A 71,096-nucleotide genomic window follows, 5' to 3' on the forward strand; every position below is an offset into this window, starting at 1 on the left:
AATGAAACAAGTTATAAATAATAAACAATTATAAATATGTTCACGTTTCGTCTTTGAGACTCATCAGTGCATAGCAGTTCAAATTGAACTGCTTAATGCAAAACTCGGCAGTTCAATTTGAACCGCTAAGCAGACGTAAAGTTTGGCTAACTCCTGAATGACCAACCCTGCATCGGTCAGAAAAAGTTGAAAACACGTTTTCGTTCGGCACGTCAGTATAGACATTGCATTTCGATGCAAAGTAAAGTGTTCTGTAAATAGCAGAAATTTTACCTCTGCTTAGCGGTTCAAATTGAACGGCCGAGTTTTGCATTAGGCAGTTCAATTTGAACTGCTATGCACTGATGAGTCAAAGACGACACGTAAACATATCAAAATAGGTTATGTGCCCTAGCACAAAATTTGGCTAATTCCTGAATGAATTATAAATAATAAAACAGTATCAATAGCAAAAATCATAAAAGACAATACAAAACCGTGAGAACAATACAAAACAGTAAAAGCAGTAATACCAGTACTAACATAAACAGCAAAAACAGTTCAAACAATAAAATAGTGAACCAGTAAAACTGCAAACCAGTGAAATAAGGAAAAGGAAGATCAATGTAATCTTTAAATACAATACAATAAAAACCGTATGAATAAAACAATAAAAACAGTTATATATAATAAAACAGTAACAATATCAAAAATCATAGAAGAACATAAAAAAGAAACAAAAAAAAAACAGTACGAACAGTAAGAGCACTACTAACATAAACAGCAAAAACAGTCAAAACCATAAATAGTGAACCAGTAAAATCGCAAACCAGTTAAATAGGGAAAAAGTAAATACAATACAATAAAAATCGTAAAAAACTGTGAAAAACAGTTAAAAATAACCAAACAGTAACACTATGAGACAGCAAAAAACAGTAAAAACAGTAACAACAATAAAAGCGCCTTCTTAGCGGTTCAAATAAAACTGATTTTATCTGGGGCCTTAGGCTTGGGTCTTGTGATTCGTGACGTAGAACTTGTGGCGTAAAATTTGACTTCTGAATTTCGATCTTCAACGATTAGCCGTAGCATTATTGGTATTTACCTTCTATTTCTTAACTCTTGACTCGTTACGCTTTACTCTTAACTTTTGAATTTTGTTATTCGACGTTTGGTTTTCAATTCTCGACTTTTGACATTTCGATTTTTGATATCTGACTTTTATTTTTGGTCTTCTAACTTTTAAATAGACTTTTGACTTGCGATATTTGGCTTTTTATTTTTGAATTTTGATTATTCACTATTTGCTTTTGACTTTTTACTTCCAACTTTCTGACTCAGACTTTCAACTTTTGGCATATCTATTTTTGGCTTTTGACGTCTACATTTTCGAGTTTTGACTCTTGGCATTCGATTTTTATACCGTTGGCTGATGAATTTTGGCTTTTGCTTTTGGATTTTTGACATTTGATTTTTAACTTTCGTTTTTGCCTGTTGACATTAAAAATTCACTTTTGACTTGTTACTTTAGACTTTAGGGTGTTTGGATTTGTGATATGGGGCTCATGACTTGTAGCTTGGTACTTGAGACTTGGAGAGTGTCACATGAAATTTGACTTCTGAATTATTATTTTCCATTATTGAATTATGATATTTACCTTTTAATTTTTGACACTCGACTTTTTACTTTTTACTCTTGACGTGTCATTCGACTTTTGATATTTTTTCCTAATTTTCGGTTTTTGCCATCTCTTAAATCTGGTTCTTGGCTTTCGATCTTTGGCAATCAACTTTTGGTTTTTCAATTTTAAATTTAAATAGATTTTCAACTTGTGATTTTAATTTATTTGACTTCATTCTTTCAATTTTCTACTTTAGATTTTGAACTTTTGGCATTTGACTATTCATTTTTGGTTTTTGACTTTGGATGATCGAATTTTGGCTCTTGAAAATCAGAACTTTTCACCGTTGGTTAATGAACTTTCTACTTTCTGTTTTTTTAGCATTTGACTTTCCATTCGAATTTTTGCTAATATTTAGTTGGGAGAATGTATTTCATTTATTCTGTTTTTTTTTCAAAGTTTTATACTAATTTTTCTCATATAGCAAATTAAAATAGTTCAGCCAAGTTTTTTAGGATCTGGGCATCGCTTAGACCAATAAATCAAACCCTGTCTGTCTCAATCATATCCGGTCAGCTTACAACCCAATCATCAGATCCCGTGTGTCACGCTTTTCAGCAGATGATCGCCGATCCACGTGTTAAAAGCAAAACGTAACAACCGAACTATCCGGCAACTCATCTTTTATTCATTCAATTTTTATTCAGCAATTTCATTAGCTGCTCGGGAGCTTCTTTCTGATCGACGGAGAGGCTCGTCGTCCTCTTTTAGTACCCGGGCGGACTGTGATAGGAACGGATTTCTTCTTAACGAGTTTTATCTTTTCCGTGTGGAACCGAAATTTACCTTTGCGGAAGCTCCGGTACCTGATCGGAGATCGGTGTTTAGTTCGTCTTCCTCCATGATTTCGTCGACAGTGCGAAGTGGGGTGCTGGTGATCGGAATAAATTTGACTAGTGATCATGACGACGGTGCTTTCAGTGACGATAGTTTGTTGTGCTTTTGCAGTTACCTGCAGTGGGTTTCTGTTTCCAAGTGAAGTTCCGGATGTTCACATTGACAGAATCAACAACTTTGACAGGTGGCCTCAGTACAGAGAAAGACAAGTTGCTGCGGGAAACTATCGAAGTGAGTAGATTTTTGAAGAAAATTCGCTAGATTGTTTTTCCCACCACTAGAATCCGGAATCAAAATTCATTTTTCTACGCGGTTAACGCTCAGAAAGTAAACAGGAGGAAAAAACAACGAAATCACTTACCACCAGCTGACATAAATCATCTCCCTCTTTCATTTAGTTGGTTCCGCTGAAAACGCTAAGAAAGTGGCGCGGAAATTAACTTACCCCGACCTTTGCCGGTTGAATAAAAATAAAACGTAAAAAAAATTCTAGTAAAATGAGCTTCGCTCTGGAAACTGGATGTCATAAATTTCAACAAGTCCGCCAACAAAACCCTTTCGTTATGAATTTCTTTATTTAAACTTTTTTTCCCTGTTCCAAAATTTAAACCATAAATCTTTGCTTAATACACAAATGAGTTTTTTTTCGGTGCTTTCATCAGAAACAGTAGAGTATTAGCAACTTTTTATCAACTGGTGCGGAAATTAGAGGAAAAATTTGTTCGCTTAGAATGGTTAACTAATCGGGGAAGATTTTAAGCTGTTTTTTTTTGTCAATTTTGCGATTTATTTCTCGGGAGGAGGATTTGGTACCAGTTGGTACAAGTAATTTATGATCTGCGCGGAAAGGGAAAGGAAAAGTTTTTCAATTTCGGTAATTAAGATCTATTTTGATTTCAACCAGCAGTAGGGAATTGGGGAGAAAAGGTTTACTTTTTTTTTCATTGCAGCTGAGCAGTTATCGACAATGGAAAGGTATGGATAGTTTGCGGTTGGTTCAATTGTCTCTTGTTTAATAACAATGTTAATGTGTGTCAAACACGAAAATTTTATTTTCGCGATTTTATCGTATACATTGATAGAGGAATGAAAATTATTTTTGAGTGAGTGTAGTGTAGTGCTAAATCAAAGTAATCTAGTCTTTAATAAACAAACTCGCGTCAAAATACAAGCTGCGTTTTCATAGCCTACTATCCTTTTTTGCGACCTCTTCTTTGTGCGCATTTGGTTCAATTGTCTCTTGTTTAATAACAATGTTAATGTGTGTCAAACACGAAAATTTTATTTTCGCGATTTTATCGTATACATTGATAGAGGAATGAAAATTATTTTTGAGTGAGTGTAGTGTAGTGCTAAATCAAAGTAATCTAGTCTTTAATAAACAAACTCGCGTCAAAATACAAGCTGCGTTTTCATAGCCTACTATCCTTTTTTGCGACCTCTTCTTTGTGCGCATCTCGGTAAATCACACTCCACTTGGACGTTTGCTGAATCAACAGCTCATTTGCAATAGCGCCAACAGATACAAAACGTGCATACTTGTCAAGTCATCATTCGCAATCAAAGAGTTGTTGGCAGTTTAATTTATGGATTATCAAGTGTGGATAATTTCTCGATTTAGTTATAACTTGAAACAGAGTTGAAAATGATTTATTTCATTCGTTAGGAATTCACTCAAATGACAAAGCATGACACTACTGGAGGCAAACATTGCACCATGGGTAAGACGATTGTCGTTTTCTACTTAGATCCGTTTCGGATACATTCTCCGTATGTAGAGTCAAAATGTAACTCTAAAGACAAATAAAAACACTATAACTGAAACCAAACTACTCTTCATTAGATGTGAATAAAAAAACGGAGAAACATTAACTACTTTACTTAGTCGTTAAAAAGAGCAAAAGATACACATTTACACCTTAAAATTTCTGATTCGGCAAGCATTAGCATTAGAGACCGCCCGTGTGTTGCTACTCCGTTATTGATCTGGACCAATTGAGATTGCAAAATGATTTTTTGAAGTAACATGTTTGGGAATAACACATTGTTTCACACTGTGCAAACTGTATTGAACCATGCATGCTGATCAATACCGACGCCGGCCATGTCCGAATGCAGATCTACTTGGGAGGGAAAGGATTGTTAGTTCGATGCATGTTGCTACTAAGAACCGAGGAATCCTCTGCATTCCCACATGCATCACAGGAAAGGATACTTTGTTAGTAAATGTTTTAATAATGTTATCATGTGTTTATTGCTCTGGGTAGCCGGCTACCAAGAATGTTTTTAAGTATTATCGTTTTATGTGTTACTTTGTGCTGGCAATATAATGCACGAAACAGTCAATCTCCGAAATTGACAAAACTCCGGACAGCCGGCTGTCGAGTATGCAGTCACTCGTTTATGCATCTACCTTTCGCGTTTTTTTTAGTCATGCAAAAAAACACATTCGGATTGATAAAAAAAAGGTATCATCTCACTGCTAGGTGGATTAAGCACGTTTTTATAAATGAAACTACGTGATACAAAATAAACGAGCGAATAGGATTTAGACAAAAAAGTTGATTCATTGCATTGAATTATTCTAAACAGTTATTATAAAATCATTTTAAATCACCAAACAAAGGTCAACAGTTCTCACGCGCGTCTTGATTCTTTATTATTTCCGCTTTATTATTTTAATTATTTATTGAAATTATTAATTGGTTATATTAGTTGATCTGGGCAGCCGGCTACCGAGAAAAATATTAATTTACTGTTTGAAATATTAATATCAAGTGTTTTTTACTATGTATTCAATATACCGATATATGTTATCTCTGTTATTAACTTTGTAATATAAACGGATTTGCGCAATGGTTTATTTTTATCATTCATTTTATAATCCTGAAAGACAATCAATAACATGGAAGAAGAAATCATTTCTAATGAAACTTTTCTCCGAAGCTAGACGGAAATTGATAGATTGAATAAAGAGATGATTTAGTAAAATAGAGTAATCAGAAGTAAAACATTGAAAATATCTGATAACTGAAAGGAAAAAGAAACTCCTGCAATTGTCGCCTTTTACGACATGGAAGCAGGAACCCAGTGGATCTATTCTTGGTTAAGTTTTTCCGCCGGATTCCACACGGCATCTAGGCTGGTACAGTCCGGAGAGAGCTAATAGGTACTATCAATCTCCTAGTGGACATCAGCCCCTCTTAAAATTTCTGATTCGGCAAGCGATTAGAAACTGCTTGTTAAACGAAAAAAAAACAGAAATGGAAAAAAAAGAATAAATATTGATTACTATACTTAGATGTTAAAAAGATATAAAGATATACATTCAATTTATTCATTAGTTTACGTAAAAATTTCTGATTTGGCAAGCGATTAGCAATTGCGTGTAAAACGCTTTTGTTATTGATTCATTTTGGTCTCGGATCTCTAGAAGGAAAAGTGAATGTTAAAAAAAACTTAAAAAATGTTAATTGCATTAATCGCACGATTCCGTGATGTTTTGGGAAGATTTGGCTAGCTGCTACTACTACAGTCAATGCAGGGACACTGCAGTGGTGCTGTGAGATCAGGGAGGGAGAATCTCAATGCACCTGTTTGCCCTCAATTGTATTCTAGAAATCGATTGTATTCATAGCAAATCGATCGGTTAAGGTCCACTTTAGTTCTTTTGTCAGCACGCCGAAAAATCGAACCATCATGCGTAAGGAATACAAAACTTAACAGTACAAGAATAAAAAAAACTATACAATTCTACAGCACTAGAACTGAAAAAACCATAAAACTTTCAAAATTTTAAGATCTCGAGAGACACTCAAGAACTTAAAAGCTAAAGAAATCCAGAACTCAAAAACTCGAGAATTATGACTCAAAAGCTGACTAGCTCAAAACATCGGAACCTGAAGAAATAAGAAATCTCAAGAATTCAAGACTTCGAGAACGAAGGAACTCAACAACTCGAGAACTAAACAACTCCTCAATTCGAGAACTCAGAAACTCAAGAACTTGAAACCTCATAAACTCAAAAGCTCAAGAAATCAGAAACTCAGGAACTAAAAATCAAGAAAAGCATGAGAAAACAAGAATTCAACAACTCAAGAGATTAAGAGCTCAACAATTCGAGAACTCAGGGACTCAAGATCTCATAAATTCAATAGTTCAAAATGAAGAATTCGAGACGTCAGAAATTCAAAAGCCTAAGAAATTAAGACCTTAGAAACTCAAGAGCTCGAGAACAAAAGAACTCAAGAACTCAAAAGCTCAAGAACTCGGTAACTTGATGAGAACTCAGAAACTAACAAACTCAATAATTCAAGAGCTCAACATCTCGAGAATTAAGAATTCGAAATCTCAAACAATAATGCACTTAAAAACTCAAACACTTAGGCACTCAAAGATAAAAAAAAAAAGATTTATAAATTTAAATAACTTCAGAACCTCGAGAACTCAAGGGCTCTGCAATTCAAAAGCTTAAGAAATTAAGAACTCAGGATCTCGCAAAATTTAAAAACTACAATTCGAGAACTGAAGAACTCAGTGGCGTCTCGTCCTCATGTGCACCTCGTGCACTGCACTACCGGTCGAATTGAAGGAATGATCTGCGTCCCCAACTCCATCTTAATTCAATTATTTTTTTGAATCTTTATTTATTTGAGGAAAGCAGGTTGGATCGCACCGAAATTGCATGTATTTACACGCATCTCACATACATCCGACATAAAATTTCGAGTATCTGTTGTCGCTGTGTTAGTGTCTTTTCCGTGCACATGAGTTACTGCACAGATTCAAGAAGAGAAAGAATTACTCAGCTCAGATCTGAGATTTGTTTGTTTGATAATAAATCGCATCCGAAAGTAAATCGTTATTTCATTGTATTGAAAAACACAAACGAATCTCCATTCCCCAATCTTTAGTTTTCACTTACAACGAACTGTTACATCTGCTATCATACCACATAAGCAGTGCACAACTAGTCAATTTTGTCACGAGACGCCACTGGAAGAACTCAAGAATTCTTTAACTCGAGAGCTCAGGGACTCAAGAACTCAACAAATTCAAGAGCTCATTAAAAAGACCTCGAGAACTGAGCAATTCCGGAAATGCTTAGCAGATCATCAGACTCGACCTTCTCCGATTTGAATGAAACTTTGAACATGGCTTCAGTATGGCAAACCATAAGTTTCGAACCGATGGAGAGGTCAATTCGACTCACGACTGATTTTTGAAAAGGGCGTATGTATTTTTGCATTTCACAAAAATTGCCCTTTTAAAATCGTTGTAACTCGGAAACCGTTAATTGTACAAAAATGGCGTTCAGGAAGAAGTTGTAGGGAATCAATAGGGCACTCTAGAAAAAATATAATCACGGTCACCAAAAATCACCCGACTTATTACTTTATTATATTTTTTTCAGTGTATATCTTTACAGTCCAGAATCGAATACTGAAGATGTGAGTAAACTTTCATCCTAACCGGAGTATATGAATTATGATTATTTGTGGCGCACTGTGCCTAGTTGAGTAGCCTTTGAATATAGGAACCCACTTTAATAGTAGTTCCTAGAGACATCTATCGGAAAACGGAGGAAACAAAATTTTACATCGAACAAGTACAAATATTGACCATTTGTAATAGACAACCTTACTATTTTATTACACCTCGCAGTACTGCAATACGATTTAAATTTCAGAAATCAACTAAATTTTTCGAGTGGATTTTTTTCTTCGAGACTCTTAACTCTAACAATCTCTAACGTCACGATCGGTACTTTCCCGATTTGTGCATGCATCACAATCGCAAATATCCCCGGTCCGGCAATTACCGATCGAGTTGAAGTAAGCAATACATCTTTCACTCCATCGTATCTCTCTCTTTCTGTTTCTCACTCTTACTGCAATATCTCAATTCAAAACGATCCCCGATAGAAATGCGTTAGAAGAAAACAAAAGAAGACCAATAAACACTGGTGTCTGGTGTCCCGGTGTACGGTACCGTGTCGTGTCTCTGTCGATCGCGTGTCACTTTGCGAAACCGGATTATCTTTCGCACATTACGACAACAACAACAACGACCACAAAAGTAACTCGCACAATGAGACCAGCCCTACCCGATCAAGTGTAAGTGGCTTAGTGGCGAGGTTCATCGTCAGTCAAGTCAGTCAAGCAGTGCCACTTCACCGAATCGGTTTGAAGTTTGTAACGTTCTGTGTCTGCTAGAATTGTTTGTGATTAGAGTGTAGATCCTAAATTTTGTTTTTCTTACTGTTTGGAAGCCACAAGACCAAGGATGATCACCCGATTAAATTTTGGGCCATTGCTCCTGCTACTGCTGCTGCTGATGATCCAAAGTACCGTTCAGCAACGTAAGTTTGATTGATGACAGATTTAAGCGATGGTTCGTCGAGGGCGCCAGGGGTCATTAGTCATTAGAATTCATTCGGACCGGTTGTTGCCTCTTTGCCAACCTGTAACCGGTTTTGTTTTCTACCGTGACTGACGGCGTTGTGTTTTCGATTTGCGTGCAACCTTCAATCAACTGAAAAGTGCGACGACCAGACCAGATCGGGGAAAACCGTTTCGGGGTTTCGGTTTGGAAACTTTCGGCGATAACGAAGTTTTCAAGGTCTTCCTTGTCAGTAGAAACATTGTGCAACATAAACAAACAAGTGATAAGAGCCGTCGAATAACTCACGGTTTTGTTTTCACCCCTCAGAATGTATGACCCCAACGCGCAAACGTGGCCTCTGCAGTTCCATTTACGATTGCAGCAGCATGCTGTCCTTTTTCGGTGATCGTCTGTTGACTTGGGAGGAGCGGGACTTTCTGAAACTGTCCGCCTGTACCGGTGCCGCCAGCGGTCAGCAACCGTTCGTTTGCTGTCCGGACAAAGCCGTACGGCATGGGCCGGGTGATACGATCCAAACGCCACCCCCACCACCGGAGATCCCATCGGCAGTAACTCCACTGCAGCCGGAAAATCGTGCTCACGTTACCGGCGGAGTGCTGCCGAACCCGAGGGCCAACGAGTGCGGGGTCAGCATCGGAATGCGAATCTACGGCGGCGAGAATGCCGACATCGACGAGTTTCCCTGGTTGGCCATGTTGCAGTTCGAAAATTTCCGCGGAGAACGAAAATTCAGCTGCGGCGGATCGTTGATCAACAATCGGTACGTGCTGACGGCGGCACACTGCGTGGTGGGTGAGGTCGAGCGGAAGGAAGGCAATTTGTAAGTTTGTTTTGCTGGTTTGTCGGTAGTTGATAATCATTCTGTTTTGGAATTTTTTGGATCGCAGAGTTAGTGTCCGGCTGGGAGAGTACGACACCACGACGGATGTCGACTGTATCGAACAGGACGGCGAACGGATCTGTGCCGATCCGCCGATTGATGTTCCGGTGGAGGAGAAACTGCCCCATCCGGAGTACAGCGAGCTGACCAAGTTGAATGATATTGCACTGCTGCGGTTGAATCGGGACATTCTCTATACGGACTTTATTCAACCGATTTGCCTCCCGTTGGCAGATTTCCGGAGTTCGACCGCTGGAGATGTTAATTTTGTGACAGGATTTGGACGGACGTTGAAGGGTGAGTTTGTCTGATTTATTTTGAAAATTTCCCGGGAATGTATGTTACGATTTTGCTCATCTAATATTGTTATGGGTTTTGTTATTTAGAAGAGACACTTAAGGCTCAAAAAAATAAAATCCTATTTTGATCGATCCCCATCAATGTAAGCATCGGAAGTTCATTGAATATTGTCTCTAGATTATTGAAACACACTAAAACATTTTGGATGAATTTCTGTTGAAAAACGAAGTTCTTCAATATACTCGTACTCGAACAAAACACCTTCAATGTTTTTTCCTGAATAGTTCAGGAACATGTTTACATAGATGAAACAATTTTTCAAACATGATTTTTAAAGCTTTTCAGTGGCCCTGAAAAAGACCGTTATATTTAAATGATGTTGGCGATAAGAGGTACTGATAGAGAGCATTTAGAACTCATCGGCAATTTTATACCTTTTACTATACCGTTGATCTTTTGAGTTTAAGATTTCATGCATTCGGCGTTTACGAACCGTGCAATAGTGCGAATCGGTTCACTGGTAATACGAAAAGGCTATGTTCAAATATCAACATCGCTGCATTCTGTCTTGAAAAAAGGTGGGGCTAACGCGAAGGAAAATATAGAACCTGTGTTTATCCACCTAGTGGTGTGATGATGCCTTCCTCATATCACTTATATTTTTTCTTAATATTACTAAGAAATTCTTCAAAATGCCTTTCCATTGCATCTTAAATTGAAACAACCAAGTTCATTTGGCCATGAAATATCATAACGTTTTCTGCTTACGCATGTAACACCTATAATTTAATATAAAATAACTCACCTCACCTAACACTTACAATTTGCAAAAAAGTAACACATGTAACGTTTCGCAACACATAACTTAAAAGAATATAACGCCTAGTAATGCACATAACTTACAAAAAGTAATGCATGTAACGCTACGTAACACCTAAAACTTTTAAAAAAGTAGCGCATGTAACACTACGTAATACCTATAACTTTCGAAGAAAAAATAACGCTTACAACTTTTCGTAATACATTATTTATAAGAAAGTAACGCATGTAACTTACAAAAAGTAAGGCTTCGTAACCAATAATTTAGAAAAAAAATAACGCATGTAACGCTGCTAACTCCTGTCATGTTTGGAAATGTAACGTATGTAACGCTTCGTATCGCCTATAACTTATGAAATAGTAACACTTGGAACACCTATAACTTTATAAAAAAAAAGTGACACATGTAACGCTACGTAACACCTGTAACTTTTGAAGAAAAACAACGTTTCGTAAAACATTACTTATAAGAAAGTAACGCATATAACTTACAAAAAGTAACACTACGTAAAAAACATTTAGAAAAAAATAACTCTCTTAACTCCGATAATTTTAGAAATAGTTACACATGTAACGCTTCGTAACATCTATAACTTATGAAATAGTAACACTCGGAACACCTATAACTTTATAAAAAATAGTTACGCATGTAACGCTACGTAACACCTGTAACTTTTGAAGAAAAATAACGTTTCGTAATACATTATTTATAATAAAATAACGCATATAACTTACAAAAAGTAATGCTTCGTAACCAATAATTTACAAAAAAAAAATAATGCATGTAACGCTCCTATAATGTTTGAAAAAGTAACATATGTAAAGCTACGTATCGCCTATAACTTATGAAAAAGTAACACCTTGTAACACCTATGATTTTCGAATAACAACGCATGAAACGTTCCGTATCACATAACTTCTAAAAAAGAACAACTAGGCGTTACACAAATATTCTATGAAAAAACACATGTAACGTATAGTAACATTTATAACTTACAAAAAATAACGCAAGTAACGCTACATAACACGCTTCACTTACGAGAAAGTAATATTTCGAAACACCTAAAACTAATGAAATAGTAACACACGTAACATCTATAACTTTTTAAATAATAACATCTAAAACTAATAAGAAGTAACGCAACATACGAAACGCTTAAAACATCTATAACTCAATTAAAAACCTAACGCATGGAACGCTTCATAACACTAACTTATGAAAATGTAACGCTACATGCTACTTATTATTTATGATAAGATCTAAAACTTAATTAAACGTAACGAACGTAACGCTGCGCAACACCCATAATTTACAAACAAGTAGCGCATGTAACGTTTCGCACTTAACTTAATAAAAAGTAACTAGTGACACATATAACTTAGAAAAATTAACGTATGTAACACTTCGTAACACCTATAACATATGAAGTATTAATGCATGTAACACTACGTAACACCTATAACATACAAAAAAAAGTAACGCATATAACGTTTCATAACACACAACTAATAAAAAAGTTAAGTCCTAGCAACACATATAACTTACACAAATGTAACACTTCGAATCACCTATAACTTACAAATTGAGCCAAATTTAAAAAAAACCCTTCTTAATCCACCTAGTGGTGTGATAATGCCTTTCTCTTCTTTCATAACAGTCTCATGAAAATGTATTTCATAATTTTATTAAATAATTTCGGATACTAATTTCGAAACTAATTGATTCAGATTGATTCGAGTATTTCACAAAAGCATGCTTCAGTGTTTATGTCACACAGTCAGCATCATTTTTCCAAATTAGTGCTTGACATTTGCGTTGCCTATTTGTAATCAGTGATGCTAATCTAAAAAAAGCCTTCTTAGTCCACTTAGTGGAATTTTTATATATCTTGAAAAATCACATGAAATTTTCGAAATCGAAAAAAAATTTTTGATGCCAAAAGGCTTAGAATTGCATGAAACGTCGAGATTTAGTGTCATCTCGAAAAAAAATTTTTGAAAAAGTCGACTTTTTGGGACTTAGAAAATATATGAAAATTTTTCTAAGTCCCAGAAAGTTGATTTTTTCAAAAAAATTTTTTTTTGAGATGACACTAAACTTCGATGTTTTATGCAGTTTTAAGAGTTTTGGCATCAAACAAAATTTTCGATTTTGGAAATTTCATGTACTCCCCCCTATGGTGCTTTTTCAAGATCGAAAATTGTCAAACTTTTACCACCGGGCAGCACCCCTTAAGCATGTCCGATTTAGGTCAAATTTTGCATGAAGGCTTTTTTCGAGGTGCTTAAACTTTTGAGCACTAGAACTTTACGAAAATAGAGTTGATCCCAAAATTTTGGCACCCTTATATATATATAAGAGCGGTAAAAATCAACGTGTTTTGTCGGTTACGTCACTTATACCATCATATATCTGGAACCAAAAGTCACAACCATTTGATCTTCGAACTTGATCAACGGCCCGACAGTAGCTTTCAAACGAGCCCAAGTTTGTTAAAATCGGATCAGCCATCTCTGAGAAAATTGAGCGCGTTCAAATACAACGCTTTTTGTCGGTTACGTCACTTATACAATCATATCTCCGGAACCAAAAGTCACAGCCATTTGATCTTCGAACTTGATCCATGGCCCGCCAGTAGCTTTCAAACGAGCCTAAGTTTGTTAAAATCGCTTCAGCCATCTCTGAGAAAATTGAGCGCGTTCAAATACAACGCTTTTTGTCGGTTACGTCACTTATACAATCATATCTCCGGAACCAAAAGTCACAGCCATTCGATCTTCGAACTTGATCAATGGCCCGACAGTAGCTTTCAAACGAGCCCAAGTTTGTTCGAATCGGTTCAGCCATCTCTGAGAAAATTGAGCGCGTTCAAATATCTTCGAAAAGTGCACACACATACACACATACACACACATACACACATACACACACACATACACACACACACACACACACACACACACACACACACACACACACACACAAACATTTTCCTATCTCGATGAACTGAGTCGAATGGTATATAACACTATGGGTCTCCGAGGCTCCGTTCGAAAGTCGGTTTTTCCAGCAATTCTAATACCTTTCTATAGAGAAAGGCAAAAAGTTTTTCATGACAAATGTTTAAGAATTGCATGAAACGTCGAGATTTAGTGTCATCTCGGAAAAAAATTCTTTGAAAAAATTTGACTGGGATTTGAGATTTCCGGAATCGATTTTTTTTTGTTTTGTTGCCAAATGTCTTAGAATTGCATGAAACGTTGAGATAACCCCAGATTCCGACGTTTCATGCATTTGTAATTAGTGTCTTATAAAAAAACTGTTTCGGAAATCTCAAAAGTTCCAGATTCGATTTTTCTCGAAAATTTTTTTTTTTCGAGGCGGCACTAGATCTTGCCGTTTCAGATAATTCGAAGACATTTAGTTTACCACAAAATTTCTGATTTGGCATGCGAATTACAATCGGGTGTAAAACGCTTTTATTAATTATGCATTTTTCATCTCGAATCTCTAGGAAGAAAAGTGACTGTTAAAAAAGCATTCCATAATTTATCAAACTACACAGCGATCCCGTAAAATTTTGGTGAGATTTGGCTACCTGCTACTACTACAGTCAGGAGACACTGTTGTCGAATGTGTTAGAATTACATGACATTTTTTCCGAGATAACACCAGATCTCATGCTATTCGAAGACATTCGGTATGAAAAAAAATTCGATTTCGAAAATCTCAAAATTTTTCGAAGCATCAGAGTCGAGATTTTTCGATAAAAAAATTTGTTTCGAGATAACACAAAATCTTGACGTGTCATGTAATTCTTATATATTTCGCCTAAAAAATTTTCAGAAATATCAACTACCAAAAAGTCGATTTTTTAATTTTTTTTTCGAGACGAAACTAGATCTCGACGATTCAGACAATTCTAATACATTTGGTATCGATTTTTTTTCGAGATTGGAATTCGCTAAATTTCCCAGGAAGTTGATTTAAAAAAAATTATTTCATGTTGTTACTAAATCTCGACGTTTCAAGCAATTCTAAGTTTTTGGCATAGAAAAAAAATTCGATTTCGGAAATTTCAACGCGAATTGATAAATAATAATTGCTAGTTAGTTACTAATCAATTACGGTTGTTTTGAATTTCTTGATCTTTTTTTTTCATCACAGAGTCTAGAACAAGGATTTTATTAAAGTTTACGTTTCGTGCTTGACTCATCAGTGCGTAGCAGTTTATGTTGAACTGCTAGCGCAACCTCATGGTTCAACAAAATAAAATTATTCCGATTATTTTTTACTGTAATAAGTACATAGAAAAATAATGTAATCCCTGCCAGCGCGACTAAGAAGCGTAGATTTTTGGGAGACACCATCCAACGTTCCGAAATTTGCGAGAAATCTGCTACAAATTTGAACAGGGTTTCATGCTAAATTGCTCATTCAGAGCGCTCAGACATTTTCAGTGGTGTATGAGTCGGGAGATTGGGACGGTTAGTCCATATTGGCGATTACATTTTATTCCTTCGAGACGTGACCGAGAAAGCTTCGAAGCATTATCCTCTTGCAGGTTATCAGGACCAATTAATTTTTTCGGCCGGGTTCATAAGGCTTCGTTTTTTTCTATTTGGATTGTTTTCCACTACATTCAAATTCAAATCCTTACTCTTAGAAGCAACTCTAAACATTCATTTTCACTGAATGTTTGATGAAAGCGATAGCGGTACTGTTTCCCAACCAAGCACGTTTCAACAGAACCTGAACCTGAACAATTTTTCAGCAAAATAGCTTTCGGTATTCGGTGAAACGGTTTATGCTAAAAACGGTATATAAACAGTTTAATTTTCCCAATTTAGCTCAAACGTCTATTAGAAAAGAATAAATCTGCAACGAATAAAATCGTTTTTGGACAGTTTTGTCCCAGGTTTACAAGCATTCTTGAAACCAACTCGCCCTGCTATGGCTTCATTGATAATCAACACTTCTAACTTACGCCTATTCTTTGTCTTTTTTCAACCCTCCCGATACAGGCAGCCGCAGCCCGATCAAACAGAAGCTCGGCATCAAGGTGTACGATCAGGATCGGTGTCGGGCTAAATTCGCCACCAAGAAGGCGGACATCACGGCCAACCAGCTGTGTGCCGGCGGTGACTTCGCCAAGGATTCCTGCCACGGAGATTCGGGTGGTCCGCTGATGAAACTGCAGAAAGTCTGGACCCTGGAGGGAGTGGTTTCGTTCGGCAACCGGTGCGGCCTGGAGGACTGGCCCGGAGTGTACACCCGGGTACCGGCGTACATGGACTGGATCCGGACGACGATCCGGAATTGAGAGAGCGTATTGATTTTTTCCTGTATGTGTATGTGTGATGAAAATAAAACCAAACCCCGTTCGAATCAAATGTTGTTTTATTCCGTCGGAATCTCCGACTAGTCTTGTGAGTTGTCATAATCGCGTAAAAACAAGTTTGTAAACAAGTGGATGAGTATGACGGAATTTGGACGGCGAGCGAAGTGGGGATTGACGCATCTTCACCGATCGTCCGACCGGGTATTAAGCGGGCCGGGTCGCCTCTTCAGTTGACGCTTGTTCGTTCTACAGATAAGTTCGTGCTACGGCAAAAGACAAGCACTAGGAATCGTCTTTACTTAGGATTATAAGCCGCTCTCTTGATAAGGCCATTCGGTTTTTGTGCATGTGGTTGTGGCTCTAGAGGTCGGCTGGATGTACAACAACAAAAAAATGGGGAAATGTGGCATTAAAGTGATCCTGTTGATGTTGTTGATGGTCATGCATGGATCGTGGGTTTGGTGTCAGAACGGTAAGTAGTCAAGTTTTACAAGGAATGGTGAGGTCGCCAAGAGTAGGTCAGTCAGTGTTGAGTCTCTTTTCGCTTAAGAGGATCAGGAGCAAAAGTAGTAGAAATATGTTGAAAATACAGAAGTTTGTAGTAAAATTTACTTGTCACTTTTATCCAGAAAAATTCAAAACACGATTATATGATAGCATGTTAGCACCCGCTTAAGAGAAAGTAGCGTCCACTGGTAAACGATCCAGATCGCTCTTAGAATCACAGTAGGCTGTGCTTCACAGTAGGCTGTGATCAAATCGCGGTGAAGCGACTCTAACGTTGATCAACCAAGAAGCATGTGATGATGATGTGCATTTAGAAAAGGAATATTTTTTTTGATGTGGAACACATCTTTGTTTTCTATATAGAGGTCCGAATTAAAAATTCAAGGTAAAGTAAAAAGTATTTTTTAGTGTGACCACTTTTTTAAAATAACGTATGACGATCAATTGAACTGTTTGAATAAAAATATTGATATTTCAAAATTGTAGTTGCCTTGTTCTACATCAATAGTTCGAACGAAACCCATGAGCTGATTCTTATAGCTTTATGTTTGGCTGTATAGACCAAACACTGAATTTTGATAACAGTTAACGTGATCGTTTGAAGCTAGCAATTGGTCAGATTTAACCAACGGAAGAGGTCTCGTTTTTTTATCAGGACAACGCCTGGCCATACATACATGGCCTATAGTGACCCGTCAGAAACTTCGGAAGCTTGGACTGGAAATTTTTATGCGTCCTTAATGTAATTACTGTCTTTTTCAGAACTCTAAAATCCAAAAGCCCAAAAGTTTGAAATATTCAAAACAAAAAAACTTCAAATTTTCTAGAGTGTTTTTCAACACAACGAAATAACGATATACTCTTGGATGGGAATGTTTTATTAAACTTATTTCGCATCATCGATACAATGAAAGAATTCGGCGCTCTGCAAGTCCAGTAAATCTGGTCATCACTTTATTAATAAAACCGCTTAAAAGTTGCAACTAAGACAGCAATTTGTTTTTAACTGCCATAAGCATAACCCACAGAAGCTTCTCCTGAAGGTGTGCATACAAGTTCTCATAGAGCCAAACGTGACAGAGAGAACAACAAATCTCAGAGCTGAGGGGCGGAGTAATTCCTTCTCTAACTCATGTGCACGGAAAAACAACACAGCGACAAGAGATATTTGAAAGTTCAATTTCGGTGCACAAGCCAAGTGCTCGAGTTCAGAGCGCCCCGTATTGACTACGGTACAGCGATATGAAAAGATCGTTTGGCTGTCATTGATCAGTAAGCGCCAGCAGCTTAGGGTGAGTTTGTGCATATTGTGCTGTGGGCAAAATCGCACATTATTTTATATTCGGTACCATCCGACCTGCTTTCATCGATTAAATTGAGAACTTAAAAAAAATAATTCAAACAGTTCAAAATATCAAAACAAAGAAAGTACCGAAATTTCACACTTTTGAATTCTTAAGTTTCCTCATTTCCAGAGTTCAAAAGATCTTAAGCTCCTGAGTTTCAATTCACAAAGCTTCAAAGTTTCACCGTTTGCAAGTTTTAAAGTTTAAAGCTTTTCAAGCCTCAATGTATCAGAGTTTCCAAATTTTAAATTTTCAAAGTTTCAAAGATTCAATGTTTCAAGATTTTCATATCTTCAAAGTTTCGAAGCATTTAAGTTTCTGAGTTTCAACAGTCACAAAGTTTCACCGTTTAGAGGTTAAAAAAAATTCAAAGTTTTAGAGTTTCAAAATTTCAAAGATTCGAAGTTTAAGATTTACAAAGTTTCAAAGTACTAACATTTCGAAGATTCAAAATTTCATGACTTAAAATTTTCAGTTTTGTGGCTAAATACTTTTAAAGGTTCAAAGATAGAAAAATTTACGAAATTTCTAAGTCTAAAAGCTTAAAAGTTTAAAATTCAAGTCTCAATATTACGGAGTTTCAAAACTTCAAAGTTTCAAGATTTATAGATTTGAAATTTCAAAATTCGAAGTTTCAACGTTGCACAAAGTTTCAAAGTTTTGGAAGGTTCAAAATTTACAGCCTTTCAAAGCTTCAGGGTTTATGAGTTTAGCGAGGCACCTTTCGCCAATGATAACGCAAACAGGTGAATAATTTGTTGCTAATTAGTTACGGTAATTTTGAACTTGTTGCTCGATTTTTTTTATTTGAGTACTTTGCTGATTACATAAGAAGTAAGCGAACAATAACAACTTAGCGAAGTACTCAAAGAAATAAATAAAAGAGTGAGTAACAACCGTAACTGATTAGAAACAAATTAGCAACAAATTATTCACTGTGTTTCGATTTGTTTGAAGCATATTTGGGAGAGGGGCTTTGCTAACTTCATATGAACTCAAGCGAAATACTCAACAGAATAAAAAATAAATTGAGCAACAAATTTGAAATTACCGTAACTAATTAGCAACAAATTATTCACCTATTACCGTTGTCATCGGTGAGAGGTCATTCAAAGTTTCACCGTTTCAAAGTTGCAAAGAAGAGAAACTTCTACGGCTAGAAGTTTCAATGGTTCAAAGTTTGAAAATTTATTGTCTATAGGTTTGAAAGTTTCAAGATTTTGAAGCCTCAAAATTTCAATATTTCTATGAATTTTAAAATCTCCAAGCCAAAAATTTAGTTTAAGGTGAAATATCAAAGTTTAAAATTTATCAGGTGTACAACTTTGCTTCCGCCTGAGTAAAAGAACGTGTCGGGAGTGTTTTCAACGTTTTAAAAATGGTGATTTCGATGTCAAGACAAACATGATGGTGGAAGAGAAAAAACCTTGAAAGATGAATAACAATTTACTATGAGCTCTTCAAACCGGGTGAAACCATCACAGGAGATCGCTAACGAACGCAACTGATGCGCCTTAGTCGCGCGCTAAAAGAAAAGCGGCCACAGTATCAAGAGCGACATGATAAAGTCATCCTCCAACACGACAATGCTCGGCCTCACGTCGCAAAACTGGTCAAAAAGTACCTGTAAACGCTGAAATGGGAAGTCTTGCCCCACCCGCCGTATTCCCCAGATGTCGCCCCTTCTGACTTCCACCTATTCCGTTCGATGGCACACGGCCTGGCAGATCAACATTTTCAATCCTTCGAAGAGTTGGAAAAATGGATTGATTCATGGATAGCGTCAAAAAAGGACTCCTTTTTTCGAGCCGGGATCCGAAAATTTCCGGAAAGATGGGAGAAAGTTGTCGCTAGCGACGAACAGTACTTTGAATAATACATCTGTAAGCACTTTTTCGCAATAAAGCTATAAATTTTGGAAAAAAATTGCGGAAGCAAAGTTGTACACCTAATAGTTTTGAAGTTGTACAGTTCAAAGTTTCAAGACTTTCAAGTCTTCAATGCTTCAAAGGATCAAAGTTTCAAGATTTTCTGAGCGTCAATATTTCAAAGTTCTAAATTTCCTGAATTTAAAAAATCAAATCATTTCAAAACTTTCATGCTTCACCGTTTGGAAGTTTCAATGATTTAAAGTTTCAAAATTTTCAAAGTTTTAATTTTTTAGTTTCGAAATTTCAAAATAATCAAACTAAACTTAAGAACTTTTCTTCAATGTTCAAAAGTTCTAAGGTTGCTTAGTTCAAAAATTAAATAAGTTTCAATTTTTCGTTTGAAGTTTCAAAGGGTCAAAGTTTAAACATTATCAAAATTTCATTGTATCAGAATTTCGAAGTCTCAAAGTTTAAATTACATTTTCAAAGTTTTCAAAACCTCAAAGTTTCAAGATTTTCCAATTTTCAATGTTCCAAAACAAAAGTCTCAGAATATTATATTTGTAAAGGCATAGATCAAATCTTTTATCACTTAAGGGCTGAGGCCAGTAGTAGGTCGCGTATAACCACGTGTCTCGCTCTGCGTATTACATTCCTCTCCATGCTCTCTCGCATATGTACAAAATGACTCTCGATGGGCCGGGCCGGGTGACCAGGAAAGTTTCGATATTTTCGGTTACAAGTTTGCATAAAATGTGTCTGCATCCAATAAAGCTACCGCTTGTTTGGCAGCCTTGCTTAGCCGATTTTATTTCTCTCTCGTGTTTCGTTACGCTACCAGGAAACTGGAGCAGAAAAAATGGCGCCGTCAAAGAAATCGACTTACCTTCACAAAAATAACATTCACTTCATTTTTATCGCGACACCATCTATGTTTCTATGCACTAATCGCATCTAAATTGAATTATCCAGACATTGTGAGGATACATTTTTGATTCATGCCTTTGAACGCGAGATATTCAATGAACAAGTTTTCAGCTATGCAATTTTTCCTTCAAAAAAAAAAGACTTTCTCGACCGCTAAAGTCAATGAATCATTAATTTTCTATGAGATTGTCAGTAGGATTTTTTGATATTCGTCACCGTTTTTGAGAAAATTAGATTTGAAGCGTGAAAACAGACCTTTGAATAACCCTAAAACACACTGACCTCAGCCCTTAAACTACGATTTAGTATGACATCATCTAGTATGACATCAGGATGTGTCTTGAGCCGGCAGCAACTCAACTAATTGATTGTTTTTTCTCTTCTTGCGAATTAATCGACCTTGTGTCGTCAATGGAAACCCACAAATAATTACCATCTGTACAAACATTTGGCTAAAAAACACCAATCCGTCCCACTCTTTTCAGCTTGTCGCACCCCAAACCGACGCGACGGACGTTGCGTTCCTCGTGACGAGTGCCGCAGTTTTGTGCAGTACTTTTCACCGGATCGGATTCTCACCGTGGACGAGCTAACCTTCGTACGGTTGTCCAGTTGCAGCGAGAGTCCACCGAAGATCTGCTGTCCGGATCGGGTATCGACGGGAACGACTTCGGTGGTGACTTCGACCGTGGCGACCCCATCCGGTGTTTCGTACGATTTCACCGGACTGCTTCCGGATCCGAGACAGTACGAGTGTGGGTTGGATTTCCTCGCCGATCGGATCTACGGAGGCGAGAGCACTTCGCTGGAGGAGTTTCCCTGGTACGCACTGCTCGAGTACGTCACCAAGAAAGGCGAGCGGGTGTTCGAGTGCGGTGGATCGTTAATCAACAAGCGGTACGTGCTGACGGCGGCACACTGTCTGGATAATGTGAAACTGGATGATGGTGAGATATTGTGAGAGACGTTTGGTGGTGGTTTTGCTTGCTACGTTCCTCGGAATTGACGTACTTTGTTCGATTTTAGTGCCAACGTGCGACTCGGAGAGCACAACACCGCAACCGATGTGGACTGCGAAGAGGATGACGGCGAGGTGACCTGTTCGGATCCTCCACAGAACATTGGCTTCGAAGAGGTCATCGTACATCCGCGATATTCCAAGGTGGATCAGAACCAACATCACGACATTGCCTTGGTCCGTCTGGACCGGGACGCTACGTTGAGTAAGTACGTGACTCCGATATGTCTACCGGAGGCGGGATTCAGTCCAACCAAAGCCGGCCAAAATGTCACCATCACCGGATTCGGTCACACGGGTCGAAAACGTAGGTCTTCCTTTATCACACAGCTGTCAGGTTTTTTGATGGTGTTTTTGAATTTTTCAGGGCACAGCGGCATCAAGCAGAAAGCACATGTCCCGATCGTAGATCCGGACCAGTGTCAGGCCAAGTGGGGCAAACGGATCACCGTCGGGGACGGGCAGCTTTGCGCTGGAGGACACTTCAATATCGACGCTTGCCACGGCGACTCCGGCGGACCGCTGATGACTCAACGGCTCTACTGGACCATCGAAGGCATCGTGTCCTTCGGGAACCGGTGCGGTCTGGAAGGCTGGGCCGGAATGTATACGCGTGTCGCGAGCTATGTTGGGTGGATCAAAAGCGTGATACGGGCTTGAAATAGCGGATAAAGTACTTTCCTAGTGATTAGGGAATTCCAAGCAGAACCATCCGAGAATCGTAGTTTGTAAATAAACACCGAAAAAAAACGAAACAATATTTGATCGCTTCGAATTTGAGTCGTATGTTTGTGTTTATTTGCTCCGACGGCCGATGAATGTGTCAGAGCTGTCACCGGAAATTCTGTAGAACGAATATTTTCTTCACGCGTTCTAATCTTAAACGAAACCAAATCTTCTTTGCTTCACAGCAAAAAAAAATCTAACAACGCTCACAACCGATTGGAACCCGATCGTTTGTTTTCAGTCGAATGCCGAATCGTAGTTCCGACGACACGACCGTACCGGTCGTAAATTTCTTCCTCTCTCGTCGTTCGATTTTTCGTTCTCTTTCTCTCGCCAGTGTTCCAATGCGGATCGACTGTGATTTACATTTTATTTTATTTGGCGTTCGGGGGATCGACAGCAAAGCGCAGCAAGCAGCTGATTACATATTCCCGAACTTATCAGCCACACACACACAGTTCGGCTTCAGTAGCAATCAATCCGTGCGTGTGTTCATTCAAAGTCAGTGTGGAAACCCTCCTCTCGGACAAACGGACACGGACTACCGTGTAACACCCGGGACAAGATGGCAATCGCCATACTCCGTTCGATCTTACTGATGATCAGTGCTTTGGTGGTGACATTTTCGATCGAGCCTTCGGCGTCGCAACCGCAGCAACATCAGCGAGAACAAGGTGAAAATTGGTTCGGCTGGCGATCAGCAAAAACAAAAAAGTCACGGCATTTCCGGTTTGATTCATACATATTTCAACTATGGTTTTGTTTTCCTTTTTCGTTCGTGTGATGGCGCACGTGTGCCTGTGCAGCTACGCCGCCCGTTTGGGAGGTGACCACGTTGTGTAGTATACCGAATGAGGACCAACAGGGCGTCTGTCGGCCACCGGAAGAATGCCGCGCTTATGGAGCCATCAACGATCCGGCCAGTCTGAGTTCCGTGGGAAGGCTTAGCTTTTTGAAGCAGGTTCAGTGCAATGCAACGGCGAGTATCGGTTTGGAACAAATCGCAGTAGGCGGTGTTTGTTGTCCACGTTCGGGAAGTTACAGGTCAGTAGATAAACGGAAGTCCCGAAAAAAAAACACTCACTTACTCTGTCATTCGTCAGATCACCGACGCTAAACGAAAGCCTACCGAGACGGATGCGGCCAAAATCGGCGGTGGTGCATTCCCGCTTCGGAGACGACGAGACGTGCGGATTCCAGACGTATGTGGCGAAAATCCGGGGCGGCGAGATTGCCAACATCGACGAGTTTCCCTGGATGGCGATGCTGCTGTACGAAGCCCGTGGGTGTTTGCGTTACAAGGCGTTACGTAACAACAACTGGTACTTATCGATACTTCTAGGCGACTCCAGCTCGGTGATCCACGGCTGCGGCGGTGCCCTGATCAGTAGGAACTTTGTCGTCACGGCTGCACACTGCGTCACGGGGCGGGAGTACGACACCAAGGGACCACTGTGAGTATTGGATGGTTCATACGGAAGTTTTCTTGAATGGAGTACATTCTGATAGGGTAGTTGACCTTCTGTTAGTAGATTCTATCGAGTGTCATATACCATTCGAATCACTTCTACTAGGTCAGCAAGCGTCTGTGAACCGATTTTCATGAAATTAGATTCAAATGAAAGGTATGGTGGTTCCAAACAAAGCTCCGCAATTTCATTTGGACCTGACTTCCTGTTCCGAAATTAAAGTGACATTTTTTAGTATAATGATTCTCATCTTCGTCTTCCATTTTGTTCTTGATTTCTGTAGCGCTTCTGCTTTCAATCTGACCTGAATTGATCTCAATGGAGTTTTTGGTGGAGTGGGAAAAGCCCATTTGAAATTCATCAAATGCGCGTAAAAACCCATCATCTTTTTAACATTTTACATATTTGTTCACATAATTACAATTCAAAAACATCAGCCTAACGAATAAAGGTACAAACATTGTCCAGTGCTTAAAAATAATTAAATTCTACTTATAATCTATCTGAGTCTCTTAAGTCTATTCTTGAAAACAACACTAGATACACAAAAGTCAAAAAGGTCGTACACACTATTGAAAACATTGCACATTGCCCTAATCGGTTCGTTTTGACCATATTCCGTTCTTCGTAAGTCGAGTCGCAAGAAATTCTGCGCTCTTAGCGTTCTTGGAGGGACATTAATACATATTTGCGAGAGAATCTCAAGAGCATCAATTTGTCCATTCAGCAATTTCGCTATAAATACTGCTTTGAGTATATTTCGTCGTTTATCTAGTGTGTCCATGTCCAGCAAACGACAGCGCTCAATGTAAGGTGGAAGCTCTGACGGATTACGCCATGGCAGAGATCTAAGAGCAAATCGCAGGAATCGTGATTGTACTGCTTCAATTCTATTGATCCAAACACTGGCGTAAGGACACCAAATATGCACTGAGGGTTCAAGGGTAGACCGTACTAACGCGTAATATAACGCTCGCAAGCAGTATGGATCAGTAAACTCTTTGGCGATCCTCATGATGAAACCTAAGTTTCTATTTGCCTGATCAATTATATGCGAGTAGTGATGTCTGAAGGAGAGCTGAGAATCAAGGAGCACACCCAAATCTTTGAAAACAGTTACTCTTTCAAGTGTTTCCCCAGAAATAGTGTAGTTCCAGACTATCGGGCTTTTCTTGCGTGTGAAAGAAATCACAGAAACAGTTTCAAATCGTCCGCATACATAAGTCTGCATCCTGGTGGAATGACAAAAGAAATGTCATTAAAAAATAATGAAAACAGCAATGGTCCGAGATTGCTTCCTTGAGGAACACCTGATTTGTTAATGAAGTTTTGTGACTCGACATTTCCTAGCTTCACTGATAAAACTCGACCTACGAGATATGATTTAAGCCACTGAGAGAAACTAGACGATGCGCCTAGACGCTCCAGTTTCGCAATCAGGAGCGTGTGATCTACACGGTCAAACGCTGCTTTCAGGTCGGTATATATTGTATCTATCAGTGATCCAGTTTCAATTGTTCAATACAAAGGGAACAAAACTGTGTCAAGTTAGTGATTGTAGATCTGCCTGGATAAAAACCATGCTGATCATTAGAGATATATGCCTTTGTTTCACGAAATAAAACGTTCCCCACTAAAATCTCCAACAGCTTTGATCCAGCACAGAGAGAAGTTATACCTCGGTAATTTGCAACATTTTGTTTGTCTCCTTTTTTGAAGATCGGGAACATGTACGATTTTTTCCAGCATGCAGGAAACCGTGACTGCGACAAGGAAACCGTGACTGCGACATCATTGGATTTATCATGTACTCAATTCACATTCTTCTGATTGTCTACTTGGTTATCCTTTTTTTTCTTTTTAGAGTAATATGAAGTAAACAACAAAACATAGGTTCCCCTTGGTATAGAAATAGAAGAAATAGAAAAGACTCAAAGCAGACTACTGTCATTTTATAAGATATATAAGCATATCGAATACTTCAATGTAATTGATGAATGAGAATGTATGAAGTATTATACAACCGACAATTTTACACTACAAACTCGAGCATGAATTACATGTATAATGATTAGATGATATTAGGTGTGGTTGTTGGATTATGTGGTCTGCGTAAATCGAAATTCTTTAGAGAAACAAGTCTCACCCTTTCTGTCATTAGGTGAAACCTATGTCAATGTTAGAGGGAAAATGAGATTCATTCAAAGCCCCCCTGCATCAGAGAGTGTATTCACATCTGCCCGACACAGTTCCGATGCCTGACAAATATGTACAATATAATGTGCAGGATGTCAATTTACCCTTATTCCTGATAATTATAAGTCTCCTATACGAACCAAATTTTTAGGACGTTTAGGAGAGTTTAGAACGAATGTGATACATTAGGATTCCTTCAAACCGTATCCAGTTAACTCGAACTGGTAATCAATTCTACAATTCCAGGTATAAATGTAACCATCGAATGAGGAATTGTCTAATTGAAGCTCTCCCAGTCGCATCCAATCCGCAATCGGTCCAGAGAGAATTAAACATCACGGTCCATATCAATTTCTTCGAAGTTTTTCTAGACAGACCTTCAGCAAAATGTCACCAATATCTATATTCTTTTGCACAAAGTTTGCTTTCGTATACTTGGTATCTAATACCAGACAAATAGTTTTACAAAATTGAAAACTATTCCGTTTGAATCATGAGTATTCACTATTGTTTACGTTTCGTCTTCGTCACGTTTGTGCCAAGCAGTCCGAATTGAACTGTTTAGTGCAAACTCAATAGTTTCATTTGAACCACTAAGCGTAAACGTTAAGTAAATGCAATTTGTGAAACACTTTTCTTCAATTGGCACCGAAGCGCAATGATTTCTCAATCGACCCAAAGGAAACGAATACATTGAGATCTTTTATTACGCGAAGGATGCATACCTCGTAGAAAACTACTGAGTAACTTCGGAAATCTGTGTAAAAAAATCGCGGCAATCTTAGAAATGCTTGAAACGTTTATGAAGTCTCAGATGTCTCAGAAATGCTTGAAAATTAAACAAAAAATTGACTGGGATTTTGAGACCGAGTAGAAAAAAGTCACCAAATTAAAGAAATAAAACGTCCAGATCTGGTGTAACCTCAACATGTTTTTTTTAAAAGAAATCTAAAATTTTAAGTGTTAGAAAGTTGACTTCAAAAAACATTCGGGATAACACCAGATCTCGAGGTTTCATGCATTTCTAAGACAAAACAAGAAAACCGGTGAGCTGAAAATTCGCGTAAAAAACTGCGTAACTTCGGAAATACGCGTAGAAAACCTGAGTGTAAGCGGTTTTACAGGCCGACCATGGATTTTTGTTATTTAGGGGTTTAGCTAAAGTCCAAATTTGTACTAAAGGCATATATACGGGTTTTCATTTCAAGTAGAGTCACCCTAAACTTAAAACTTTTTATTTTTTTTAAATTTTTCTACGTTTCGCATCCAGCTCATCAGTGCGTCAGCAGTTTATGTTGAACTGCCAACGCCACCTAACGGTTCAACATAATCCGCTGAACAAACGTAAAGTATTTGCTATTTGCAAATCACTGCTCAGCGGTTTATGTTGAAACGTTAGGTGGCACTAGCAGTTCAACATAAACTGCTGACGCACTGATGAGCTGAATGCGAAACGTAAAAAGTTTAAACAAGTCATGTGCACTTTAGCACTAAACGGTACACATAAGGTACCAAACCCCTTAATGATTAAAAATTCTTTTCTTTTTCCAAATTTGAATTAAAATCTCTATTATTTTTCAAAATTTGAAATAAAATTTCTAAATTCTAGAGATGGAAAAATATCTATTTTTTTCAGATAACACAATATATCGACGCATCGTGTATCTACGACATCTGGCAACAATATTTTTTAAGTTTTGCCTTTTGATTCGATTTTCAAAGTTATACGAGTTTTTATTGCGAACTTTCAAAGTCGACGCGTCGAGGTCTAGTATTGTTTTTCCAATTTTTTATTTCAATATAACACCAGATATCGATGTTTCGTGAATTATTAAGACATCTGGCAACAAAAAAAAATCTTTAGTTTTGCGTCCCCCGTACAAGAACAGACTTGAGTGTATTAGGCAGACAATGTTTTTTTATGTCCGACGTTTCGTCCGGCTAAGTTTGCTATGAAATTGAAGGTCACCAAACACGTCGGTCATCGAAACGTCGGGTAATTTAAAAAAAACATCGTCTGCCTAACATTTAGACTAAGAAGACCCCACAACAGAGCTATTATTTTATCGAAGTCGAATACTTATCGAGTCATGATTCTCTCGTCTGAGGACCGAAGTTTTTTGGTAGACTGACCACAAAATATTGACAATAGCCATGTTGTTTTGCACCAATTTTCTTTTTGTATTTAGCTAAAACAAATAACCGAATCAAAATCAGTTCAATTTGGATCAGAAGCGTTGTTATTATACGTCAGAAATTAAGCTGGCAATATAGATCGTTAGGAAATCAATGAAATACTTATTCGGAGGGTCAACTAACTAAGAAAATTTGAATGACTTTCAAGTCGAGCAATTTCGCAGTTGAATTTAATGGAATATAGAATTATCCAACGTCCTCAAGAGTTGCATTTGAGTTAATTCTGATGCTTCCAGAGTCAAACATTCTGAGAAATCGTAATTTTAGACCGACTTTCGCACATGAATCTAGGCTTCTTATAACAACTGAAGTCGTATTTTGTTCAGTCAGTGTTCTTCATTTGACACTAAATTATCGAACGATAGTTTTGCATTCTTTAAACATAACCTACATGTGAGGGATGATGCCATGGTCGCAGATTTGTTAGTAGATTTCTTATGAGAATTGCTGATATTTTTTTAGTCTGTAGATTTCCGAATTTTTCACATAAGTTAGGTACAATTTGAAGACTTATGAAATTGCTTGAACCGTGTTGTGTTCGCACGAACTTGAGTACTTCAGAAAAAAGTTCAAGTCTGCAAACTTTTAACATTTTGTCAGACACCTAGAAATTTACCCTGACAGCTCCGGCGAATTGTATTCTTATAAAACTGTACTGTACCGTGTCTTTTCGCACAGCAAATACGTCCGGCTGCGGGAATACAACGTGTACGACGATCCGGACTGTGTGATCGAGCAGAACTTCCAGGACTGTTCGGAGGAGAAATTTGACACGGCACCGCTCAACATTTTGGTTCATCCGCAGTACGACCATGACGGCCGCAACAAACACCACGACATTGCGTTGATCGAAATCGAATTGAGCCCACCGTACTCGGATTTCCTGCGACCGATCTGTCTGCCGGAACCGGAACTGGACAATGGTGCGACCGAGGGCAAAAAGCTGATCGTCTCGGGCTGGGGCCGAACGGATATATGTGGGTTTGTGATCAAATTGCTGAAGTTCGCTATTCTAAAATTGTTCGTTTGTTTCTATTTTTTTACTACACCAGTTCGCAAACAGCTCGGCAATAACGCGCTCAGTCCGATCAAGCTGAAGGTGGTCCTACCGTACGTGGATTTGGATACGTGCCAGAAAGTTTTCCGACCGCAACGGCTGGAAATCGGATCGGGCCAACTGTGCGCCGGCGGCCAAAAGGCGAAGGATACCTGTGGTGGTGACAGCGGCTCCCCATTGATGCACTACGACGTTACGAAGGGTGTCTGGGTGCTGACGGGGATCGTCTCGCTGGGGGTTCGTGACTGCGGCACCGAAGGTATCCCCGGTGTCTACACCAACGTGCGGGAGTATCTGGACTGGTTGAAGGAAAATGCGCGGTTGTGAGTCACGATCGAACTTGATATGTCGAATATGAATGATGAAGATAAAATGTTCTATCGTTTGCAGTTGTTTTATTTACGGCATCAAATTTCATTCCTTATATTTTTTTGTATTTTTTCCTACAATGCTCACCTAGATTTACCTACAAGATCAGCTTTTTCGAATGATCATTCAAATGAATTCGAATTCTAAATTGGAATACTGGATCTATAAAATCGAGTGAAAAATTCGAAGTTCACAGAATTCATTTCGCTATTGTGACAGAAACATTTCTTAAATTGATGTTGAAAAAGAAATCCACGTTATTTGTTTAATCGATTTTACAGGTTCACTGGAATTGGTGGTGGAGTTTGTCCAACAGCAAATCAAACATCGAATTTCACCTCCTTTCAATACTAAAGTTATCGACAGCTTGGGATTTGAAATAGAAACCACTCATGGAATTTCTTTTATCGCTGGAACATATTTGCCATTCCAATGCGCTGGTGAACAAATAAATATATGATGATATTGATGTACATTTTTTGTAATAGGGAATCTAACTGCAAAACGTGCTCAGTGGAATTATGAACAAAATAACCGGAATGGGAAAATGCTTCGAGAATGGGAACTCTCTGATGGTTATTTTTCAGTTTTATCTCCAAATAGTCCAACGTGTTTCTATTCCGTGAGGAACCCCTCCACAATTGATCTGGTTCTAGTAGATCAAAGTCACATTTGTAGAGAACTGATTACTCATACTGACTTTGCCTTGAATCATTTTCCTGTACTATTCAGAATTTCCAATGAAGCAATATTCATTGGTGTTGGTTTGAATACAGATCTTTACATAAGTGAAACTAAGAATCTTTCAGTCCCCAATGCTCAAACTAAATACAATTCTTCTATCGTCGAGAACATAAACACCCAAAACGTAGTCCGAAACAAGAAGCATCGATCAGGCCGAGGGTTCGAAAGCTGTACAATACGATTCTTGCTGGAAATTTGAACTGCATAATAATGGACGACGAAACCTACGTGAAACTCGATTACAAATCCTTGCCGAAACCACAATATTATACGGTGCGAGAAGGGCAAGTGTTAAACCAGTCCGAGACATCGATTGAAGTCGAAAAATTTGGTAAGAAAGCTATGGTCTGGCAAGCAATTTGTAGCTGCGGTAAGATTTCGAAACCCATCATCACCACTGCGTCAATGAACAGCGAAATATACATCAAGGAATGTTTACAAAAATTATGTCTACCCATGATTCGAAGCCACAAGGAACCGGTTGTCTTCTGGCCAGATCTTGCTTCTTGCCACTACTCGAAATCAACGGTAGAATGTTATACTACCAAAAATGTCACTTTCGTCCCAAAAGACATGAATCCACCAAATTGCCCACATCATCGACCAATTGAGGAATTTTGGGCATTAACGAAGGCACATCTTAGGAAACATGTCTCGGCAGCCGAAACCATTACATAGACTCACAAATATAGAACCACTAGATGTAATGTCACATAATACTATAAGCAAATTCCGATAAAAATCGATGCAATTTTGAACTGAATTGATTCGCTTTTTGTATTCATTAGTAAGTTAGCTTATAAATTTCCTTCCCTGTTTACATATTACAAGTTGGTTTACAATTTACTTACAGAAAATCACAGGAATACGGCAGTAAATTGTGTCCTAATTCTTCTAACCAAATCATGTATTAACGAGGCCACTTGCGAATAAATTTAAATTTATTTCATATTGCAATAAATAATACCAATCTCGCTAATAATAACACTAATAGGTGAATAATTAGTTTTGTAATATCACATAAAGTAACAGTTCGGCTGAAAAGTTCGTATCGTTTAATAGAAACACACATTTTTTTGCCAAAATTCGTTTTTATTATTCAACATAATTGCCATCAGAGGCGATACAGCGATTATAGCGATCTTCCAACTTTTCGATACCATTTTTGTAGTACGATTTGTCCTTTGCCTCAAAATAGGCCTCAGAATCAGCGATTACCTCTTCATTGCTTCTAAATTTTTTTACCAGCGAGCATTCTCTTGAGGTCTGAGAACAGGAAAAAGTCACTGGGGGCCAAATCTGGAGAATACGGTGGATGAGGGAGCAATTCGAAGCCCAATTCGTTCAATTTTAGCATGGTTTTCATCGACTTGTGACACGGTGCATTGTCTTGATGAAACAAAACTTTTTTCTTCTTGAAATGAGGCCGTTTTTTTTAAATTTCGTCCTTCAAACGCTCTAATAACGCTATATAATAGTCACTGTTGATGGTTTTTCCCTTTTCAAGGTAGTCGATGAAAATTATACCATGCGAATCCCAAACCTTACCGGCGACGCCATAACCTTACCGGCCGATTGTTGAGTCTTTCCACGCTTTGGGTTCGGTTCATCGCGTGCAGATCACTCAGCTGACTGTCGATTGGACTCCGGAGTGAAGTGATGGAGCCATGTTTCATCCATTGTTATATATCGACGAAAAAAATCGATTTTATTTCGATATAACAGCTCCAAACACTGCTTAGAATCATCAATTCGTTGTTGTTTTTGATCGATTGTGAGCTCACGCGGCACCCATTTTGCACAAAGCTTTCTCATATCCAAATATTCGTGAATAATATGTCCAACACGTTCCTTTGATATCTTTAGGGTGTCAGCTATCTCTATCAACTTCACTTTACGGTCATTGAAAATCATTTTGTGGATTTTTTTCACGTTTTCATCGGTAACAGCCTCTTTTGGACGTCCACTGCGTTCATCGTCTTCAGTGCTCATATGACCAGTACGAAATTTTGCAAACCACTTACGAATTGTTGCTTCGCCCGGTGCAGAGTCTGGATAACACTCATCAAGCCATTTTTTGGTATCGGCGACACTTTTTTTCATCAAAAAGTAGTGTTTCATCAACACACGAAATTCCTTTTTTCCATTTTTTTCACAATAACAAAAGTAGCTACACTCAAAATGCAATATCTCACAAACTAATAATCAGACAGCTGTCAAATTTATACACGTATCTTTTGAAGGTTGGTACTAACTGAAAATGGTATGGATTTAATTCTAGTGGCGCCCTCTCATAGAAACGATACGAACTTTTCAGCCGATCTGTTAAACGTAGCACCCCTTCCAAATAAGCTTGAAAACAAATCAAAATCTAGTGGATAGTTTGTGGATAATTAATTGCCAATTTGTTACGGTAGTTTTGAATATCTTCCGAGAACGTCGTTAATTTCATATAAGTTTAGAGGCGAAGTACTAAAAAAAATCAAAAATATGAGCAGCAAATTCAAAATTACCGTAACTAAGTAGTACCAACTATCCATTGGGTTTCGATCTACTTTCAAGCTTATTTAAGAGGGGTGCTTCGTCAACTTCATATGAAAAAACGAAGTACTATAAAAAAAAAAATGAGCAACGAATTCAAAATTGCCGTCATAATTTGGTATATTGTGCATGATTTCATTATTTTATTTTCAGAATTGTAGCGGTGCCTCTATACTTAAAATACGACGAATTAACTTATTCTAACACGCAATTTTTTCACAATTCTAACAACAACAACAACAACACTTATTCTAACACACAATCACGATTAAGTTCTACCCATTCTTGTACAATGGCGAAACGTTAGCAGGTTATGTTTGAGCTGCTAACACGTAGACGTAGAGTTACCGCATTGTGCACCGAAATCTTCACTGAAGTATCGAAAGAAAGACAACTTAGTGACGGCGTTTTGGCCGTCAACAGATGGTAGTTTTACAGAAGGATTTGGTACCGCATAGTGACGTTAGTAGTTAAACATAAACTGCTAATACACTGATGAATCGAAGACGAAACGTAAAAATTCAAATTTCAATTGTTGGTTTTAAGCCGTCTGAATCTTTTATCTAATTCTTTGGAAATCGATTCAATGATCCTCGAGTTAAAGTTTTTTTGTCCCAGCTGTAAAACTTTTGTTTGTTTACAAATCCATCCACGATCATATCGTTTACGTAAGCAAGCCAGATCAGCACACGGATAGCCGCAATAAACAGTATCAAGTAGCCTTATGTTAAAAATACAAATCGTGAATTCCCAGTCCGGAAATTGATATGTGCTAACTCATTTGTGTATGGATGCAGCATACAGTGAGCACCCGCTAGTTGTGAAAGTAATTCGTTCAATTCGGCGAATTTCGCGTCCGGAAGCGAAAGTTGTCGAACGCTTTCCTTAACTTGCCGAGGGCTACATTCGCTGAGAACTGCATTAGTCTGTAATTGGTTTGTTTTAGCAATCACTTTCGTAGCGCTGAAATGAATTCGTTTCGTTTCCTGTTTCACTTGCGTCAATTGAGCGAGCGGTGATTGACGCTTGATGTTTTCGACCCACTGAAAAGCGGTTGGACTAGAATTACCAACACGATCCGGAAAAACCGGACATTTTTAATCACTTACATCGAATTCAGACGTATATATAATATCTTCGACCAGTTGACATTCGAACGGCCGAACGGACAGCTCATAATCAATCAGGCAGTAGGCCATGCCCGCAGCAATTGATCGTCATTAGTTACTCTCTAATGGGTTTTACTCCCTTCCTCTTGTGTTTTTGCTAATCGGACCGGATAAGTCCCTTCACTGATGGATTTCAGAGTGCTGCACAAACATTCACACGTGTGTGTGTGTGGGAAAAGGGGACTCCCTCTTGGCACAGGCTGTGGGAAGTTGCGCGCATAACTTTCCCACTTCCCCGGTTGTTGCTGTTGGTGTTGCTCGCATAAAACTGAACTCGCACCATCGCAGCAGGATCACCGCGCCACAGGTCAAACAATTCGGTTAGTCGTTCGAAAGTCGTTGACATGATCGCGACGGTGCCGGCAGTTTGGGCGATGACCTTAACCGTAGGATTGATGATGTTGACCGCAGTTGGAAGAGCCCGAAGGTTGCCAGGTTTGTTGTCAAGTGGTTCTTCCCGGCACCGATTCGTTTTGTAGAAGCAGGAATGGTTTATTTTCTTGTCGTCGTAGATTCGTTTGTTGAAGAAAAAGAAGACTGTGCGATACCGCAAGAGTTGGCGAAAGGAACTTGTCGGAGTGTGGCCGATTGTCCTGCGTATCAGAAGATCACAAACGACAGGGGTCTTAATTCGATTGAACAGGAACAGTTCGAGGAGGCGATTCGGTGCGGACGACGGGACGGTTCGGAGGTTTGTTGTCCCACGTTGGACCGTTACCGAGTGTTTGAGGAATTGAAGGACGAAGTTTGTGGTATTCAAGCTCCGATGTTTCGAATTCGAGGCGGCGTGATAGCCGAAATCGACGAGTTCCCGTGGACGGCTATGATTCTTCGGCAGAACCGTAAGTTCAGAGTGATAGTTTTTTTATGGTCAAATTAGTAATGTACGATCCATTGCAGGAGACTCCGGAGGACTTTACTACCATTGCGGAGGAGCTCTGATCAGTCGGAACTTCGTCCTGACGGCAGCTCACTGTATTTCTCCGGATGTTGAGGGAAAGAAACAGGATCCACTGTAAGTCTTCCTGATTGTATTAATCCTTCTTATGGAAGAATCTAATCGGATGTTTTCGATCGCAGAAAATTCGTTCGACTGCGAGAGTACAACATTTACCAGGATCCGGACTGTATGTTGGACAGTGGCTTTCTGGACTGTTCGGACGAAAAGCTAGACTACAAACCACGGAAGCTGCTGCTTCATCCGAGCTTCAATTTGGACTCTGCAACCCACAATCATGATCTGGGATTGATTGAGATTGATCCAGTTCCACCGTATTCGGACTTCCTACGACCGATTTGTCTACCGGAACTGGACCTGGACAACGGGGCACGTCCCGGTGGAGTTTTCAATGTTGCCGGCTGGGGACAGACGGACTTCTGTAAGAGTTTATCACATTGAATCGGTAATTATAACCTTTTTAATTTGATGGTTTTTATTTTTTAGTTGACAAAGGATTCGGTTCGATCAGTTTCAGTCCAATCAAACTGAAGGTTGTGCTGCCATTTGTGGCTCCGGATCTGTGCAAGGATGTTTACGAAGGGATGAATGTCCCACTGCACGACAGTCAGCTTTGCGCCGGTGGCCGAAAAGCCAAAGATTCCTGTGCCGGAGATAGTGGATCTCCGCTGATGCATTACGATCGCGAAACGGCGGTCTGGGTGCTGACCGGGGTGGCCAGTTTTGGCGTTCGGGATTGTGGCCGGGCTGGCGTACCGGGCGTCTACACGAACGTGCGGGAGCATTTGTCGTGGATTAAGCAAAATATACAAAATACATAAAAACCTGCTGCGTTATTCACTCTCCCGAAGCATTATGATGTCACACTATCGGGGCGTTGGGATTTCACAATGCATGATTTATTATATTTTGAGTGGTTCATCACGACTCACTCTATCTGTCTCTCTCTTCCGTTGGATGAGTCGTTATCAGTCTTCGCTGAGCTGGCAATCGGAAAAGATGCTGGCGCTGGTGCTGTTTGTGGTGCATTTTGTTGCTACTAGTGTTTTCGCTAGTCAAGCGTATCCGGTTTGGGATATTACAACAAACTGTCCGATTCCGAACGAAGTACACTCGGGAGCCTGCCAAAGTCCCGACGAATGTACGGCCTATCAGCGCATCAACGACGTCGGAAGTCTGGCGACGGTCGGTCGAATAAGTTTTTTGCGTCGTTTGCAGTGCACCGGAGCGGAGGACGGAAAAATTTGCTGTCCTCGAAGTGGAGGAAATTATCGGTTAGTAAAAACAAAAAAGTAGTTTCAATTTGGTTTGTAGTTCAATCGAAGCAATCGGGTGGTGATTTTTATTTTTTTGATTCCCTAGGCAACCGTTTATGAATGAAAGTGTACCGAGACGGATTGTCGAACCAACGACGATGATGGTCGGCAGCAGAGTAGGCGTTGACGAGGAAAAAACCTGTGGACATCAGAGCTTTGGGCAGAAGCTTTTGGGAGGGCATATTACCGATATTGACGAGTTTCCTTGGATGGCAATGCTGCTGTACGATGGCGAAGGATCGAATGCTGTTTCTCCGGGTTGTGGAGGTGCTCTGATTAGAAGGAATTTCGTTCTAACAGCTGCCCATTGTTTGGTGGGAAGGATCGTTCAGAAAATAGGAAATTTGTAAGTAAATTAGATTCGATAGACGAGCAGATTTTTACCGTGACGATCGTTTTTTTTTTCTTCTGTCAGGAAGTTGGTTCGTCTCGGGGAGTACGATTTGAATAGCGATCCGGACTGTATGCTGGACGAAAAGGTCAAAGACTGTACCGATGGAAAGGTGGACGTGAAACCGAAACGGATTATTGCTCATCCGCAATACGCAGCAAACGCCTTAAGCCAACATCACGATATCGGTCTTGTCCAGCTGGAAAAACCGATCGAATACTCGGACTTTATTCAGCACATCTGTTTGCCAGAAGCGGCCTCCAGTAATGGAGCCACCGCCGGAGCCAAGCTGAATGTTTGCGGTTGGGGACGTACCAACTTTTTCCGTTCGGAATTGGGAGGTAATGCGGTTAGTCCGGTGAAGTTGAAGGTCGTACTGCCGTACGTCGATCATCAGAACTGTCGCGATATTTATCGACCGCACAAGTTGGAACTGGGAAGCGGACAGATCTGTGCCGGTGGACAGAAGGCAAAGGACACCTGTGCTGGCGACAGCGGGTCTCCGCTGATGTTCTTCGATAGCAAACGTGGAGTCTGGGTTTTGACCGGACTGGTAAGTTTGGGAGTGCAGAAGTGCGGTACCGAAGGAAGACCTGGCATCTACACCAACGTACGGGAATATTTGCCATGGATCAGACGAAACATTTTGCTGTGACATTGACATTGATTAATTGAACAACTTTCCTCACAAGATTTATTCAATGTTCCGAAACTTAATTCAACCCGGTATTCCGCTTAATCCAGGGCAGGTACTCTTTCACGCTGGTGTAGATTCCGGGTCGATCGGCTTCCCCGCAGGTCGATGCACCCCGGCTGACGATTCCCGTAAGCACCCAAACGCCATGCAAAGCATCGTAGAACATCAACGGCGAGCCGCTATCTCCGGCGCACGAGTCACGATCTTTCTTACCACCGGCACAGATCTGGCCAGGACCCAGCGATATCAACTGGGACTCGTACGCCATACTACACTGACTTTGGCCAACAAAAGGAAGCCGAGCTTTCATCTTAACGGGGCTACTGGTGGCAATTTTGGTATTAACTAAAAACAAAACAAGATACATCATTCTACGAAAACCTCCGTCAAAATGTGGCGTTCAATATCTACTTACAAAAGTCGGTCTTTCCCCAACCGCAAACACTGAGCATTCGTCCCGGGGCCAACCCAGTTCGCATGCCCTGTTCGGGTAGACAAATCGGTCTCAGAAAATCCGAATAGGGTACGGAGCGATCGATTTCCACCAGCCCAATGTCGTGATGTTGTTGTTGGCTATTGGGCACATAGTGCGGATGAACCTTGATCGAGCGGGGCATCGCATCGATCTTTTCTTCCGCACAGTCCATCTGCAGTTCATTTCCGCTCGAAATCACCATACAGTCCGGATCCGATAGGATGTTGTACTCTCGCAAACGTACGAATGCTCTGCAGAAAAGCAACTTGATTTTGTTAGCCGAAAACGCGAACCGGTCGGAAAACTGTACTTACAATGGTCCAACTCGTTCGTAACTTCTTCCGCTGAGACAATGCGCAGCAGTCAGCACGTAGTTTCTACTGATCAGAACACCACCACATCCATGATAACTGTTCTGATAGAACAGCAATGCAGCCCACGGAAACTCGTCGATTTCGGTAATGGTTCCTTGAATTTTGGGATTGAACGCCTGAAATCCACACTGGGCCGAATCGTCACCGAACCGGTTTCCAAGATCCAACGATTCGTTGCGATTTCTCCGAGGGAGTTCCGTGGAAAGCTGAGGAGCCGTATAGTTACCGGTTCGTGGACAGCAGATCAGCGTTTCGTCCGATGATGATTCACATGCAAGTGCACGGATAAAGCTGATGCGTCCTACGCTAGCAAGTTCCGGTCCACGGTTGATCTCTTGAAAGGCGGTACACTCTTTAGGAACCCGACACAATCCACGAATGGGTTCGTTGGGAATCTCGCAGTCGGTGTGCGTTTCCCAGACTGGACGGTCATCTGCGGATCGATTTTCAACGGTAAATCAAAACATAGCCTAGAAGCAGATGGAAAGACGCTCCTACCTTCTTGTTGGGATGACGCACCAATCAACAGGACTACCAAAACCAGGAGACTCAACATGCTCACCGAAAGCGTGAAACCTACTCGAGCACAGTCAATACAGTGTTAGGCATTAAGTAAGGTCATGCGAGGCGATCCAGCTTCGTTTATAAACATAATGATAGCGGCTTTCGTCGCGTCCGTTATCTCCGAAGCCTCCATACCGGTTTTACCCACGGAGGTAATATAAAAAAATGCTGTCAACGCGCTCAATTCCAATTACCTGTCCGAGCGAGCGTCCAGTGGAACTGGACCTGATTTCTAAGTGCGGAAAACCCCAAGCCATATTTCAATTCTGAAGCCTCCATCATTCCTTCAGTCCGGGTCCTGGAATCAAGAATGGTTTCCACACGAAAGGATGGGGGGGAAACAAATCCGCAAATTTCGTATTTTCTCTTCTTTTTTTATTTTCATTTATCACACACCTTTACACTTGTAGGCACTGTCTGGGGAAGTCCGCTTTCCTTCGCCGAATCGCGAACTCGTTCCGATTGCCGATCGAAACGATCGGTTCTCGCTCGTTCGTCAGCAGTGCCTTCCACGATCAGCTGGTGACTTCGTCAGCTTCACAACATCACTCTCCCCGCTCACCCCTCGCATCCGATCGATTCGATCCAGTTTGTGTCGTCACCGTATCGATCGCGTATGCCGTCGATTCGTCGTCTGTTCTGTTGACCGTCCGTCCAAGCATCGTGGTTCAGTCCAAAACAAAACTTGCTCCCGAGAGGATGTTCGCGGTGATATTGAGTGCGTTTTTTCTGCTGCCCGCGCTCGGTAAGTGATCTCGGTTGTGTGAGTGTTAGTTTGTTTATTTGTTTTTTTTTTATTTGAGTGTTTTGTTTTTGCGTCTACTCCATTTTCGGTATGATTTAATTTGATCGGGATTCCCGTTCGCACAGCACCGTCCTTCACCGTGCTGCCGTGTGCAATCCCAAACGAGGACACGACCGGCTACTGCGTCGCGCCTGACGTCTGCCGACCTTATCAGCAGTTGCGGAATGGCGCCACCAAACCGGAAACGGAAGAGTTCCTGAAAAGGTTAAGCTGTTCGACGCGGACGATCTGCTGCACTGGGAAGAGTGCCTACGCGAATCCTCGCGTGAAGATCGCGGCACCGTCCTTGATGCGCCTGTCGGATGTGATCGCGAACTGCGGCATGGAAGCCACCGGGGAGCGTATTTTCGGCGGAGAAATTACCAAGATCGACGAGTTTCCCTGGCTGGCGTTGCTGTTCTACCATTCCAAAGATACGGGAATGACATTCACCTCCTGCGGAGGGGTTCTGGTGGCACCACGATGGGTGGTAACGGCGGCGCATTGTGTGACGGGAAGAGGTTACCGAAATACCGGTTTGTTGTGAGTTGTTTCGAAAGAAGAAGAAAAAAAAACAACAAGCGAAAAGATAAGAGGATCTAAATTAAGTTGTTTATTTGATTTGTTCGCTCTAGGAAGTATGTTCGACTTGGTGAGCACAACCTGGAAACGGATGTGGACTGCGACACGAACGGAGATTGTGCCGATCGGCCCGTAAATCTGGACGTAGAGAAAATTATTCCCCATCCGAACTACGTCAGCACCAGTTGGGACAAGCACAACGATGTGGCACTGGTGAAGCTAGCGAAGGACGCACCTTACACGGATTTTGTGCGGCCAATCTGTTTGCCCAGTTACTACAACGTGTCGGAACAGAAGGCGGTCAGCAAGTACGTCGCCGCTGGTTGGGGTCAAACTGATCTTTGTAAGTATTGAAAGACTTCGCACTTTCCTGGTTTGATTAGTTGTTAAAACTAAGGCTACCACCTCGGATGCATCCCTCGTCCGGCAGTTAATTTAATTTGAATCGAAAAAGTTCCGGCAATTTAAGAGAGTTGCTTTTTTAACTTTCCTTATTATGTCGCAAATATCATAACATCGTTACGATGTAATACCTGATACTGGAGACATTCTCTAGTATTAATTACACAATATGATATATTTAACTAGGAACTGAATCTAGGAAAATCTACGATGCGAAGGAGATGCGCATTGTTTTGTCTAAGTGGGGTTAGTTCTGGTCAACGCAATTTTTTTATTTCTATGGGCAATCCTGCTAGTTAGTTAAGACAGTGAAGTGGGATCTGGTTTCCTATCAGATCGGAAGTTTAACATAAGTTACTCCTATTTGTAACATTGACCGAATATTTTTACTCCGTTCGAGGAGAGAAAAGAGAATGAAGGAAGGTACTTTAATTCCCTAAAATTACTCAAAAACAATAACCTTTATTCCAACATGTTTGAAAAAATTTAAAATTCGAAATCTTGATCGAAATACCATACCATTCTTTTATAGAAAGGCTTCGCAATAACTGTGAAAACCGATTTTTCAACCGAAACCCGGACGAGTACAAGGCTTCTGAGGTGGCCAACCTTTTGTTATTATTTTCACATTTCACTCATTTTAAAACTGACAAACTTTGCATCTACACACCAAAAAAATTTGAATTTTACTGGTGACTTAATCCCTGATACGGTGTAATTCATAAAGACCTAATTTGTCGAATTTCGGAAAATCTCATTTGTAATGGCTTAATGTTAGATGAGCTTGAATTTTACTGGTTTCGACTGTAACTTGCGTTCTGCTAGCAGGTGCGACTGTATGAATTCAAATGCATCTTTTACCAGCCAAGCAGATGTCGGTCGATTAACAGACGTACTTGCGATCCAATGATTCTCGGTTCAAGTCGCGACAGTTGCTCTCAGTACTCTTTTTTTTTTTTATTTCAATGAATTTCATGTATGGAGTTTTAGACACTATATTAAATGTTCTTCCACGTAAATTTGCGTGAGCTGCGACGCTCCATTTATGTGCATCTAATAAGATGTAAAATCACAGGTTTTTTTTTCAAGTGTGCAGATCCAATTTTTAAATGTCTACCGAAGACGAAATGCTCCACTTTGTACATAGAAAATAGAAAATGCCAACACACCCAGAACATAAATCCAAGCATGCCGTATTTACTTGGGCAATGACAAAATATTACATCTATTAGCATGTAAAATTATGCTTTGTGTCTATTTTGGAGTGAAATTCAGCAAAATCGGCCTATAGAAAGATCGGAGTTTCAAAGGAATTCCCCATTTCGGTCAATGTGTTCCTCTTTCAACGAGTTCTTTCATTTATTTGAGTTCAACGACCCTGCCAGACTCTTCCACAATAGGCTGATACAGGAAATGCGATGAAATCTATGACGATCTAACTCCTTATATACACACTTGTACTATAGATAAATCATTAGGCTAATTATTCGATCATTTGTTTAAGTTTTTCAATGTAATTTGTATCTGACTGTTTTAGAATTGTTTTTGAACGTGAGTTTTTGAAAAAAGACAGGTTTTGTGCCTATTTGAGAATGGTACATTGTACACCAACTCAAACGGGGTTTTCCCTGTCAATAGTTTTTAGAAAATCATTAAGACATAAGTCGGATGATAAAACACAAATAAATAAATAAAAATCAGTTGTGTAGTTAAAGAAATGATTAATTTTCACATGCTTTGATTCGTAAATTTGAGGGATAATTTGAATCAAAAAAAACTTTTTTGTAATTTTTAACCGAGTGACAGCTTAAGCAAATTTATGAAAACTTTTTTTACATTAAAAATTATCATTTGAAAAATATTTGATAGAATTTCCGAATATTAATATTGAAAAATAAGGCGATAACAGAGCATTCCCCAAAACCTCTTTTGAGAATCACGTTGCGCGGTGAACACGATAACTCGGCGTAGAATTGTCTTAAATCAAAATTGTTCTTAAATTTACTTGAAGTACGAATTATTTCTCCACCCTCCGTCGTTCTTAAGTTATTATTTTGATTTTTCAACAGTTCGTGGCATATTTAAGAAAAAAAAACGCGATCTTACACCAAATTTCCCGCCAATTTTGAGGTGAAAAACTACCATAATATGAAAGTGGAAAAATTTTAAAAACCAAGGGGGGAGGCTTTTTATACCAAGAAAGTATGTTCCAAGTTTGAAAAGAATCGGTTCAGTAGATTTTGCAGGATCGTGTTCACGGACTTCGAAAAATTGATTTTCAGAAAAACGCACTTTAATTTTTTTTCTCAAAAAGTGAACAAAAAAATAGTTTTTGTATCTCGACAGTTTTGTTCCGATTGATTTGAAATTTTGACACAATATTTTTTAAATGTTAAACTACAAGAAAATGTAAAAAAAATAAATGAGAGTTCTCCATAGGTCGCAAATACGGGCAGTTAGGTGGCTTCAGGTACAACATGGACTTCATTCGCTTTATACCATTCCAAAACATTTTTGGTGTAGTGGCAAGGTACCAATTCAATCCAGTATAGCGAGGGAGCGTCATGGCTGCGTAGGAATGGTAACTATCGCTTCTTTAGGCATTCTGCACGATATATTATCATGTTTACTGTTCCCGTAGTGATGGTGCTTTGGTTTTCTGGGCCACAACTACATATTGCCTGCCGAACTAAATATTTTTTGGGTAAATTTGTCTTTTTCTTCGTCCTTAAATGCTTCTCTACGCCTGTTGCTTGGTAGTATAAAAAAAATCCGGGAAACTGATTAAAGTCTTTCAGCCCCTAAATTCCATCGTCCATTATTGCGCAGATAAAACTTCATCAAATATTCGCGATAAAACTTGCGCGCCCGGATTTTAGTCGTCACAGTCTGTTTTTTAATACGGTGTGGTAGTTTTCTCCTTGAACGACTTCATACCTTGACGATGCTTGGAAGTATGCACGAAAGGTGAAGACATTTTTATATTTCTAGCCACAGTATGTACCGAAGTAACTAGTTTTCTCTGCAATGATTGCTTCTATCTAAAAGCTTGTAGTATCACAAAAAATTGATTCTACACGATGAACAGACATACGTTTATCAGTCTGTGAAATATTTCACGCGTTAATGAAGTATTTCCAGAAATGTACGTATTTGGGGGTGTCCAGATTGTAACTCGAAGAAAACCTGAACTTACCATTTTACTGGCCCAAGTTTAGAGAAATATTTCACCCCTTTAACTGGGTAAGAAATTCAATTCCTGAATTCTGTTTTAGAATCGAGGTCCGTAGTTTAGATTCAGAATTCAGCTCCAGAATTCCAGATTTGAATGCTGAACATGAATTACGGACCTGAATTCTGGAGCTGAATTTCGAGTCTAGATTTTAAGACGGAATTCTGGTTCAGAATTGTGTTTCAAATTTCATTTCCAGAATTCTGGTCTAGAATTCAGTTCCAGAATTTAGAAGAATTCAGCTTCAGAATCCAAGTGCACAATTCAGGACTTTCTGTTCAAGTTCTTGAACTGAACTCTGACCCTGAGTTTCGGATCAGGATTTTGGATCAGAATGTTGGAACTGAGTTTTGAACTTGAAGTCTGGTTACTAAATCCAGGAACTGTGTTTTGAAACTGCACTGTGGAACTGGATTCTGACCCTGAAACCTGGAACTCAATTTTTGAACTTTTTCTCGAACGCAGAATCACTTGAAATAGCTGACAACTCTTCTCGATGTTTTTGTGGATTCATGTTTTCGATTTTTTACTCCGATCTTGTTTTTTGGGTTGTCGACAAATGTACTTCGAGCAATGTTTTACGTGTGTGACAATTGATTTCGTCAAAAAAGCATTAAGATATTACATTCCGATGAGGAACTTGACCTTCTATATCAACCGATTTGTAAGTTGATAGGTCTATTGCATGACCATACTGACACTGAGATTTCGTTCAAGTCAGAACTCTTAATTGTATCGTTTAATAAAAAAAGAGTCAGGTCTCGAACATACGACACCTGGCTTGTTAGACCAGCACATTGTTTTCGTCACATTCCACAATATAGTCAACTTGGCGTGCGAGTAGATCGAGTTATTGTGATGTACGAGCAAAATTTTAACGCATCGCTATTCTAGCTATTTTTTATGTTATTTTATCTACTGAAGAGTAAAATTTCACTACTTCTTTAACGCAGGAAAATGAATACGTCTAGCTTAAGTGTACTAAATTTTGATGAAAATTTTAGTTTGAATATTTGCACGGATTTTTCCGTCGCATCTTGTACAGGCTTTTTATACTTACTTAAACTTATTCCACTAATCGTCAACAATCCGCAAAATTCATTCTTTTATTCATTTCACTAATTAATAATATACCCTTTAATCCTGAAAAAATCGAACTCCAATTTATGCTAACGATATGCTTTTGAAAAAATAGTTTAATATGAAAATTAGATATAACAAAAATCTTACTCAAATGATTGTGAAAAAATACAGTGAAATGACTTTCAGTAAGAAACGAAACACACACTCATGTAGGTCAGTTTGATCACGTGGACAAGAGTTCTATCAAGTTCTTGATCGAGATGATGTCTTTAGCAAGTTCAAATCCGTTTTTCCGATAAATGAACCAGAAAACTTTTGATCTGATAAGCTATTTGCATCTGAGGACAAAAAAAAACCAGGTGCACGTGACAAACAAGGCTATGGAATCGCAAGTGTACAAGCAGGAGTGTCGGAAAGAACGTATTCATCCGTTCATTTAAGATCCCAATGGACCTGTAGTTTTGGTAGATTTGGCATGTTGCCACTACAGTGGAGAAATGTTTTAGTGGAGCTGATTTCGTCGAAAAAAAAATTATCTGTGCTCAAAACCCGAGTAAAATTCGTTTAAGTTTGTTAGTTTACATTACATTTACAACCTACATCCACATTTTATAACTGTCATAAATCATGCATCCGAAACTAGAATACTATTAAAAATGCTTCTATCACTGCAAATCAATGCCGAAACAAATCCCAACGCACTTCGTATTCAATTGCTTTGATGACGATGGATATTCTGATTTGTTTACAAAGCAAAACCATAGAAACGGCACACAGGCTTGCTATTTCGGATTATTTCAAAATTGAACTGTAAATGACAGTAAACCGGAGTTCGGTGAGGGGCAAAATTTGGATAATCTCGTATCGGTATAATCTCATGCATGCATATTATAAGTTTTGTTTCTCATTTGTGTTTAAAAACCAAAAAAAAAACACCAAGTGAATCATGAATCATAGTTAAAGTACAATAAATCGAAATTCTTTGTTGAGATATAACTAAATCAGCTTAAAAAATCCTACACTTTATTTACCAATTCAACGAGGACTGATGCACTTTCTTCCTCTACTTCCATTCCAGATGACTCCAGCGAAAGCATTCCGAGCAAGATCAAGCTCACGGTCAGCCTGCCCCACGTGGAGCTCACCCGCTGCCAGGCGGTTTATGCCAACTATTCGGTTCGCATAGCTGACAGTCAGATTTGTGCCGGTGGCCGTAAGGCCCAGGACACCTGCCGGGGGGACAGCGGTTCCCCGTTGATGTACTACAGTCAACCGCACGAACGTTGGTTCGCCTACGGCATCGTCAGCCGGGGTCCGTCCCACTGTGGCACCGAGGGAGTCCCTAGTATCTACACCAGTCTGTTCACATTCGACGACTGGGTCAGCAGTACGATGGAGGCCAATTGATGAAGCCACGGAACGAACCTGGTGGAAACCCCTTTCGTTTTTGGTTTTGTTCATAGGTACCAACTCGAACAATAAGAAAAATCATGCGTATTTTATTTTTACAAACAAAAATGAAAGAAATAAAAATTAAGACGTTTCGCTTGTTAATCCTACTTCGGGACCAGACTAATCCTTTCGAATATAGTTACCCCCCGGTTCGCACATCAAGGCTTGCTTTGACCTAACGAAGAGAACAAGGCAAAGGAAAAAAAACAAGGTCAATCGAGAACAAGGCAACCCCTTGTTGCGGGCTTTTTTCTCGATGCTGTTGTTGTTGTTGTTGAATAAAAGTTTTGCTCCCTGCTTTCAACTGAACAACAATGAGCCATCGAAAGCCGTCCCGGGGCCGAGGGTGCCTGCTGTGGCTGTCGATAATGACGCGTAGAGACGACGTTTGCTACTCCGGTGAAAGCTGGGAGAAAGGAAAGCTAACGAAGGACGAAAACAATTGCGACAATGTAACCGAACAAGGTTGCACAATCAAACATCCGGCGCTTATTGGAAATAGGTTAAATCCCGACTGGTGGTCCCACTAGACCACGAACTCGTACAAATCTTCGACCTATTCAGAGAGAGAGAGAGAGTGAGAACAAACTGTCGTCAAGGACTTTCCCGTGAAACGGGGGGTGGCGTGTTTCAAGAAGCACCATCATCGGTAGCCAGTTGTCACCCTTGGGAACGATGGCATGCACGTGACCGAAGTCCTTGTAGCGCGGTCTAATTTAACGCAACTACTCCTTGCGGGGACGACCGAGGCGGCTGGTCAGGGCAAACTGTCCGGTTCCAATCGCACTCACTCGCAAAAAAGGGAAATTGATTGGAAAACTACTTTAACTGGTTGCAGGACGACGGTCGGAACCGGAATCTGGACCAAGGTAACCAAGGGTAACGTCGTGAATCCGACCTATCCTATCAACCCCATTCTTGGTTGATGAACGTCGATGGGTTTATGATGAACTGTCCGTAAGAAATTGGGAGCCGGAGAAGCTTGAAGTTAATTGAATGGACTTTTCAACGGGACACGTGCATCGCCAATCGGCACGGAAAATTGATGTAAACTGAGAGACTATTTCGTAGAAACCTTTTTAAACGGAATATTTGTTTGTCGGAGCTGTGGTGTTTGCTTCTGTTTATGATGACATTTGTCAAAACCCCACATCAATGTAGCTGATTTACTAACAATCTTAAAATTGTACTGGTATCGAATTTATACTGCGGGGATGATCGATGATGATCCCAATTTGAGTTTCGTTTAGAAATTTTATATGGTTCAGAAAAAGTTAATTTCACATGTGTTTATAACAATAAGAGGCAGTTGTTGGAAACTAAAATAGTATAATAAACACAAAAAATAATTCCAAACACGGTAAGATTTTTAAAGCAGAACTTTTAAAAATATTTGTGAGTGAAAATGTAAAATTATCCAGAGTAACAAAGCAGACAAATACTGTCTAAAGTAGTAGAAATAGAACATCTAAACACTAAAATGGAAAGATTGCAAAAAATTGTCAACCCAAAATTATTGAAACAAAGGAATTAGCGAACATCTGAGGAATGGTGAAAATAGTACAAATTTGTAAAATCAATGAGCTCCGTCAGAAAAAGCTACAATATTTTCAGTAACAGTCGAAGTATAAGAAAAGTATACAAGAACGAAACGAAGTGAATTGATAATAATAGTAAATGACAAAAACTTGTAGAAAATAAAATCAGAAACAGATAAGTATAATATAAAAAAATCAAGCAGTAACAAAAGAGTGTAATGGCACATCTGAAAATACCAAATGTAATATAAAAAAATATGATCCTATGATAAAAAAAAACAAATTGGAAAATGGCAGGATGAGCAAAATTAGTTAAAATGGCAAAGTATATAAAAACATTGAATCTGTAAAAGTTATGAAACCTCTAATATGGCGAAAAAAACAGAGTAACTGTTTTAAAATATAGAAAAACAATACAAGTAAAAGAAAAAGCCAAAATAGTAAATAACGCATTTTTTTTAAATAACCATTTTAGTGAAAATAACCCATCAATCTTTTCCATTAAGTTCAAACCGACTTTATACTTTATCGAACATTTTAAATCGATAATAGAGAAGTAGTCTAGGCATAAAAAAAATCACCCTAGTCTTTTTCAAGTGGAGTATACGAATCGCATAAAGATAGATATAACTTCAAAAAATTGCGTAAAAACCGTAATTTTCTGTTGCCATATGTCTTGAAAATTCATGAAACATCGAAATCTGCCGGTTACTTCGCACATTTTTGAGACAATTTGAATTAGTAATAATAATAAAATTAATAGAAATTATGAAAATTCCGAAATCGAAATTTTTTTGAATGAAACATCGAGATTTACTGTCATCTCAAAAACAATGGTGAAAAATGAAATTTCTGAGAATTGAAACATTTTGAGATTTCCGAAATCGACTTTTTTTCAGAATTGCATAAAACGTAAAGATTTGTGTTATTTCGAATTTTTTTTGGAAGATTTCGACTCTGAAATTGAAATGAGCATGAACTTAGCGAGGCACCTCTCGCCGATGATAACATAAATAGGTGAATAATTTGTTGCTAATTAGTTACGGTAATTTTGAATTCGTTACTCATTTTTTTTTATTTTTTCGAGTACTTCGCTAAGTTCATATGAAGTTAGCGAAGCCTTCCTTCCAAATATGCTTCAACACAAATCGAAGCCTAGTAAATAATTTGTTGCTAATATTTTGCTAATTAGTTACGATAATTTTGAATTTGTTGCTCAATTTTTTTTTGACTACTTCGCTAAGTTCATATGAAGTTAGCGAAGCCCTTCCAAATATGTTTCAAAACAACTCATATGAACTTAGTGAAGTACTCGAAAAAATTTAAACAAAAAAAGCAACAAATTCAATATTGCCGTAAGTAATTAGCAACAAATTATTCACTGGGCTTCGATTTGTTTTTAAGCATATTTGGGAGGGGGGCTCCGCTAACTTCATATGAACTTAGCGAAGTACTCAAAAAATTTAAAAAAAAATTGAGCAACAAATTCAAAATAACCGTAACTAATTAGCAACAAATTATTCACCTATTTGCGTTATCATCGGTGAGGGGTGCCTCGCTAAGTTCATGCTCATGAAATTGAAAAATTTTGAGATTTTCGAAATCTCATAAAAAGTCCCAGAGTCGAGATTTAAACAATTTTTTTTTTCGTGGTAGCATAAAATCTTGACATTTGATGTAATTCTAAGACATTTGGTACCAAAAAAGACTTTTCAATTTCGGAAATCTCAAAATTTTTCCAAGTCCCAGAAATCAATAAAACAGCGAAACTGTAAAATTATTAAAAAATCCAAATGTTGTCATATTTTCTAATAATAATATAAATGGCTAAACCTAGTATAAATAAATCAAATGCAAGTATAAATCTCAAAAAGTACGATAAACTAATTAAATTTGGTAGAGTTCTCAATAAACCACATGTAAAAAACAGCGAAAATAATAGAGCATTTTACTTACTTTTTATGATAAAAGGAGTAAATGTTTCAACAAAATTCAGAATATAAAATCTATAAAAAGGATAAAATATTAGGGCTATAAATAAGTTCGTGTTTTTTTCATAATTTGAAATTTTGTTTAAAAAAAATGTTTCAAATTCAACATTCAAAGTATTGTCCTCCGCTAGCTACTACTTTTCCCACCTCTCTAACAATTCACGAATACATTTTTTTTTTTGCAAAATTCGAACGGTTTGGCCGCAATCTATGGATGGATCCATTTTTGGACTTCATCATAATTGGAGAAGCCATGCTACATCGACAGGAGCAAATAATAATCGGAAGGAGTAATGTCTGAGCTACACGGCGGGTCGGGTAGGACTTGAGCCATTTGAGCGTTTAGAATTATGTTTCAACCGGCTGTGCAAAATGTGGGCAAGCATTGTCATGTAGCAAAATTAGTCTATCGGTAGCTGTTTTTCTTATGATGCTCGGCACAAACGTATCAATTGCCGTTGGTAGACCTTTTTTGCCATTGGAGTAGTGATAAATGCCGATCGACGTCATTTTGCTTCAATTCACACGGCACCCAATTGCTTACCTTTCGGAACAATCCCAATACTTTGAAACGTTTGCTCTAAGCAATTTTGTAAGTTGCGATGGGTGCGTGTATACTTTGGTGGAGCTCGAACTCGTTTTTCGTCTTCCAAATAAAAATTGCTAATTTTAAACCATGCAAACCATCTCCGATATAAGCAAATATCGTAATTTTAAAATATTTGTGGTGCTGATTTTGTAAATGACCGAGCAACGAAATAAATCGATAAGAAACAAATTGTGAGAAGAGGCATTCTTACAAAATAGTAGAGCATAATAGAAAAAATAGTAACTGTAGTTGTTTTAGAAGAAAAACAAGCCACAAAACTATGATAACAATGAGCGTAATAAACAAAAATGAACACCTTCAAAATCAAATGAAATTTTGAAAATACTCTAATAATAGCAAATTTAGTTCAAAACGTTGCAATGGTGGTAGAAGTAAACTTCAGTTGTGAAGTTCAACGAAAATCGTGAAATTATAAAAACTCTAAATATTGTCATAATAGTTAACATAATATAAACGACAATAAAAAGAATAATTAAATAAAAAACAAATTTAAATTTAAGGAACGGATACAGCGTAATGGGTTAGTCGATGGTTTTCATGCAACCCACCTGGGTTCAATTCCCAACCCCGCAATTTTTTTTTTTGGCTCGAAGAGGTGAATGACCTTGAAGGTAAAATCTCTATAATTGAACAAAAAAATACAAATCTCAGAAATTTAAATGAACTAGCAAACCTTGCTAAGATTTCAAAAAAATTGGGGCTTCTTTTTAGACGTACGGATACGTACGTTAAAAAATCGCATAACTTCGGAAATCCGCTTAAAAATACCGTAAAACTAAAGAAAATTCTCTTTTGATGCCAAGTATCTTTGAGATGCCAAGTATGAAATTGAAAAAATCGACTTATAACAAATTTTGAGATTTTCGACATCGAATTTTTTTATGTCAAATGCATGAAACGATCTCGACGTTTCATGCATTCAAAGAAAAAAAAATAAGAACCACGAGCGTAAAAAAACTGCCTAAAACAAAATCATATAAAAAAGATCTCAGTGTAAACCAAACATGAAAAATAGCGAAAATAATACAGTATTTTATTTATTATCCTTAAGTAAAAAGATAAAGTATTTGAATTAATGAAGCAAAATTAAAAGGCGAATTTATTGAAAACTATTAGAGAAGTAGAAAACACTAGAAGAAACAGCATCACCGGTTGAAATAACAAAACTACTAGTTAAAGTAAGAGTTGCCAAACAATCAAAAACTTTGAGAATAGCAGGAACATCTAAATTCATCAAGGTTATAGGTAAATATCAAACCGGAAATATCGAATTTCAATTGCAGAAAGTTTCTGAATCGTCTTCATTTCTCGTTCGATATAATCCTAAGCTACATTAACATTTTTGAACGGCATGAGATAGGAACTATCTCACCTTACGACAACCACAAATCAAAATGAGCAGAGCGCTAAGTAAATCCACAATATTAGCTAAAAAAAATTCGGTTCAAACCTCAACAATTGCAGCAAAAAAAAACTTTCATCGTCCCTTCTGACAAACAGAAACCCATCTGAACGGAAACGAGTTTCACTCGGTTCTCTCGCTAATGAGATGCGTACTCACGATTCTCGGTTTCGCTTGTCCATCAAAAAATAAAACTTCTTTTGATTAGCCACCGTCTGCCAAGAAAGAGCCACCACATCCAGGACCAACGGAGTGAAGGATTAAGGAATCCTGACGGCTTTCACTTTCGTATTGGGATCGAACGAAACCAAACTGGTCCATCGTCGGAATCAACCCCGAGGACACTCTGTTGCTGTGGTCCATATCTCGGGCGAAAGGGTGGCGATGATTCGGCACAATAAGCTATTCATACCGCATAAAGTTATTTAAATAATGATGCGTGAACTTTGGTCCTTCGGATCTCATTTTCAGCCGAGGAAAAAGTAGGATAACATGACTTCTAATCATTTTGATCTCTCCCGTCCTCTGCGTCCAGCAGAGCAGGGCCAGTGCACAGTCAGTTTTTTCGTAGCGATTTGAATGGGGCGAAGTGAAAAGTTTACTTTTCCCCTTTCTTCGAACGACGACGACGTCGACGACCAGATAGCGAAGTGAGAAAATGCCGAGCGTAAATTCAATCATAATAATATTTTTCAATTTATGACCATTCCGAAAACCTTAACAACAAAAGGATTCCCACTTTCAGAGCTTGAGTACGTTTCTTTTGGTGGATCCGGTTGCCAGGACAGCGGCACCGGGCAACCCGCCGGGGAACTGAAAGATGATGCGAAGATAATGGATTTTAAAATTATGCTTATTTCGGGAACTGCTGGTGGAAAAGGGAAAATGATGACCACATAAGTCCCTGAAATGTGATACTTTTTCATGTTCGGAACTTCCCCTTATTGTGTGCTAGTGACGATGTTCCCAATCTCGTTGGAGCTCGGATTGAAATTGGAAAATTCTGTCTCGGCGGTTACTACGTGGAATAATGGACAATGAGTTCTAAATTGAAATGAACTTCATCACCGCACAAAAAAAACGAACTGCGTCTGACAAAGCAGTCCATCCGTTTTCAATCAATTACAGCTCATTTCAATCAACAAGAGCTGACAAAACTGTGATCCCAAGTATCTGCTTTCCATTAAAACCTGGCCAAAACAGGCCATAAAAAGATACACGACCCACACCACGTTCGAGCCATGTCCTTCCTAATAACTGCCGTTTCGAAGGCACATCCAATAAAAGAAATCCAATTGAGCTCTCCCTCGTTTTCCCTCGTTCAATTTCGTAAAAACGTGGCAAGTGACCAGTCTATCACTCACGGTTGCTTCTATTTGTTCAATCCCCGCCCTGGTCTGACCGGGACGAAAACAGAAAAGCTACTCAATTTTGATAATGTGTCCAAGAAGAAGAAGAAGAAGTCCCGTATGCCACGGATGGCAGAACTGCTAGGAAACACCGACCACCTTTCTTCACGCGTCCATCCCTGTTTGGTTGGAAGAACATCCAAGTAGACCGAAACAAGAAGTGTAGGGCTTCCTGGTTGATTAATCTAGTATCCTGTTTTTTACCAATCGTCCGAGCTATTATAGGTTTCCATCGCAACTCGCTCGTGCGGAATCGATAAAACCACCAACGGTCGGTCCGACGGTTGCCAAACGCGTTGACCGGAACGGTCCGAAGCGGATCCGGACGGCGGTCACCGGGTCCGATCTCAGTAATCACGTTGATGAAGATGACTTCAGAGGTACTCGTGGGGAACGGGATCGAATTTTTCGTTCGAAGGGGGAAAAATACATACCGGACGGAAGGGCGGCAGCAAACGTTCTCGAGAATGACGTGTTTCGGGCGTGTTGAAAAAGATGTCAATGGGTTTTGTTTTTTTTTCTTCGAAACACCACATGTGTATTTGGTGTGGAACTGCTTGCGAATAGTTCGATTTCGATCGACTTTTGCGTGAGTCACGGTTGTTCGATTCAATGAAGGCAAATCTCTCAATTACGTATCCAAAATATCTGAATAGTCAAAATGTTGCATCTATGCATTCGTGAATATCTTCAGAAATTCGTAATATAATTTACGATATCCCACATTTTAGGAATAAATGAGACGTCAAGCAGAAAAAAGTTCTGACGCGTTCCTATCAGCAGGGATGTCAGATTAAGGCAATTTACGGATCTTACTTTCAATATAAGCTTCTTAGTATCAGTAGGATCCATAGTACTAGCCATGCAATGATTCCGTACGCTAAGAATTGGCTGCGAAGTCTGTTTAAACCGAAAGGCCAAATTCCACAAAAGGAATGTAATGCCAAGACTTTGCTTTTTACAACGTTTGGACAAACGGTTCTTTAGCGTGGAAATATTTTTTTTTTCTTATTATCATCCTCAGACTTTACTTCCTTAGGAATGTTTTCGAAGAGTCTGCTTCATGATGACCAAGTACTTGATGAACGAAGTTGACCTCATTAGTCTTATACCACTTCAGAACATCTTTCGAGTAACGGCACGAGGCTAAATCCAACCAGAAAAGCACAGGACCATTGTATGACCGTAGAAGTGGAAGCAAACGCTTTTGGAGGCATTTCTTTATGCATATCTACCCGTTAATCGTCCCGGTCGTCCCAAAAGGAGTGCTCTGTTTACCACATGAGCAAATTGCTTGCCAAATCGTGTATTTTTTGTATTTATAACCTTTATATCTTCTGTTTTCTAACGTCTTCTGGGACATAAAAACTTAGGATGAGCAGTGAAAACTGGAGTCCGGAAACTGCTTTCCCATGCGTTTCGTCAATCAAAATGAGACAATGTTGGTGTAGAGCTTCCGTGCATGTGATTTCCCTACCGTATGTTGTCGTGAATTACGATTTGTGTATTTTAAACTTTGTATGTGTGTATTGGTTGACGTTTTTTCAGCGCCTTGAACGATAGTTTTACTTAAATGCAATGTTTTAGGAATAAATGAGGTGTTAGGCAGAAAAAAGTTATGACGCGTTCCTATCAACAGGGATGCCAGATTTAGACAATTTACGGATCTTACTTTCAATTTAAGCTAAAAATGTAAACATGTAAAAATAAAGGGCGAACAAAAAATAATTTTAACACAGCTTATTTACTACAAAATCCAAAATACCACAAATTAAAAAAAAACAAAAACCTGTTTCAATCCATCCAATGTTTTTGCCACTTCTCTTACAGAACTATACTATTTGGATTGCTCTTGAAAGCTTGACATATCCTCTTGTAAATCTCTATGCAATTTGGCCACTTTCGAAATTGAAAAAAAAATATACCAAATGTCTTAGAATCTAACATCTAGAAACGTCTAGATCTGGTGTAACCTCAACAAAAAGTTTATTTTGAAAAAAGTCTACCTGGAACTTTTTCAGAAATCGAAAAAAAAAGTTTGCCACATGTCTTAGAAATGCATGAAACGTCAAGATAATCTTAAGAAAAAAATGTTTTGGATAAAAAAGACTTGGGGACGTAATTTCGGAAATCCGCGCAGAAAAAAAAATATTTTTTTTCGATGCCAAGGGTCTTAGAAAAGCATGAAACGTTAAGATGTGGTGCAATCTAGAAAATAATTTTCTTTGAACAAAATCGACTTTGGGATTTTGAGATTTTCGAAATCGAAAAAAAAAAATTCTGCCAAAGATCTTAGAAACACATGAAACGTCGAGATACACTGGGGTCTTTTTTTACGCGGTTTTTTAAGCGATTTTTTACGCGGATTTCCGAAGCTACGCGGATTTCCCAAGGTTTTCATGTTTTGTATTAGAAATGCATGAAACTTCGAAATTTTTCTGAGGTCAACTCTTTGACATTTACAAAATTTTTATTTATTTAAAAAAATGTTTATATTACACTAGATCTGGATGTTTCATGCATTTCTAAGACATTTGGCATAAAATTTTTTTTTTGCATTTTGCAATTTTTTTCTACGCGGATTTCCTAAGTTACGCGGTCTCAAATTCCCAATCGATTTTCACAAAAAAAATTACACCTGATCTGGACGTTTCACGCATTTCTAAGATATTTGGCATCAACAATTTTTTTTTTCATTAGTTTTGAGTTTGTTTTACGGATTTCCGAAGTTACGCGTTTTTTTTGCGCGGTTTTTATTTACGCGGTACTTATTCTTTGCGTAAAAAAGACCTCAGTGTATGATAAAATCTAAAAAAAAAATTTTGGAAAAAAATGACTGAGACTTTAAAATTTTTAGACCACTCAACTTCGGAAACTCGCTTTAAAAATAATCGCAAAACTGAAAATCTTTTTTATTCAAACTAAATGTAGAAAATTTCAGAGTTGACAATAACAAATTCGGGATAACACCAGATCTCGATGTTTCATGCATTTCTAAGACAAAACAAGAAAACCGGATAAATTCGCATAACTTCGGATATCCTCGTAAAAAAAAACACGTAGCTTCGGAAATCCGCGTAAAAAATCGCTTAAAAAACCGCGTAAAAAAGACCCAGTGTATCTTGACGTTTCATGTGTTTCTAAGATCTTCGGCAGAAATTTTTTTTCGGATTTCGAAAATCTCAAAATCCCAAAGTCGATTTTGTTCAAAGAAAATTATTTTTTTGATTTCACCAGATCTGGACGTTTCATGCTTTTCTAATACCCTTGGCATTGAAAAAAATTATTATTAGTTTTGCGATTTTTTGCTGCGCGGATTTTCGAAATTACGTTCCCAAGCCTTTTTTTTAAACATTTTTATTCTTAAGATTACACCTTATCTTGACGTTTCATGCATTTCTTTTAAGCCGCGGAAAACAACGCGTATAAAAAGACTTCAGTGTACAACTAATTACGCAAACAATAGTTCGGTCAACTACAACACTCCTGCACACACAGCGAAAGACTTTAAACCCATAATTTCTGAACTCAGATGGCAATTTTTGTGTCACCCGCCAAACTCCCCAGATTTGGCCCGTTCCATCTATCATTTGTTTTCATCGATATCTCACGCTCTTTCTGAGCTGCATTTCACTAGTTATGAAGACGAGAAAAACTGGCTTCAGAAACAATTTTTGTCTTAATGAAGAAGGCAGGCAACGTTTTACAGCGTTGAATGATTAATTTTCCGGCTTTGATGAATTTTTCGTCGCATTTTGACTAGAATACGCTACACCTCGTCAAAATTAATCTTGTGAGAAAGTGAAAACTTTCTGATCATGAAAAATTCTGAATTCTCGAAATATATTCTCGATTTTAGAGTTGGATTGTGGAACTGAGTTTAGAACCTGAGTTCTGAAACTAGATTTTAGTCCAGATTGTAGATTCAGGATTCAGTTCTTTAATTCAGTGCCAGAACTCAAGTCCAGAATTTAGTTCTTGAAAATCCTGGTCCAGTATTCTATTTCAAAATCCAGATCATGATTCAGTTCCAGAACTCGGGTGTAGAATTCAGTTTCTGAATGTAGGCCCAGTATTCAGTTCCACCATCTAATTCCAGAATTCTGGAGTAGAATCCGTGTTTAGATAAAAACAATCAGTTATAAACTTCAGTTCCAGAATTTAAGTCCAGAATTCAGTTAGAGGACTAAGATTCAGAATTCATGTTCCAAATTCTAGTTCCAAAAATTATTTCCAGGACCAACATTCAGTTTCAATATCTAGGTTCAGTTTATAAAATTCAGAATTCAGTTCCCGAATCAAATTGCCCTGTCCAGGACCCGAATTCAGATTCCAGAATCAATCCGAATCGAACCAAAACTTATCATTTTACCGGTTCCTGTCCCGTTCCATTTCCAGGGCCTGAACTTACCATATCACTAGTCCAATTCTGTATATGATCTATATACAGTTTTAAATTTTGGAAGTTCCAGTTCCATATCTTAAGCCTGGTTTTGGACCTGAATGTGGGTGTACCGTGTTACCGGTCCTGGTGTAGATTCAGATCCTTTAACTGAAGCTGAACCTGATTCTAGATCATAATGCAGATGCAGGATCTGGACCAGGACCTGAATTTCCATCTGAATCCAACAAAAATGCTTGGAGAAGGGATTTTTTCCAGAGTGATGGAAGCTGCTGCCAAAACCAGAGAACATTCCTTGAAACAATCACACCAATTATACACAACAGTGTAGCCATCAAGCGTGAAGAGATAATATCTAATTGCAAGCCATCAAATGACACATCAGAGTATTATCCACTCTGAATTGGGAACCGAACCCATTAAAAAAAAAACCTAACAATTAACGTATTCTAAGTGACTGTGTCGAATGATGGGATGACTTCATAATACCGCAAGCACAAACACGTTTCTGCAAGGCTTTCTTTTTTCACCGGGACCTGACATGGAACCTATTATCTAATCTCACCACAGTCGACCGACAGCCGACAGCGACAGGAAAAAAAGCATCCGGTTGCTTTGATTGATCTGATTTAGGGCACACGGATGACAGCCAGCACCGTCATCGATGGGAACCGCGTCCTTAATTAAAGAAAATTTGCATATTCAAACACGCGTGAAAAAAATTAGGTTTGCGCGGCGGTGTTTTAGACGGTTAGCGGATACCTCTTTCGTTTTCTAAATCACTAAACACCAGGCAAATGACAGTCCGTCCGTCATGCGATAATAGAATTAAAAGGATCTCTGTGCCTTGGTTTCCCGGATCCCTGCCTGTCTGATGGGCGCGCGCACATTCGACACGGTTGGATGATAATTGAAAACGATGACAACGAGATTTGGTTGACATTACCATGGCAGTGTTTTGTTAGTTTTTTCTTCTCTGGATTGCTTTGTTTATTTTTTGTTTACGTTCATCAATCGTGAGAAAGAAATGTTTCGTCAGGGTTTAAAATGTGGTAAAAACAGTTAAAGGTTCAGGTAACCTCAGTGATGTTTTGTTAAAATTTCCATCGAACAAAAGCAAGAAAAAAAACTTTTCGGCTCAGTTCTAAATAAAAAACAAACGAGTGTTACCTTCTAATTTCTTTACAACCCCCAAAAGACAACCCATAAAGTCCAATAAAGTGAAAATTGGATCAGAATGTATGTTTTTTTTTTCTCGTTCGTCGTCTAAGAACCGGAAAGGAATCACATTTGTTTGCTGATGGTGGCCCAATCATTCTTGGCTCAGATGTTAATCGATCTCGAGATTGCTTCGTGACGTAGCCAGTTGGGATCTAATCTCTCCCGAAGTAGGTGAAAATAACGTCAACAAGACAGACATTTTTTATCAAGCTATTTCACGGCTTGCTACGCTCCCGGGCTAGTCGACGGTGAACATCACCATCCGTGTCACATATGTTTTTTCCTACCTTCGCAACCCGGGGGGAATTGGTGGAAAGTGGTCGGATAGAGGGTGAACAAGATTTGCCAAATTTATTGATATGTCTTTGTTTCGACGTTGCACTTTCACTTTCGCCCGTCGACATCGATGCCGATGCAATAAATAATGCCAAATTTGATTATGTGCCAACCGAAGCAAAAAAAAAGGAAAAAAGTTGCGATCGCTGCAGCGCATATTCACCTAACAGATTATTGGGAATGCGTCGTACCGATTATCGGTCGTCGAGAACCGAAGTCCGGAGAAAGCTGGCCCCTCGTTCGGAAAGAGACCCGGACCACGGAGCCAGAAGTGCTACATTATTATTTATTTTTATGGGCTGGCGAAAAGATTTATCGCGTACAATTTCACTAATAGATTTTCCATTATTAGTTGGCGTTCGTGGGTGAGGTGGTCTTCTTCTTCTTCTTTGTCGTGAGGCCGTCCTCGAAGCTAAGCTGCTGACGATGGTGCCCAAAGAAGAGGTGAGTTCTGCTGACAACAGGAAACCGGACATTTAACTCGTGACTCGTTGGTCCCGTGTGCACTGGGAGGGGAGTGTGGCTGCGACAGAGGAAAGTTGCTGATTCCCGTTGTTTTATTGTCCTTTCGGGGCGATATCTTTATCTTAATGGATTTCGAAGATGAACATGCGTTTACCGTTTGATTGGGGCAATGATTTGTGGCGTGTTGCGTCCAGCAGTCGATGGTGGGAGGATTATCTGGTTTGGGTTTGCTACATTTTATTCAATCGTTACGATTAAGGCTAAACACGTTTTTTCAAAAGTTCGGATATTCCTGGAAGAGCTTTTTTTCGTTCAGGAAGTTCTGAAACCGCCAGTCGAATAACGAGATCAAGAGCCCAATGTCCAAGAGTTCAAGAAGCTTGGAATTCAAAAGTCCTAGTGTTCAAGAATCCAAGCATTCAAGTTGAAGATCCCAAGAGGCCAAGAGCCCAGAAGGAATGGTATTTCAAGATTTAAACAGTTCCACAATTCGAGATTTCCGGATTTCAAGGTTCCAAGAAGTTTCTAGTTAAACAGCTCAAGAGTAAAAGGTCTCAAACATTCAAGCGTTCAAAAGTTCAAAAGTCCAAGAATTCTAAAGTTCAAAATTCAAGAGTTCACGGAAACAAGAATCCTAAAACTTAAGAGAATTTGAGGCCAATAACCCATAATTCAAAGACAAAAATGCAAGACTCCAATAGTAACGGAATCCGAATATTCAAAAGACTGTTAAATCGAAGATTCCAATAATTCAACACTTCTAGAGCTAAAAAACACCCAATTACAGGAGCTTGGGTCCAAGGGTTCAAGACCTAAAGGTTTCAATAATTCAATAATTCTTAAGTTAAAAAGTCCAGAGTTTCAAGAGTCTCAGAATCTAAGCATCCCAAAGATCTGAAGCAAAAAAAATCCAAGAGTTCAAGAGTCCACGAGTTTCGGAGCACAAGAGTGAAGTGCTCAAAAGCTCTGGAGCACAAAATTTCAAGAACCCAAGAGTCCTAGAGATCCACAGTCCTAAAATTTAGAAGTCCCATAGTCCAAGAGCCCACGAGTCCAAGAGTTCCAAAGTCCAATAATCCTTATGTCTAGTCCGAAACTTCAAGAGTTCAACTGTTCAAGCGTCTGGAGTTTCAATTTAATAAAGGCCCCAAGTCTTGAAAGGGGCCTTTATTAAATTGAAACTCCAGTTTTCTTTATGAAATGATAAATAAGTTTCATGTATGAAAGGTTGCTTGTCGTGACCTTTCATACATGAAACTTATTTATCATTTCATAAAGAAAACTCAATTTAATAAAGGCCCCTTTCAAGACTTAGTTCTGATCCCAGCTGCGTCCATGAGTTCAACCAATAGCTAAATTAGAATAAAAATAATGTAATGATACAAACAAACTCGAAACAGTTTATGAAATTATTAACAAAATGTCTGAAAATAACAGCTTATTTTATAATTTATAGAAGTTAATCGTTTGGTTCAAATAATATTTCCGAGTAGATTTCATAATTAACGACGAGTTACCTAAGATGATATTTAAGTAATAAGAGAATATGTTTTAATAAATGCAAAACGTTGTGACTATGTTAGAATTAAATTAGGATAAGAATATTATGTAAAAGTGATGCTACGGCGAAGAAAAACTTATGTAAACTGCCTTAAGAAATAAACGTATTTATGAAAAAAAAAAAAAAACTGTTCAAGCGTCTGTTTGAAAGTTCTGAAATTCAAGTGTCAGATATTTGATTCCAAGTGTTCAGAAATTCAAGAGTCCAGAAGTTTAGGATTAGGACGTCCAAGTGTCCAGAAGTCCAGCAGTTTAGAAAAAAAATTCAAGAATTGTTGTGCTCAAAACAATCTAAAATACATGAGTTCAAGATTCCATGAGCTCAAGAGTACTAGAGTACCAAAAATCCATAAATTTAAGAGTTCTAAAGTCCAAGAGCCTGTGAATCTAAAAATTCTAGAGCCCAAGAATGCTTATGTCTAGGAGTTCAAAAAGTCAATAATTCAACAGTAGAATAGTCCAAGACATCCAGAATTCAACAGCCGAAAGTTCAAGTGTTCAACTGTTGGAGTGTCAAAGAGTCCAGAAATTCAAATGTACAGAAGTCCCAGTGTTCTTATATTTGAATCCAGAAGTTCAGGTGTCCAGAAATCCAAGTATTCATAAATACATGAGTCTAGACCAGGGGCTCCCAAAGTGGTCGATATCCTTTTGGAGGGGGTCGACGAGGTCTAGAAACCGACCCCCTATTGTTTGATATAAGTTGTTATTTGAAATATTTACGCTAAGAAAGTTGTGTTTATTTGACCACCCGCAGAAATTGGTAAGTATTTTACATCAATATTAAAAAAGCAAGAAATTAAATTTTTAAAGGAATTTGTTGATGGGGGTCTGAGGCCTAAGTTAAATTTAGTAAAGGGACCATGATCCAAAATTTTTTTGGGAACCCCTGGTCTAGACGATTGAGCGTCTCAAAGTCAAAAAATCCTGCAATGCAGAGTTCAATAATCGAAGAACCCAAGAGTTCAAGCAAACAAAAGCTCAAGAGTCTAAAACACCAAGGATTCAGGAGACCAGGATTCAAGGATTTTAAGTGTTCAAGGGTGCAATAGTTTAAGAGTTCTGTTGTTCAAGATCTTTGAAGTTCAAGAGCTCAAAAGGTTAATAGAAGTCAATGATAATTATTATTTCACTTATTTGATCTCTGTTTTAGCTTCTTGAGTCGTTCACCAGGGTGTCGTTCAAAATTTGTAAAGAAAAGATTTCGGTAGTTCTAGAAATCAAGAAATCAAGAATTCTAGTTCAATAGTTCCAAGTTTAATAGTTTATGGGCTCAAGGAGCCAAGAATCCAAGTTTCCACGAGTTCAAGAATCCAAGAGCCCCTAATTCATAAGATCATAAGGCTCAGTATAAGCTTCATAAGTATCGAGGAGTCCAAAAGTTCAAGAGTCCAATTGTCAAGGAGATCACGTATAGTTCGACAGTTCGAAACCTTGAAAATTCATAACTTAAGAGTCCACGACTTCAAAAGTCCGCAAGCTCAAGAATTCAAGGGTTCAAAAATTCCATAATTTCTGAGTTAGAAGGTCCAAGTTTTCAAGAGCAAAAGAGTAAAAGAATCAAAGCAGTTCAGGAGCAAACAAGCCCAAAAGTTCGAATGACTAAGAATCCAATAATTCATCATTTTAAGTGCCCTGAAGTTCAAGAGTTCAATAGATCTATAATCCAAGAGATAAAGATTTCAAAAGTCCTAGAGAACCAGAGAACTAGAGTCCACGAGTTCAAGCCTCCAAAATCCTAGCGTCCTAGTGTACAAATTTCCGAAATTCCAAGATTCTAAGAGTTCAAGAGTACTAGTTTCCAACTGTCCAAGAGTCCAGAAGTTCATGTGTCCAGAATCCCAAGTGTACAGCAATATCAGAGTCCAGAAGTACAAGTGTCCAGAAGTCCACAAGTTCTTGTGTTCAGAAATACAGCAGTTCAATAAGTGTTCAAGTGTCAAAGAGCTTAAGATTTCTTGAGTACAAGAATATAACAGTCAGTGTATCAACCGTCACAGGTCCAAAAGTTCAGAAGTTCAAGTGTACACGAAATAGAAGAGTGTTGAAGTCCAAGTGACCAAGGTCTAAGTATCCAGAAGCCCTAGAATTCAAAAGTCCAAAAGTTCCGGAGTACAAACGCCCTAGAGTCGAACAGTTCATAAAACCGGAATCTCAAAGTTCAAGAAATCAAGAGTCCAAAAGTCCAGACGTTCAGAAATACAAGGGTCCGACATTCTAAGCGTCCGAAAGTCCTAGAGCTCAGAAACCTAACAGTCTCGATGTCCAAACGTCAAAGAGCTAAACAGTCCAGGAGTTCAGAAACTCAAGAGTTCAAGAAATCAAGAGTCTAAGTGTCCAAAATTTTAGAAGTCCAAGAGTCCATATGTTCAATTGTCCGCAAGTCCAAATTTTCAGGAATACTAGAGTTTACAGGTTCAAGCGTCTAAGAGTTCAGCTGTACAGAAGTCCAAGAATCGAGCAGCCCTGGCGCTTAAGATTCAACGAGTTCAAAAGCCCTACGCCGAAATCGAAAAGTCCAAGAGTTTAGGTGTTCAGGAATCCAACAGCTCAGATGTTTTTTTTTTTTACAAGGTGAAATGCATTTACGCACGGAGTGTGGGACTCTCCACAGGACTACCCAACTGTTGATTGGAACTACCCACTAAAACACCTTGGATCTCCAACCTTACCTCCCCGGCACCACCGCTAGGTATTACTTCGGGGTGGAAGGCTATCGGTGCTCACAGCACCCTCCCCAGTTTTAGGCAGAATGGGGATCAGCATCCTGCTCTCGAGGGATCGACCAGTTGGATGACGAGGTCGGTCCAGTGATGCCGGCTGGAGGGTAACTTCCGGTTCACTGGCGCCTCGACGACCCAAAACTGATGCTACGTCGCGGAACTACTCGACTAGTCTCCGCCGAAAGATCTAGTCTACACCGACGGAGGGTTCCCCGACGAGGGAAGTCCTCCCGAACCGACGCTTACGGTACGCGTCTACGACCCGACCGAAAGGATGCCTAAGTCGATCCAATGATTCCGGTTGGAGCGTGGCTTCCGGTTCACTGGCGCTCAGACGATCCTATCGGTATCACGCGACGATCTACTCATCTAGTCCCCGACAAAGGATCTAGACTACTCCGACGGAGATTTCCCCGGCGAAGGAGAATCTCCCGACACCGAGTCTCTTACGCCTCACGGGACACCCGATGGAGTGCCGAGGTCGGTCCCGCGATTCCGGTTGGAGCATGGCTTCCGGTTCGCTGGCGCCTCGACGACTCGAATCGGTGTTGTGGCGGCTACTCGACTAGCCCCCGCCGAAGGATCTAGCCTACACCGACGGAGAGTTCCCCGACGAAGGAGGCCCTCCCGAAACCGACGCTTTCGATTGCCGTCAACGCCCGACCGAAAGGATGCCTGGGTCGGTCCAGTGATTCCGGTTGGAGGATAGCTTCCGGTTCACTGGCGCCCTGACGATCCTAGCGGTATTACACCACGATTTACTCGTCTAGTCCCCGACGAAGGATCTAGACTACTCCGACGGAGATTTCCCCGGCGAAGGAGAATCTCCCGACACCGAGTCTCTTACACCTCACGGGACACCCGATGGAGTGCCGAGGTCGGTCCCGCGATTCCGGTTGGAGCATGGCTTCCGGTTCGCTGGCGCCTCGACGACTCGAATCGGTGTTGTGGCGGCTACTCGACTAGCCCCCGCCGAAGGATCTAGCCTACACCGACGGAGAGTTCCCCGACGAAGGAGGCCCTCCCGAAACCGACGCTTTCGATACCCGTCAACGCCCGACCGAGAGGATGCCTGGGTCGATCCAGTGATTCCGGTTGGAGGATAGCTTCCGGTTCACTGGCGCCCCGACGATCCTAGCAGTTTTACGTACTACTCGTCTAGTCCCCGACGATGGATCTAGACTACTCCGACGAAGAGCTTCCCGACGAAGAAGGTTCTCCCGGACCGACGTTTATTCCCTCTTGAGCCTACTACGGTACGCGTTAATCCGCACTCCATTTCCGCTGCAATATGCCCGCAATTTGGGATGCCGCGGTCGACACTGCGTTCCAGTTCTCTACGCAGTGGCACATTCTCTGGATCAGGTTTTCCGGTGTGGTGTCCCTGCCACATGCCTCCAGTAGCTCACTCCTTTGAGCCGCGAAACGGGAACATGCGAACAAGACGTGTTCAGCCGTCTCGATCTCGTCTGGGCAGCCAGGACATACAGGGGATGTCGCGTGGCCGAACCTGTGGAGGTACCATCTGAAGCACCCGTGGTCTGTGAGGAATTGCGTCAGGCCGAAGTTCACTTCTCCGTGAGGTCTATCTAACCAGCTCGAGACCCTGGGTATGAGCCGATGTGTCCACCTGCCCTTGGTTGAGCTGTCCCACTCTTGTTGCCATCTGCGTAGAGAAGCGGCTTTGGAGGCCCTACGGGCGTTCCTGTCTCCTCGCATGCTGTAGCGCTCCGCGTCTTCCTTCACTATCAGACCGATAGGCATCATGCTTGCAACCACGCAGGCCGCATCCCTCGATACAGTGCGGTATGCACTGATTACGCGAAGACACATCAGTCTATGCGTACTCTCCAGCATCTGTGCGTTGCGTTCCACATTTAGTGCCGACGCCCATACCGGGCTGCCGTACCTGAGGATCGAAACTGCCACTCCTGCCAGTAACCTTCGTTTACTGGAGCGCACAGGCGAGCTGTTGGCCATCAAACGGGAGAGCGCCGCGATCGCTGTTGATGCGCGCTTGCAGGCGTATTCAACGTGCTTGCTGAAACTGAGTTTGTCGTCAAGCATCACACCCAATTGCTTCAGTGATCTCTTGGAGGGGATCACGCAATCTCCGGCATGTACCAGCGCCTCCTGTTCCGATTTGCGGTTGTTTACCACCATCACATCTGTTTTGTGGTGCGCGAGTTGCAGTTTCCTGCTACGCAGCCAGTCCTTCACCAAGAAAATTGAGTGTGATGCACTCAGTTCGACCTCTTCGATGGATTCGCCGTAGACTGTCAGCGTGACGTCGTCCGCGAACCCGACTATTTTGACACCCGGAGGGAGCCTCAACCTCAGTACTCCATCGTACATTATATTCCACAGGATCGGGCCCAAGATAGATCCCTGTGGTACTCCAGCCGTGATTGGAGTGCTACGTGTGCCTTCGTCGGTCTCGTAGAGCAATACTCGGTTCTGGAAGTAGCTTTCCAGAATCTTGTACAGCCCTTCCGGTACTTCTAGTCGAAGTAGGGAATCAGCAATGTCTGCCCAGCAAGCACTATTGAACGCGTTCTTGACGTCTAGCGTTACTACCGCACAGTAGCGGATCCCTCGTCGTTTGCGCTGTATAGCTACCTCCGCCGTGGTTACCACCGATGTTATGGCGTCCACCGTCGACCTGCCTCTACGAAACCCGTACTGTTGACCGGACAGTCCTCCTACCTCCTCTATGAAGGGGGCTAGCCTGTTGAGGATGATTTTCTCAAGGAGCTTACCCACAGTGTCTATCAGACAGATTGGTCTATACGCCGAAGGATCCCCTGGGGGTTTCCCAGGTTTCGGTAATAGTACCAACCTTTGTCTCTTCCAAATGTCTGGGAACATACGCTCGTCCAGACATCTCTGTATGACCTCCCTGAACATGTCCGGTTTTGTCATTATAGCCGCCTTTAGAGCCACGTTCGGGATACCGTCTGGCCCCGGGGCTTTCTTTGTATCGAGCGATCTCGCCGCAGTGAGCAACTCCTCGTTCGTCACCTTTACGACTTCATTCGCTGGTAGCGGAGCTGGCTGCCAGGGGGACGTGTCGTGGTGGGGAAAGAGAACCGTTATGGTTTCCTTCAACTTCGCCGGACTACGTTCAGGAGGTGTTAGCGCCCCTCTCGTTTTGGCCATCACCATCCTGTAGGCATCGCCCCATGGGTTGGAGTTGGCTCCCTCGCATAGCTTGTCGAAACAGGCTCTTTTGCTTGCGCTGATGGCCTTGTTTAGTGCTAGCTTCGCCGCTTTGAACGCCGTGTTCCTCTCCATCCTCATCTCCGCTGATCGAGCTCTTTGCATCCTTCTTCTAGCCCTGAGGCAGGATGCGCGAAGGCGTGCAATTTGCTCGTTCCACCAGTAGACCGGTGGTCTATTGGTCCTCGGTTGAGCCTTTCTAGGCATGGTCGCGTCACACGCCCGTGACAAGATAGCGACCAACTCGTCCCCTCTCAGGTTCGCGTTGTGCTCCTCTAATTCGAGGGCAGCGCAAAACGTTTCGCGGTCGAAGTTAGCCACCTTCCACGCTAGAGTTTTGGGAGTATTTCTCCTCCTTTTGCTTCTCGCTAATTGGCCGATCGTGTAGCGAATGGCTAGATGGTCGCTATGGGTGTAGCCATCATCAACTCTCCAATTAAGATCTCCGGCTAGGCCGGGACTACAGAAAGTCAGGTCGATAAACGACTCGACTCCATTCCGTTGGAAGGTACTTTTCAGTCCATCATTCGCTAACACGACGTCCAACTTGGCGAGGGCCTCCAGTAACGTCTGTCCTCTCCTATTGGTGAAGCGGCTGCCCCAAGCCGTTGCCCAGGCGTTGAAGTCTCCGGCTATCACCACCGGCTTCCGACCCACCAGGTCTGCGGTCAACATGTCGACCATCCGAGTGAACTGGTCTATTGACCATCTCGGTGGTGCGTAGCAGCTACAATAGTAAACTCCGTTTACCTTAGCTATGGCTACTCCCTCCGCTTGTGTTTTCACCACCTCTTGCACTGGGTATCGACCAGTCAAGATCGCCACCGTCTTGGCTTCGTCAGACACCCAGTTCCCGTTATCTACCGGTGTGTGATAGGGATCCGAAAGAATCACGACATCAATGCCCCATTCCGTCACTGACTGGTGCAGCAATTGCTGGCCAGCTGCACAGTGATTTAGGTTCAGCTGTACTACTTGCATGCTGTTTTACTCCCTCCACTTTTTGAGCAAGTAGGTCCGCCCATGACGTGGTTTGTGGCCTTCTTCTTGCTCGCGCATAGCATGCAACGTGGCGTTCTTTCGTATGCATACGCCTTGTGCCCCTCGCCGCCGCAACGCTTGCAGAGGTTGCTCCGGTCTGGGCCTTTGCAATTCCACGACTTGTGGCCAGGTTCGAAACACCTGAAGCACATGTCGACCACCGGCGGTTGGTAAGCGGTCACTGGGCATACCGACCATCCGACCTTTAGCCTGCCCACTTTGAGGACCTTATTGGCATCCGTGGCCGATAGCTTAAATGTAGCTATCTGGGTGCCCTGTGGTCCTTTCCTCATGCGGATGGATTCCCGTGAGACATCCACACCTCCTTGCTCTTTGATGGCCATGGCAAGTTCTTCTGCGGTGGCGATTTCGTCCAACCGTTTGCACTGGAGTGCAACCTCGTTACGTAGGGCTCTAACTTCGGCCGTATCGCCCAGGACTTGTTGGGCAAGCGCAACAAGCTCCGTTCCGCCCTGAGCTCCCTTTTTAAGCTCGAGCAGCATCTCTCCCGTCTTCGTACGACGGATGCTGCGAACCTCTTTGCCAAGCTCGGCTAGTTTTGCCTCGCTCCGCATGGCCTTGAGCACATCGGCGTACTTTTCTTTGTCGGCCTTAACCAACAAAGCCTCTCCTTTGTCCCTAGCCTTCCTCGCGGGAATGGGCCCGGCCTCTTTTGGGACCTTTTTCTTCTTCGCGACCTTCACCCATGGATTCTCGCCAGCTCAGATGTACAAGGGTTTACAAGTCCAGGTGTTCAAAAGTACAAGAGTTCAGAAGTCCAAGAGTTCAGGAGTCCAAGAGTTTAAGAGTCCAGGAGTTCAACAATTCAATAGTTCAAAAGATCACAAGAATACAAGAGTCCAAGATGACAGGAATTTAAGAGTCCAGGAGAACAAAAATCCAAGAGTCCACGTGGTCACTTTTCAAGAGTTTAAACCCAAAAATTTACAATTGTTCCCGGGTTGGCGATTCAATGCATAGAGCACTGGTCGTATGTTCGAGTACCGATCTAGAAGGATTCTTAATATCAATAGGTATGCTAAGAATCGGCAGCGAAGTCTGCTGAAAAAGTAAGGCCAAATTTCACAAAAAGAATGTTATGCTGTTAAAAAGTTCAAGAATTTAAAATCCCAAGATTCCAAGAGTCTAGCAGTCAAAGATGCGAAAAGTCCCATAGTGTAAGATTCTATGAGTTTAAAAATACCAATTCTAAAATCCAAGTGTCCAAGAGTTCAAAATTTTATGAGTCCAAATGTTTTAACAGGCCGAAAACCAAGAATCTAATATCTCAACAGTCCAAGAGCCTAGAGTCCCATAATTCAAGAGTTATATAGTCGAGGATTATAAAGATTAAGGTAGTTTAAAAGTTCAACAGTTTAAGAGCTCAAGAATTCAGAAGTTCAAGTGACTAAAATCTGAAAAGACCAACAATTCAAGAAGCCATGAGTTAACGAGTTAATCTAGAACTCGACAACTCAATAGTTCTACTTCAAAAGTCCTATAATCCAAGAGCCCATGAGCCTGAAAGTCCAAGAGATCAAGCATTCCAGTGTTCATAAGTCCAACAGTCGAAAAGTTTCAGAGTCCAAGAATCCAAGCATTCAAGAGTTCTAAAGCCCAAGGGTTCAAAATTTCAGGAGTCCAAATGTTCATGAGACCAAAAGTCTAAAAACTCAACAGTCCAAGAGTCCAGTGTCCCACAGTGTAAGATTCAAATAATTCTCAGAATTAAAGAGTTCAACAGTCCAAGAACACAAGAATTCAAGAGTTCAAGTGTCTAAGTGCTGAATATTCCTATAAATCAAGAAGCCAAAAGATCCAAGAGTTCAAGAAGCCAATAATCCAAGATTTCATTAATCCAAGAATTAACATCCCAAAAGTGTACGAGCCCTAGAGTTCAAGAATTTAAGATTTCAAGAGTTTCAGAGAGCAAAAGTGTCAAAAATCATAGAGTTCAAGACTCCTAAAATCCAAAAGTCCACTGAGCTCAAGCATTCAAGAGTTCATAAGTTTAAAAGTTCAAGATTGGATGAGTTCAGGAGTTCAATATTCTAAGGTATCAAGTGATCAAGAGTCCAGGAATCCAACAGTCATAGAGACCACGAATCTAAGAGTTCAAAAGCCAAAAATCCAAACATCCAAGTGTCGAGAAATTTAAGAACTCAAGAGTATAAGAGTTGAAGATTTCACGAGTCCTTGAGTTCAAGAATTCAATAGTTTAGGTATTCAAGAACTCTAGAGTTCAAAAGTCCCAGAGTTCAAGAATACCAGAATTGTAGAGATTAAGATTTTAAGGGTTTCAGAGTGCAAACGTGCCAAGAGTCGTAGAGTTCAAAAGTCCAAAAAACCCAAGAGTCCAAGAGCTCAAGCATTCAAGAGTTCATAAATTTAAGAGCTCAAGATTCGATGAGTTCAGGAGTTTAATATTCCAAGAGATCACGTGATCAAGAGTTCGGGAGTCCAAGAGTCGAAGAGACCATTAATCTAAG

At 40.0% G+C, this 71,096-nt stretch overlaps 5 protein-coding genes across 6 annotated transcripts; 4 read left to right on the plus strand and 1 right to left on the minus strand.

Moving 5' to 3' along the window:
• The first annotated feature begins 2,434 nt into the window (after positions 1 to 2,434).
• LOC131431669 (CLIP domain-containing serine protease B9-like) lies at positions 2,435 to 16,296 on the plus strand. 2 transcript variants are annotated; one of them, XM_058597518.1, is made up of 4 exons: positions 2,435 to 2,729; positions 9,210 to 9,723; positions 9,791 to 10,080; positions 15,928 to 16,296. In XM_058597518.1, exons 1-4 carry the CDS (start codon positions 2,564 to 2,566, stop codon positions 16,224 to 16,226), a joined length of 1,269 nt encoding a protein of 422 aa, XP_058453501.1. In that variant the 5' UTR covers positions 2,435 to 2,563; the 3' UTR covers positions 16,227 to 16,296. The 2 variants fall into 2 exon arrangements, with proteins under 2 accessions (XP_058453501.1, XP_058453510.1); XM_058597527.1 differs by lacking the exon at positions 2,435 to 2,729 and adding an exon at positions 8,623 to 8,859.
• A 190-nt stretch (positions 16,297 to 16,486) lies between these two features.
• LOC131431679 (CLIP domain-containing serine protease B10-like) lies at positions 16,487 to 22,650 on the plus strand. The gene is made up of 4 exons (XM_058597540.1): positions 16,487 to 16,716; positions 21,381 to 21,852; positions 21,922 to 22,220; positions 22,281 to 22,650. The coding sequence occupies exons 1-4, from the start codon at positions 16,620 to 16,622 to the stop codon at positions 22,571 to 22,573; spliced, it is 1,161 nt and encodes a 386-aa protein (XP_058453523.1). The 5' UTR covers positions 16,487 to 16,619; the 3' UTR covers positions 22,574 to 22,650.
• Positions 22,651 to 34,382: 11,732 nt separating this feature from the next.
• On the plus strand, positions 34,383 to 36,162 carry LOC131431706 (CLIP domain-containing serine protease B8-like). Its single transcript, XM_058597572.1, has 5 exons — positions 34,383 to 34,815; positions 34,893 to 35,222; positions 35,281 to 35,395; positions 35,461 to 35,759; positions 35,825 to 36,162. The coding sequence occupies exons 1-5, from the start codon at positions 34,725 to 34,727 to the stop codon at positions 36,157 to 36,159; spliced, it is 1,170 nt and encodes a 389-aa protein (XP_058453555.1). The 5' UTR covers positions 34,383 to 34,724; the 3' UTR covers positions 36,160 to 36,162.
• A 19-nt stretch (positions 36,163 to 36,181) lies between these two features.
• On the plus strand, positions 36,182 to 37,737 carry LOC131431689 (CLIP domain-containing serine protease B8-like). The gene is made up of 3 exons (XM_058597550.1): positions 36,182 to 36,612; positions 36,701 to 37,000; positions 37,070 to 37,737. Exons 1-3 carry the CDS (start codon positions 36,194 to 36,196, stop codon positions 37,698 to 37,700), a joined length of 1,350 nt encoding a protein of 449 aa, XP_058453533.1. The 5' UTR covers positions 36,182 to 36,193; the 3' UTR covers positions 37,701 to 37,737.
• On the minus strand, positions 37,726 to 39,182 carry LOC131431698 (CLIP domain-containing serine protease B8-like). Its single transcript, XM_058597561.1, has 4 exons — positions 39,090 to 39,182; positions 38,532 to 39,024; positions 38,158 to 38,468; positions 37,726 to 38,087 (listed from the first exon to the last, which is right to left on the minus strand). The coding sequence occupies exons 1-4, from the start codon at positions 39,145 to 39,147 to the stop codon at positions 37,759 to 37,761; spliced, it is 1,191 nt and encodes a 396-aa protein (XP_058453544.1). The 5' UTR covers positions 39,148 to 39,182; the 3' UTR covers positions 37,726 to 37,758.
• Between the last annotated feature and the right edge of the window lie 31,914 nt (positions 39,183 to 71,096).

This window comes from Malaya genurostris, chromosome 1, assembly GCF_030247185.1.
Source record: "Malaya genurostris strain Urasoe2022 chromosome 1, Malgen_1.1, whole genome shotgun sequence".
In the NCBI taxonomy this organism is placed as follows: domain Eukaryota; kingdom Metazoa; phylum Arthropoda; class Insecta; order Diptera; family Culicidae; genus Malaya; species Malaya genurostris.

Bases quoted from the DNA above. Each gene is read 5' to 3' on its own strand.
- LOC131431669 (XM_058597518.1), top strand. From the start codon at position 2,564: ATGACGACGGTGCTTTCAGTGACGATAGTTTGTTGTGCTTTTGCAGTT. The intron at 2,730-9,209 runs GTGAGTAGATTT...TTCACCCCTCAG, and splicing joins TGCTGCGGGAAACTATCGAA to AATGTATGACCCCAACGCGC. The intron at 9,724-9,790 runs GTAAGTTTGTTT...TTTGGATCGCAG, and splicing joins GAGCGGAAGGAAGGCAATTT to AGTTAGTGTCCGGCTGGGAG.
- LOC131431679 (XM_058597540.1), top strand. From the start codon at position 16,620: ATGTACAACAACAAAAAAATGGGGAAATGTGGCATTAAAGTGATCCTG. The intron at 16,717-21,380 runs GTAAGTAGTCAA...CACTCTTTTCAG, and splicing joins GTGGGTTTGGTGTCAGAACG to CTTGTCGCACCCCAAACCGA. The intron at 21,853-21,921 runs GTGAGAGACGTT...GTTCGATTTTAG, and splicing joins CTGGATGATGGTGAGATATT to TGCCAACGTGCGACTCGGAG.
- LOC131431706 (XM_058597572.1), top strand. From the start codon at position 34,725: ATGATCGCGACGGTGCCGGCAGTTTGGGCGATGACCTTAACCGTAGGA. The intron at 34,816-34,892 runs GTTTGTTGTCAA...TTGTCGTCGTAG, and splicing joins AAGAGCCCGAAGGTTGCCAG to ATTCGTTTGTTGAAGAAAAA. The intron at 35,396-35,460 runs GTAAGTCTTCCT...TTTCGATCGCAG, and splicing joins GGAAAGAAACAGGATCCACT to AAAATTCGTTCGACTGCGAG.
- LOC131431689 (XM_058597550.1), top strand. From the start codon at position 36,194: ATGATGTCACACTATCGGGGCGTTGGGATTTCACAATGCATGATTTAT. The intron at 36,613-36,700 runs GTTAGTAAAAAC...TTGATTCCCTAG, and splicing joins CGAAGTGGAGGAAATTATCG to GCAACCGTTTATGAATGAAA. The intron at 37,001-37,069 runs GTAAGTAAATTA...TTCTTCTGTCAG, and splicing joins GTTCAGAAAATAGGAAATTT to GAAGTTGGTTCGTCTCGGGG.
- LOC131431698 (XM_058597561.1), bottom strand. From the start codon at position 39,147: ATGTTGAGTCTCCTGGTTTTGGTAGTCCTGTTGATTGGTGCGTCATCC. The intron at 39,025-39,089 runs GTAGGAGCGTCT...ATCGATCCGCAG, and splicing joins TGCGTCATCCCAACAAGAAG to ATGACCGTCCAGTCTGGGAA. The intron at 38,469-38,531 runs GTAAGTACAGTT...GCTTTTCTGCAG, and splicing joins TACGAACGAGTTGGACCATT to AGCATTCGTACGTTTGCGAG.